Source organism: Aegilops tauschii, chromosome 2, assembly GCF_002575655.3.
Source record: "Aegilops tauschii subsp. strangulata cultivar AL8/78 chromosome 2, Aet v6.0, whole genome shotgun sequence".
Taxonomy (NCBI): Eukaryota; Viridiplantae; Streptophyta; class Magnoliopsida; order Poales; family Poaceae; genus Aegilops; species Aegilops tauschii.
The window spans coordinates 100,594,073-100,666,161 of record NC_053036.3 but is presented as its reverse complement, the minus strand read 5'-3'; the positions used below and the strand labels follow the sequence as shown (position 1 = coordinate 100,666,161).

The 72,089-nt window shown below is 47.2% G+C and overlaps 1 protein-coding gene across 1 annotated transcript; it reads left to right on the top strand.

Moving 5' to 3' along the window:
* Positions 1 to 53,671: 53,671 nt before the first annotated feature.
* LOC109745289 (NADH dehydrogenase [ubiquinone] 1 alpha subcomplex subunit 6) lies at positions 53,672 to 56,838 on the top strand. Its single transcript, XM_020304417.4, has 2 exons — positions 53,672 to 54,040; positions 56,398 to 56,838. The coding sequence occupies exons 1-2, from the start codon at positions 53,828 to 53,830 to the stop codon at positions 56,575 to 56,577; spliced, it is 393 nt and encodes a 130-aa protein (XP_020160006.1). The 5' UTR covers positions 53,672 to 53,827; the 3' UTR covers positions 56,578 to 56,838.
* Positions 56,839 to 72,089: the final 15,251 nt, after the last annotated feature.

Genomic DNA, 72,089 nt, shown 5'->3' with positions numbered 1-72,089 from the left:
TTCTCGGCCTTCTATGGTGGCACCGTGACCCAACTCGCCCTATCCTCATAAGCCCCCACCGGCCCGACGTTGCTCGCCACTTATCCTCGCTCTCGCCACGTCTGCCATGCCCCCGCCCGTCCGCGATAGGCGTGGCCGGAGGCGGTCACCGCCGGAACTAGTGTTCGGTTTTTCATCGGAAGGCAGATGGAGGGAGGAGGCATTCTATCGGTCTTTAGATGGCAATGCGGAGATCGAGGACTTGTTGGAGCGCGACCGCCTGGCGGAGGAGCAGGAGTTGTTGGAGCGCGACCGCTTGGCGGATGAGCAGCGTATCACCGATTTGCGCCGCCAGCGGGACATGGAGCAGCAACGCACCAACGCTCTGAGTCGCGAGCAGAGCGCCCGCACGTGGGCCGACTACGTGGAGGCCGGCGCCCGGCAAATAGCCCTGGAGGCTGTCGGGCACGCACGCGTTCGCGACGCCAATTTTTACTACCAGCTCGTCAAGTGGGTTTCCCGCTTAGAAGCCGAAACTTCGGTGGACCACGCCGGCATGGAAAGGGCCAACACGCACAAGCAACGCGCCCTATCGCACCTCTGGCAAGTCCGAGGCGAGGCGGAGGACGCCGGTGCCGGCGTTTAGCGTGTACCGCAGATGGCGGCCGGCATCGTCTAGTTAGCTAAGAGTAAGTTAGTACTTGTACGCTACTAGAGTATTAGTAGAAGTAGCTAGTTAACTTGGCTATGATGGTTGTCAACATGGAAGTTCAGTACTCTATATGTGGATCAGACCTGTTACTTTGCTCTGAATGTTGAACTTTCCGTTTGAACATATGGAATGGGCTGTTATTTTTTTAAATGGGTTGTATTTGTCCTCCACAGGTTTAGAGGCTGACTTGTGGGCCTACCAAGTTGACGTGTACACAACCAGGAGATGATTGTACGTAGAGAGGATGACAGCAGGGACCCGCCAAGGTCATGGCAGTACGCAAGCAAAGTGCATCCTTATTTCAATCCAATAAAAAATGGCTCCTCGTAATGGATTTCTGACATCTGGGTCCCATGCCATTGTCAACGTAGTCAATAGACGAGAGAGTTGCACAACGAGCGGCTGACATTAGGGACCCAGCAGCTCGCCCAGTTATTTTTGTTTTGGGTTAATTTGATAAATGCCACTCCAAATCTGGTGTTTCTAAGAAATGCCATTGCAATTTCCAAACTTTGAAAAATGCCATTTCATGCCATCCCCAGTGGCATTTTTCGAAGTCTAGAGTGGCGTTTTTCGAAGTTTGCAAATTGCAGTGGCGTTTTCCAAAGTTGGCAAAAATTGCAGTGGCATTTTTCAAAGTTTGGAAATTGCAGTGGCATTTTTATGAATCGCCATATTTGTTGTGGCATTTATCTAATTTGTTTTATAGACGGAAGCAGGGTGTCAACTGGGCTGTGCGGGGCACTCTGGCATGTCTAGACAGCCTTCTCTTTTATGTTTACCACAGACCAGCCCAGTAGTTTTTTTTCTTTCTGAAAATGGCTAGCCCAGTTTTTTTGTGATTTGCCAAGTAAGTCGCTTTGTCAGTCCTATTGGGCTGCAAATCTTTCAAGACGAGGAGAGCTTCATTCGGCTGGACGAGAAAATGGCCTATCAGTAATGAGAAATGGGTTGTACATTTTTAAAACACATCAAACCGGCAATTACTTTCAAATTTCTTTTTTTCATTTCAAGATTTTAAATTGCATTAATTTTTATGCGTGGACAATTTATTGGATTTTATATTGATATACATTTATTTTTAAAATCAGTTTGAATGTGACTCGAAATTTCGGGATTAAAAACAGTTCAGACCGCACCGAAATATGCAACATTTCGTATAATTTTTTAACCGTGGCCACAATATGGGCTGTAATGCTAACAAAAAGAATATGGGCTCTAAAAGAAACCTTCAGAATTAGCAAATGGGTTGTAAATTATTAAAAATAATGGCAGATGGGCTGTATGCTATTTTCCACAGATTTGAGGCTTTCCTAAAAAAAGGTTGACGCACAAGCAGTGACTGTTGGATGGCCATCCAACGGCCATCGTGCTTCTTCAATCTCTGCTCTTCCTGCTCCAGCCGCTCAAAGAAGTGCCGGCGGGACTACCTGCTCCCTCCTCCCCGCGGCCGGCTCTGCTGCCGCACAAGCCTCACCGCCCCACCGTACTCCCATCGCTGGCCTAGCCATCCCTCTACTCACCCACACCTGCTGTTATTCTCCGGCGACGGCAGACGAACCAGTAAACCCTCGTACAGTCGTACTCCCCTCCGCGTGGGAAACAACTGCCGAGTCTTCCCTGCCTCCGTGTCGTTCCCTTCCTAGGCCTCGCCGTCATCCACCGCCCTGGTGCTCTTGGCGCGGCCGGGTCAACGTGGTCAACGACTGACATGCATCTGAAGTGGACTGTACGTGGAGAGGCGACAGCTGGGTCCACGGCCGCACGCAAGGAAATTCCTCCTTATTACGCGCAAAATAATGATTCCTCCACCTGACATCAGGGACCCACCGAAAGGGCCTCTGTATTTCGCGAAAAAAATGTTACCGCCGCTGACAGCTCAGACCCACCAGCTATATCTTCGCACGCAAGGAAGTGCCTCCTTATTACGCACGAAAAAAATGAATACTCCCCCTGCTAGCTGGGACCCACCATGGTGGGAGGCTGACTTGTGGGCCTACTAAGTTGACTGGGACGGAGGCCTTTGTCAACTTTAGTCAATATGAACGATTCTAGCTCCAGTGGCCGTACGATGTCCATCCAACGGTCGTAGTGCTTCTTCAACCTCTGGTCTTCTTGCTCCAGCCGCCCAAAGCAGCGCCGGTCGTGCCGCATGCTCCTGCCTCCCGTGGCCGGCTGTGCTGCCGCGAAGGCCTCACCGCCCCCTACTATTCCCACTGCTGGCCAAGCCCTGCAGCGACGGCAGCCTCACACCGCAGCCGAACCAGTGAACCCTCGTACTCCTCCGTGTGGGCTTCCACTACCGCGTCTTCCCCGGCTCCCCGTCGTCCCCTTCCTAGGCCTCGCCGTCGTCCACCGCCCTGGTGCTCACGGCGCGACATGGTCAACGTGGTCAAGGAACGACTTCCATCGGACGTGGACTGTACGTGGACAGGCTGACAGCTGGGTCCACGGCCACAGCAAGGAAGTGCCTCCTTATTACGCGGAAAATAATGATTCCTCCACTAGACAGCTAGGACCCACCGGACTGGCCACTGTATTTCGCGAAAAAAATATTTCCCCCTGACTGCTGGGAGCCACCAGCTACATCTTCGCACGCAGGAAGTGCGTCCGGGAAAAAAAAGATTCGCCCCTGACTGCTGGGACCCACCAGCTACATCTTCGCAGGCAAGGACGTGCCTGACAGTCGGGACCCACCTGGTCAAAGCGTACGTAGCGTTGTCATTCTGGTCAGGAACGTGTACGTACATATATACTGGTGGATGTAGAGGCGCGCACGTGTCATAGTAGAGGCGCGCACGTAGCATGTACACGTACGTACAGCGGCCAGTGTGCAAGAAAGAAAATACGGCCACGTACGTACATACGGGCAGGGTCTCGAACGCCTACTCGCGCATACGTACGGCCAGGCTCGTGTACATGGCTGGGTCGGAACGGAGAAATAGCGTCGTCGTCGTGTTCATGGGGAGCCAACCGGCTGGGTCGGAACGGAATGCGTCGTCGTGTTCATCGGGAGGGCTTGGACGGAATAGCCGATGGAAACGAGGCCTCGTGTACCGCAGAACGGAGAAAACGGCCTTGTGTTCAACCGGCCACGTTTGAAACGGGATCTTGTTCATCGGGAGGGGTCTGGCGTACCGCAAAACGGAGGAAACGGACCTCCTACGGTCGAAACGGGGGTCCTGTTGATCGGGAGGGGTGTGGCGTACCGCAAAACGGAGGAAACAGACTTGTGTTGGGGCGCTACGGTCGAAACGGGGGTCCTGTTCATCGGGAGGGGTGTGGCGTACCGCAAAACGGGACTCCACGGGATACTGTTCATCTCCAGCGTCGACCCCCTCCAGCCTCCACAGGCTACTGTTCATCCACCGTCGATCTCCTCCAGCCTCCACCTGCGACTGTTCATCCATGGGCTCCTGTTCATCCAGCCTCCACCACGCGCTACTCCATCGGCTATTGTTCAACCAGCCCTCTCCATGGGCTCCTGTTCAACCACCCCTCCACGGGCTACTGTTCATCCAGCCCTCCACCGTCTACTGTTCATTCTGCCCTCCACGGGGTGGTCCTGTTCATCCTGCCCTCCATGGGGTCCTGTTCATCCAGCCCCAACCGGCTCGATCTATCGGGGTCCTGTTCATCCAGAGTCAACACCACGGGGTCCTGTTCATCCACCCCCACCGAGAACTGTTCATCCAAACCCCCCCCCCCAGCAACGCTCACTGTTCATCTAGAGGCAGCATCGATCGGCTTTAGTTAGCAGCAGTAGCGAAGGAATCGCTCGATCGGGTTCAGTTAACAGCCATCGATCGATCACTCGGGTTCAGTAACAAGTAGCCTGCAGTGCAATCGCTCGGGTTCAGTTAGAGCCCAACGCCTCGCTCGGGTTCAGTTAGAGCAAACGCCTCGCACACACGTGCGTACGTGTATGAGAGAAACGCGCATCGCTCGGCCCCCGACCTCCCATCGTAACCGGGAACTCCCCAAAATTTTCCTCGCCCTCGCTTCTACCACGGTTTTTTCCGTCATGGACAGCCCAAAGAATGTCATGCAGCTGCGTCTCCGGCCTGCCCAGGACGAAAAGCCCATTTTCTGTCATGATTTTTTGTCATAGAAGTAGGAGCCCACCACATCTATGATGATACCGGGTTTTGTCACAATTATCGTCATAGAAGTGTTATATGTGTGACAGAAAAAAATTCGTTCGGCCCAAAATGTCACGGATGTGTCTTTTTTTTGTAGTGTCTCGGGTAGGGGGTCCCGAACTGTGCGTCTAGGATCGATGGTAATAGGAGACGGGGGACACGATGTTTACCCAGGTTCGGGCCCTCTCTATGGAGGTAATACCCTACTTCCTGCTTGATTGATCTTGATGAATATGAGTGTTACAAGAGTTAATCTACCACGAGATCGTAATGGCTAAACCCTAGAAGTCTAGCCTATGAGTATATGGTCATAAATCTGTCCTATCTGGACTATGCTCTCCGGTTTATATAGACACCGGAGAGATCTAGGGTTACATGAGGTCGGTTTCATAGGAGGAAATCTTCATAATAGGTCGCCTAGCTTGCCTTCCACGCCAAGTAGAGTCCAATCCGGACACGGGTATTGTCTTCGGCCTTCGTATCTTCACAGCCCATCAGTCTGGCCCATGGATAACAGGCCGGACGCCCGAGGACCCCTTAGTCCAGGACTCCCTTAGTAGCCCCTGAACCTGGCTTCAATGACGAGGAGTCCGGCGCGCAGATTGTCTTCGGCATTGCAAGGAGGGTTCCCCTTCTTCCGAACCCCAAGGTAGTGTTCGGATGTGACGATTGTATCCGGACCTGTGTATATAATTTGCAGAAAATACAATACTCCACGAGTCCAATCTGCTGACAACTGTTTATGACAATGTATCACGCCTACCCGGTTATAATTTCCAACCATTGGCTAGCCCGTCGCCCCACGTCTCGGGAAGCGGCTTTATTGGCACGTCTTGTCAAAGCAGAGATCGTGTCCCCTTATTCGCGGGATTTTCAATAATGCGGGTATGGGTAACCCAACCATCCCCTCGGTACAACTCTTTGGGGATAGGTAAGTTTCAAGACCCAGGAGGGGACGCTCGATATTTTGGGCCTTCATATCACTACAAAAAATACACTTCCGTGATGATACGTGTTTGTCACAGTAGGTCGCGTTTTTTGTCATGCATGTACATCCATGACAAATTTATGACAGAATCAAGATAGTCATACCTGTGCTGTCGTAGAAGTGTTCCATGACATTACCAAAATTATCATCACGGAAGTGTCCACTTCCATGACGATAAATCGCGCGTCATAGAAGTGCTTTCGTCAAGGGTGACCGACACGTGGCATCCACCGTAACGGAAAGCCGTTAAGCTATCGGGTCGGGTTTTGGATTCGATAACCCATTAACAGCCCCGACCAATGGGGATTTTCCACGTGTAAAATCATCATTGGCTGGAGGAAACACGTGTCGGCTCATCGTTGGGACAGATGTCATCCACTCATTGGACAGAAGGCGCCTATGATACGTCGACACGTGGCACGGCCCAACAGAGGCCCATTCCTGTGAAAAGTCCGGCCCGTTTGACTTGGTCAAAAGGTGGCGGGCCGGCCCATGGAAAGCCTGTTAATGGCCTGTTCGCATATAGCCCAATTACAGCTCGCTAACCCAAGGCCCGTTACGCCCTATCCGAATTAGGCCCAGTAGCGTCATCTGGGCCATCCAATATGATTCCAGCCTGTTTTCACTTCTGGCCCATGTATGGCCCATGACGTCTTTCGGCCCATATGAGGCCCTATGTAACTCTTGGCCTATTAACGGCCCGTGGTGAAACTGGCCCGTAATGAACAGTGTATCACTTTACACCCATTAACGGCCCGTGGTGAAACTGGCCCATAATGAACAGTGTATCACTTTATACCCATTAACGGCCCGTTATTCCGTTGGGCCGTTTCCAGCCCATGTTATCTTTCGGCCTTCTCAGAGCCCATTTATTCTTGGGCTCATTTCCAGCATTTGTTTACTTACGACCCGTTACTGTCATTTTCTGCTTGTGGGCCAAATTCAGCCCGTGGTTACAGTCGGCCCGTTTGTGGTCCGTTAATACGTTGGGTCGTTTTCATAGCGTCATCAAATACGGCCTATTAACGATGGCCCATTATGGTCGGCCCATGAACGGACGATTCCAACTCTAGCCCATTTACGGCCATAATGCGGTCTGTTTGGCCCATGTTTGGCCAATCGATCATACGGCCCGTATAAGGCCCATTGATGATACGGCCCGCAGAAGGCCCATTGTTTCTACGGCCCATAGAAGGCCCATTGTTTCTATGGCCCGTAGAAGGCCCACTGTTTCTACGGCCAGTAGGAGGCCGAGTGTCACTACAGTAAATATTAGCCCATGGTTATTGTGGCCTAGTTTTAAAAAATAGGTTATTGCAGCCACTAGCTAACCGCGGAAAAAGAACTGCAATTACTACAAGCAAACAAATAAACAAGACAACAAGGAAATAAATAAGCAAGCAACTAACGCTAGGCTATCACGGCTATTACACATATTACATCCACTGGGCATCAAAGTTCGCCACCAGTGCAAATATAGGGAACAAAGCAGCATATCATATACACTGGTTGTCAAAGTTAGCGACCAGCGCAAATAAACGCCGCAGCAAAAAAATCCAGAACTGAAACCACTTCAGAAGATCTCAAGAAACAATATCCTGGGTACCCATAATGTTGGCAAGATGCTTAGCAAGCTTATTAACTTTCTCTTGTTTGGCGCTTAAATCCTCCAGCGCTTGCTGTTGCACTAGAAAATATGCATCTGAATTCTGCAGGGACTTCCTCAGTCCTTCAGCTTCCTGTCGCAGCACATCTGATCGATGTCTTTCAACTTGAAGTTGAGACTCAAGAAGACGAACTGATTCAGGCAGCGAGTTCGAAGAGCTTGTGCCAGAAGTAGTGGCCAGTAACTCGAACACTACATCAAGACAGGACTTTTGGGTTCCCTCACTGCAGTCAAGATAGTTTTTATCAGCTTTCTTGGAGACCAACAGGGACGTATCACTATCTTGAACCTTATCTGCATTACTTCCTTTACCATTGGATAACGCGGTACTGTTCTCCAATATTTTGTCCGCATTCTAAAAGAGAAACAAGCAGACACATCACATGTTTACCATGTTGTATATGAAACTCATTTTGGTAAATGAGTTCAGTAGTAAAGTGGACAGGATAACAGCATGAAACAAACATATATCTATGTACCATGGTCACTTTATGGTCTATATCCTTCTAGTTTTTGTTGCCAAATCAAGATAGAGACACAGTTCAAATAATATTTGTTCAAGACAAAGCAGAATAGACAGAATATAAGTGTGGGTAACTATAGAGCAATAACAACACTTGTAATGTGCATGACATGAGAACATAACTGTTTATTCAATTGAAACTGAAATCAACATAGAGCAGGTTACAACAGCAAACCAGTTAAAGAAACAGGTTTAAAACATACCTGTTGTGCCATTGGAGTTTCAATTCCATCCTTCAAACTTGAAAATAGTTGGTATGAGTAAATAAAGTAATGCAAGAGCAAAGGAGTATGAACCATAGCTACAGAACCTGACCTGAGAACAAATCTTCTTCTCCTTTAAGCATTGAGTTGGGATTCGGAGTGGTGGTCCTCGTGCTTTGGGCACTGCAGTTCCCTTACTAACTGCTCGTGTTTGGGTGCTCTGTGGTGGAGACGGTGCTGTGTCAACTGGAACTGGGTTACTATCTGCCGGGGTTGGGGTTAGAAGGGGTGTAGCTGGTTCTCTGTCCAACTGGGTAGGGGTACAATCTGCGAGAGTCTGGGTTATGTGTGGTGGATCTGGTCCTTGGGCAAGTACAACCGTGGTTCTATCTGCATCAACTAGTAGCACTATCTTTTCTGAAGACCGTGTTGTTACTCCCTTAGATACTGCCATCACGCTCTCCAATTCAAATGGCTGATAAACAAGAAAAGTAATTGAAAGTATAGACATTGTATGATAGACAGGTGCAATGGATAGTGGGGAATAAAAGAGGGCATGAAATAATTCATATTTATGTTGTCTAACCAAACAGGATAGCATGACACAATTTCACATATATGATGGCTAACTAAACAGGATAGCATGACACAATTTCACATATATGATGGCTAACTAAACAGGATAGCATGACACAATTTCACATTATGATGGCTAACTAAAAAAGATGGAAAGACATAGTTCAAAATATGAGACTATGTAAATAGGATGACATGACATAACTATATAATGTGTTTATTAAATAGGTTGGCATGCCATAGTTCACATACATTCACGGATAGAATGCCATAATTCAAAATATGATGACTGTAAACACTAAACAGGATGAGATGATATAACTATATGATGTCTTTATTAAATGGGTTGCCATGCCATAATTCAGATTGATGATGTGTATGTACTATGTAAACATGATGGCATGATATAATTCAAATATATGATTTATATAGTAAGCAAGTAAGCAGATGGCAATCCATATATGATGTAAAAACTAAGCAATGCAAGACAACATGCATGACATGGGTAATATAACCTTGCCAAGTTTGAGCATAGACCTCAGGGGGGAAATAGGACTGGTCATCAGTCTCTGAATCCTCCTCTGAGGAGCTCTCTGTAACCAGCAAGATGTCTGCTTCACCAGGTAGCATTGTCTGCTCTGAATACCTTGTTTTCACTCCAGATACTTCCATCACCGCTTCAAATGGCTGATGCACAGGAAGAGTAGTTGAATATACAAACGTTGTCGACAAATGGAACACATAATACAAAAAAATGATAGCATGATATAATTCACATACATGATGATTGGCTAAACAGCATGGCATTGCATAATTCACATATATAATGCCTTTGCAACAAGATAGCACTGTATAATTCACATATATAATGTCTTGCAACAAGATGGCAATGCATAATTCACATATATGGTAATTAGACACTGAACAGGTGGCATTCACACAAAGCATGTCTAAACTAATCAAATGACATAGCAATGCGAGACACCATACGCACGATATGAGCAACATAACCCTGCCAAGTTAGAGCATACACCTTGGGGGGAATAGAGCTGGTCATCTGTCTCTGAATCCTCCTCTGAGGAGCTATCCGTAACCAGCAAGATATGCGCTTCGTCAGATAGCATAGTCTGCTCTGAAGACCTTGTTTTCACTCCAGAATTTGCCATCACCGTGTCAAATGGCGGATGCACACGAAGAGCAGTTGAATGTACTAACATTGTTGACAAATGTAATATGTAACGGAAAAAAAGGATGGTCTGATATAATTTACATATAAGATGACTGGCTAAGCAGGATGGCATTGCAAAATTCACATATATGATGCCTGGCTAAACAAGATGGCGTTGCATAATTCACATAAATGATGAATAAACTAAACAGATGGCATTCGCACAAAGGATGTCTAAACTAAGCAGATGACATATTTGATGTATAAAGTAAGCAATGCAAGACACCATATGCATGATATAACCAACATCAGCATGCCAAGTTAGAGTGAAGACCTCACGGGGTAAATAGGAGTTGTCTTCTCCTTCTGAATCCCCCTGAGAACAGATATCTTCCTCTCGATTACAATCCGAAAAGCGTGGAGGGGGGCTGCCTTTGCGCCTACCATGGAACGACGTCTGCATGAAATTTTATTGCCATGCAAGGCTCGTCTCTTTTGCTCTACATGTTCAGTTCCATTATTTACAATAACTGTCATGCATAGGAATAAAACATAGTGAGATTATGTAAGGAGTGCATGCAGAAATCCAGAGTGATGGTAGCAACCTGTGGATAGACCCAAAACCAATAATAGCAGGCAGATATGGCTTCAGTTAAAAAATACAGATAATGGCTTCTTTACTGTTTGTTTCCCACCCAACATAAAACTCATAGTAGACACCGGAGATTAACAAGATAGTAGATAGATACTATTGATAGCGGCCCCGATATGTACCCCACAACCATTTAAAAACTCAAGTTTGACCATTAGTTTGGAGCTGACTCAGAGTCTAATCGGTGAACAGGACGATAAAGTAGCATGTAATATTAAGCGATGCATAACGTAAGCAGACACGAAAGAGTGCGACCTCTCTTGTGGACCCGTGTAGTCCTCGGGGTCATCTGCTCGGTTGATGATGGTAATGCAGTTTTCATGGCTGCCAGCGGCGGGGAAGAAGATCTAAGGAGGCGAAAGACAGTCTGGAGGCCGGATCCCTGCTGTGCTGGACCCTTCTGTCGTTGGAGCAGTTGAGCTGGGGTGGACGACGGCGCAGCATGAGCGGGACAAACCACGCAAGGTTTTCTTTGACAACTATCTGTAAGAGAAGTAATTCTGTAAGGGCTCGTTTGAATTGGAGGATTCCAACAATGCAGGGATAGGAAATAGACAGGAATAGGAAAGGAATGCACGTGCAAAACAGAGAATTTAAAATCACTGGATTTCTGCCAATCTGGGTGTTTGATTTACAACAATTGGAAGATCACAGGATGGAAAGAAGCATGGTGAGATTAAGTCAAACCACAAGAAAATGTATGGTTATAATGCTATTATGCTACTATCTCTTAGTCTTGTGCTTCATGAATAGGAATTTGAAAAGGAGGACAAGTGAAAATTAAAATTCCTACGTTTTTTCTTTCAAGGAGACACTAAAGGAACAAATCCGTGTGCTTAGTGGACAATATATATAACATGTAGAGTAAAAAAGAGATGCAACAAGTGTAAAACCTCTTTGGCGAAGCCATGTCGATCTCACAGTGATTGGGTTGGCTGGTGAGGATGCTCCGGCTGACTTTTCTGTCGGAGGAGGGGAAGAAGATCTTAGGCGTCTGGAGATGGAGCCCGAGGTACTGCTCCGGTGTGATGGAGGGTTTCGTCATTGGAGCAGCTCCGGTGAGTTGTACGACGCCGAGGCTAAAGCAGGACAAGAGAGACAACGAACAACGTTAACCTGAGTGGAATTCTAATAGCATCTCCAATACATGACGTAAAATACATAACCACAAAGTGCTAGATGTAAAATACATCAGCCGCTCATCTCTGAACTTAACTGTCGAAACTGAACTTAAATGTCAAAACTGAACTTAACTATCGAAACTGAACTTAACTGTCGAAACTGAATTTTGCTGTCGAAACTGAACGCACTAGCAAGGTGAGGCTACACATCGGTCGACTGACTTTTTCATCTCTGGTCAGTCGATTTTGCAGCCGTTGGATACGAAATCAAGGGCATGCGGTTCATCTTCAACCTCCACCCCCCTGAGCCGCCAGCCACCACCGGCCAAATAGCAGCCCCCCGCCGCCCCGCCCGCCCCGAAAACACTCCCCACCGCCGGTCCGACGCCGCCCCGGCCATCCCTCTAGGCCCCCCGTGCCTAGCTTTTTCTCCGGCGATCCCTACACCACCGCCCCGCCAACACCCCGCCACCGCCAGCGACCACCGCCCCCATCCTGAACCCTAAGATAGATAGTGGGGTACCTCTCCGGCGAGTCCCCCTCCCCGCTACGGCTGGTTCTTCCTTCACCTCGGCGAGCCCCCCCCCCTGAAAATCGACTGACCCAAAAGTCGATTCAGTCGACTCAAGTGTAGCTAAATCGGAGCAGCATCGCAAGCAAGAGCAAGAGCGAGAGCAGCTGCGCGAGCAAGAGCAATAGCAAGAGCAGACCAGGCAGGGGACCGAGAGTAAGAGTAGAGTAGCAGCGCGAGCGAGAGCTAAAGCAGCAGCAGCTCCTACTGATGTGGACGTCGCCGGCGACGCCACCGTGGATGGAGCCGCGCCGTGTCGGCTCGGGACCGAGCGCCGGCAGCACCATGAGATCGAATCAAGAAGAAAATGCGGCGATTAGTGTACAACCTCTTTGGTGGCGCCGATTAGGCCGCAGCTTCATCCGAGGAAACGGTGATGATGATGCTCTTCTGGTGGTGCAGGTGAAGACGGCGGTGTGGGAATGGAGGTGGCGCGAAAGATGAGGGGAACATCGGGGCAGCTCCTTGGAGGTGGAGGACGGGGTGGCTGAACCGGCCGGACGATGAGATCGACGACGGATCCTCATTCGGTACGGTGGATGAGGGACGTCGAGGTGTTGCTGTGGACGACGTCGTCGGGGAAGAGGCTCCAGCTGGGTGGCAGACGGAGCAGGGTGTGGGGTTTCGTCGTGGGTTTTCGCGGCCTTGGTGTACGAATGGGTGGGCGGATGGGATGGCAGTGGGGAACCATGGCTTAGAGACGCGCTTGTCCAAAATGTGGGGTAAGTTACAAAAGTACCCCCACTGATTTGAGACGGTTCTTTCGGTTCAGGGGTACCACGGGCATTTCGCATGTCAGGATTTCACAGGAGGTGGGAGTTTTCGCGCGCGTTGTAATTTCGGAATAGCAAGGCGCGGGTTGAGATGGAGGGAGTTGTCGGAGCACAACGAGACAAAGATATATCTTAAATATTTCGGGCTAACAAGGCGTGGGTTGAAATTTCCGGACAAGCCTAACATGTACTGTACCAGATCAATGCGCACTACAAATGTCATTCAAAACTTTGAATTTATGTTATGTTCAATTAAAATATTTCGCTACATGTATAATGCATGCAACCTACTACTCAAATGAACGTTTTAGTGCATTCGAAACGTATATACTACCGCTTCAATATGAACTAAATTTGAATTCGTTTCTATATTTGAATAAGATCTACAGTAATGATTGTTGTGAAGTCAAAGCATTTGAATTCGTTTCTCTGTTTTAATAAGATCTACAATCATCATTATTGTCAAGTTAAACCATCGTTTGTATATTATCTTCACAGCACACCACATGATTAGTCTCGAGTTACATATGAACTATGTGTACTATATGAACTCGAACTAGATTTTTTGAATCCACTTTATTTTGATTTCAAATCACATTACATTTCTAGCTCTAGCTAGATCTTCATAATCTAAACCATGTCTCATATGTATAATGTGTTTATCACATTATGTATGGTGCCCCGCCCCCTACGCCTACAAGTATTTAGATGTGAGTTGCCAACACCACACATTACCACAAATTCAAATAAAATGTGAGAATGTGCGATATATAGTATTGTTTAGATTGTTCGATATTTAGTTGTAAGCTGCAAACGCCACAATTATCACAAATTCAAATAAAATGTGAGATTGTTTGATGTATAGTATGGTTTAGATTGTTCGGCATTTAGCTGTGAGTTGCAAACGCCATGCATTATCACATTATGGTATAACATGTGCACAGCATGTGTATCACCGCTATATTCATGCATCCAATGTTTAAAACACTATGATCTCCTATTCAAATATATGAATCCGCTTTCATATCAAATTATGATCTTTGTTAGTCTCTTACACCCACACAATCCTCTAACCTTTGTAGCTACCACTAACTTTCTCTCGTGCATGCACACTCCCTCCTCGCCCTCCCCCTCCCTCGGCATTGTATCCACCGGGCACATTCATTTTTTTCTTTAGGTCATTCTCCCAGAGTCTCCCCAACTCCTTTCCGACACACACCGGTCGATAAACCTCTCCAGCGATGCCTGCCTACAACATACGCACACACCTTCAATCTCCTCCTTTATGTGTCCTTGCCTCGTGTCTCTCATACGGTCAGACACACGTGTAAACTCTCGCCCCTCTTTTCATCGATCTCACAACCGCACACTCCTCCCGCTATCTAGCTAGTAGTTGGGCCTCTCGCACCACCTCCTAGCTCCATTCTCTCTGTCTATCCGTCTTGCTGGGCCTTATTTGCCTCTAACAAATGGACGTACACCGACCGATCTCTCGCGATACATATAGCTAGCTAGGTCCTTATAACTTGTTTTTACCCACACGTCAAGCGATCTACCCCATTAGTTGTGTCTCTCCCTTCCTCCGACAAACAACAATTAATCTACCGATCTAGTTAGGTTTGCTTACCAAACACATGGTTCCCCTTCATCATCCATGGATGTGTCCCGACAGATCTATCACGCACAGGCACACACAGAAACACATCCCCACTCTTATTGATAACATTGCAGTTCCACCCTCAGTTTGTCTAGTAGGCCTCTCCCACCATCTTCGAGAAGCAACTCCATCACCCATCCAGCACTCTACCCCTCTCCCTCCCTCTCCCTCCCTCTCTCTCTCCTCTCTCTCTCTGTCCCATCATATTTCCCGTCCTTCAGTTATGTATGGATGTCGACCGATCTCCCTCAAGACATAGTTGGGTCTCACCTTCTCAACACATATACGAGTCGTTCTACCTCTATAGTTAGGCCTCTGCCTACCCCTCCCCCCACCCCCTCCCCCCCCCCCCCCCCCACACACACCGATACATCGAGCGCTCTAGTCATGTCTCCCTGCCACACACAAAGTTGACATGTGCCCTCTAACGTTCCGGTAGGCCAGTCGCCCTATATCTTTGACTTGCACACACACACAATTTCGATGGCTCTCTTCATCGATCTCGCACCCACCCACTTGATCCTCTCTTCGACTCTATCGATAGCTATGACCCCTCCCTCTCTTCTCGTGGATTGCCCGACCCTCTATGTATGATATGGATAGGCCTCCATTTCACACACATTGCATGCAAAAAATTGTTTGAGATGTCATCGACACATATTCCCACAAATAATTCATGAAATCAACCCCCCACCCCAAAACAAAAAACACTCACGAACGCGGTTTGTATCTCTCACACACACCCACGTAGGTGGGGGATGTGCATGAAGAGAAGAGGTGCATGCACGGTGCACGTACTCCCGTCTCTTTCCCAACCACACCCGCGCGGGTACACGGTGGAACTCATTTCTGTGCGAAAAAGGCAGCCCACATGGTAATTCGGCACGTGTACTGGTTGTCCACTTGGTGGAGGGAGGATCGTCTACCACGGGTGAACAAACAAATTGCGACTTGACGTGTTATGTTAAAAAAAGAGGCAACCCATGTGGGGCCTACCTTAGAGGCAAGGCTCTATACACTGGAGTACTTTTGATGTGTCCCGTCAACTCGCAGAACGAGGAGAAGCTTGCTTAGTACGCCGTCTCCCCCGCCCACGGGCGCGGTGGCTCGCAGGATGAGGTGAAGCTTGCTCCGCCTTACGCCTGCTCCCTCGCCCATGCGCACGGTGGCTCGCGGGACAAGGAGAAAATTTACTACTCCCTCCGTTTACTCCTCGTCCCTACTACCTTGGTTATACAGATTATATCATATTGTTTGGAATATATATGTCCTTTAGTAGATTTCAATATGAACTACTAGTACATACTCCAAACACTGATGTATATAGACGTATTTTAGAGTGTAGATTCACTCATTTTGCTTCGTATGTAGCTTTCTCCCTCACCCCTCGACCCTCGCCCACGTGGTGGACGTGCAGCAATTCATTCGGTCTCATATAGCCAGAACGATATATATTGCACTACCATTATTGCTCGACTTCCCGAAGAGGCGAAGAGCCAATCGCAAGGTTAATATTTTGGAGATGCCAAGCGCAAGGTTATAGGAGAACGAGTAGTAGGTGCCGCGTCATTTATAATAAAGTTTTTTTTCTCCAGTGGCACGTACGCAATATGATAGGTTCATATGGAGAGAAAAGGAAACCGCTCCACTATATACATAGTCAGGACGGGCCAGCCTACGCGGTTGCTTGCTGGGGTTGCTCTCTTCACACTCTCTCACACAAAACGACTGTGGCCACATCTCTAACAACCCGGCAGATCACGTCCGCTTGGGGAAGGGGTGGATGCTTAGTGTAGATGCGGTGGCCGTCGCCGACGGCGAAAACCCACTGTCGACACGTCCCGATCAGGGGTCCCCGCCGTTCTCTCTCACAAAGCCAGTGAGGTTGCCTTTGTCCCTTGCTCACTGCCGCGACGTGGGCAGTTGCCGCCTCCCGCCGCCCTCCTCAAGGTTGAGCTACGTCCCTCAGGTACAACTCCCTTTACAGCCGACTTGCACCACTGCTCCAGCTGCCCACATCACTCCATGTGGATATTTCTCTACTTCTTTGCCCCGCACATACCTCTACTGGCATCTACGTACTGTATTTGTGATGAGTTTATGTCTCATCAACTAGTCCCAGTAATCTTATTCTAATCACGCTTCTTCAATTTCTTTGCCACAGGGATGCTCATCTCGATTTTGGTGAAACTAAACAAAATGATCTGATGGTCAAAAGGTTGCAAACTTCATTTATTAGGAAGCTCGAACATTGCCAGCAAATTGAAGCCTGGTCAGGGTTCACGGTTCAAGGGCTAGGGACTGCATGGATCGTTTTTTCTTTAGCTGCCTCTGTTCCAAAATAAGTGTCAACTTTAGTAGTAGTACAACTTTGTACTAAAGTTTGCACAAAGTTGAGACACTTATTTTGGAACGGAGGGAGTACATATTTGCTATGATCTATCAATCATTGAGATGCAATAGCATGCATGTTAGTCTCCTTTGTATTTGATGAAATGTTGCAACGGGCAACCTTGGACGCAAGATACATGTAACATAAGCTGGAAGCTTCATAGCATTGTACAAATTTATCTCGCTGATAAATTACAGTACGTACTATACTAGCACTTCCTCCGTTCCTAAATATAAGTCTTTGTAGATATTTCACCATGAACCACATGCGGATGTATATAGATGCATTTTAAGTGTAGATTCATTCATTTTGTTCCATATGTAGTGGAATCTCTACAAAGACTTATCTACTAGTAATAGCTAGCCCCCACTACTAAGAATTCTCTATCCTCTCCTTGAGCCACATCATCAAAATTGATGTAGCCGTTAGATGAAGTAAATCAGTCCATAATAGCCGTCTGATCTAGACGTTGAGAGGCTCCGCACTAAGCCACATGCAAGCATGCAGAAATACCGTGGCACATGCATGTGAGTGGGTTTTAAATCACATCAACATGTCTGCATGCAAGCATGCACCGGTAGCATGCATGTAAGTGAGCTTTTAAGTCCCATTAACATGTCAAAAAGAAAAATATAATCCCATTATGCAGTAGGAGTTGGCTGATCTTTTTTCCTTACGTGGGATGATCTAAATGATCATGGGAGTTTATTTAGTTTGGCTACCACATTTGTCATGCGGTTATAGAGTTTTTTTTAGTTATATGAAATCGATAATTTTGCGCAGAGAGATATACCACTGTTCCGCGGCAACGCGCGGGGACTCATCTAGTAATATTTAGGAATGGAGGGAGTACTATGTAAAGAGTTAGGTGTTGCACGGTGATAGTGTGAGGTGGGCCATGTAATCAGTGAGCCTGTGCGTTTTCGCTGCTCTTGCACGCCTCCGCTGTAAGAATGGAGAAAATTGTAATCTAGTAGTAGTACCTCCTTTCGCCGAAAGTGTGGGACATCCAGCAGTCCTACCACCTCAGTAATAAAGACCAATGAGCCGCCAAATCACATAGACCCAGCAGTAAGTTGGACGAACGAAGCAACCATCACTCTTGCGCCAGTGAGAGGTCGTGTCCGCTCTGCCCGGGCATGAATGCGGCACCGATTCTATGGAGCGGCGCTGACCATTTCGGGCGGGAAGCGCGCGCGAGCGATGGAGGGGCTTTGGGTGGGCCAGGCTGGTCAGGAGCGGGCGTGGCAGCTGTCCACATGTCCCTACCGGACACGCCCGGAAACGAGAGGATGCACCGACTCGCGGCTAAAATCATACTACACTACACAACATCTCTCTGTAGGAGTAGGTCGATCTGTCGCTCTCTCTAACACACACACATGCTGTTAAACACACACACACACACACGCACACACACACGCACGCACCTTGGTCCCGTTGCACCTTCTAACGTGACTTATTACACCTAGACGGAGGGAGTAGTAAGTATACGAGATACGGTGGCAGACTGACTTAAGTCGAATACAAGTGCCCAAAATTTGTGTGCATGTTATAATAAGGATTCACTTAAAATAGTACGTGAGCGAACAGAGGGATCAATTGGACAGTGTTCCCGAGCAGTAGCGAGATGTGTGAGGTAAGATACACCGCTGGCGCTTTTAATTTTTCTTATTAATTTGTTTGTTTCACCCTCTGACTGGTGGGACCCAACCTACTACGTGGAGAGAGGTAAGGTGACTAAGGCTGCATTATTTCTGCACCACTGTGGATAGTCTTACCACCAAAGCCACATGACACGATTATGATTGAAATCACAATGACTCCCACACACACACAAAAACACGGCATGCTTGTCACACGAATGCAGGAATGTATAAAAGGTTATTTCCCTCTCGTTGAACATAACGGGAGGGTTGTGTAGCTGGTTAGCCTGTTCGCTCATCAAACTTGAGGTCTCGGGTTCGATAACTACACTTGAGCATAATTTGTGCCAGGAGGATTCTTTGACTGGTCAAAATGTTTTCTAGGGTTTGCACGCTTCACACTCTCTCTCTAGTATATATATACACGCTGGAGCCTCAGCGCTTGTAGTTGCTCTCTTCACACTCTCTCGCCCTCTCTCGCTGGAGCCTCAGCGCTTGTAGTTGCTCTCTTCACACTCTCTCGCCCTCTCCAGATCTAAACCATACTTCGTTGGCCTCTCTCTCCCCTCACTGCTGCTCAAAGAGCCGGCAGGATCCGTCCACTGGGAAGGGAAGGAGGCTTAATGCTGTCGCCGTCGGCGAGGGACTACCGGCGCAGCTGTTCACTATCCACCCAGCGGCGGCGCGGGAGGGCCTCCGACCCCTTCTTCTTCGCCGCCGTCCCGTCGCCCACCGAACCACGCCCCAAGAACCTTAAGGTATAATTTACTTACTCCACATGCATTGCTCTAGCTGCATGTATACCATGAATCTAGGACGTGGTTCAAAGAGGAAAGGAGTGGGGGAAGTAGTGGGAAAAGTTGTATATGGCATGAATCTAGGACGTGGTTCAAAGAGGAAATGAAGGGGGAAAGTAGTGGGTAAAGTTGTATCGCATAAATCTAGGACATGGTTCAAAGAGGAAAGGAAGGGGCGAAAGTACTAGTTCAAAAAGGAAAGGAAGGGACAAGGCTGTAGAGTTTGAGCAGGACTAGAATTGCTGCACTCACATAGGGAAAGGTGTCTAAAGATAACAAAACTGGGACCAACACAAGTATGCTCCTTGGTTGTTTGTTCTTTGTTGCAACAGACTGTGCATGACCATAGTACATCGGTAGATGCACATGGTGTTGGTGCGTCCACTGTCCCGTGCAACTTATTAGCTGTTGTTAATCTAAGCCCCTGTTTGGTTAAAAACTCCCTAGTCCCTACCTGCTTGGTTCCAGGGACTAAACATGGACTAGAGGTTATTAAATGACATGCTAAAAGACCATGTTGCCCCTAGTAATGAACTAATAGAGACAAGGTGCGATGCGTGGCAGGGGCAACTATTGGAAAAAGTCCCAAAAAGGCTCCCTCGGGGTCTTCTTTCTTTAGTCCCAAATGCCCACTTTTAGTCCCTAAAAGTCCCTCCTGTTTGGTTTAGATGGGACTGACATGGAGTTTTTTTAGTCCCTACACCAAAATGTCCCTGTAAACAAACACCCTCTAATAATGTTGCTGGAAAATTGATGCAATGCCACAGTTAAAAGCAAATTACATGTTTAATGAATTTTATTGTTAATATAATCTCTATGTTAATATTAATCAATGCCACCGTTTGAGAAATGCTACTGTCTTGCTTTCTTTCCCATTTAGATAAGGTAGATGCTTCTTTTTGTTGGCTTCTGTGTCATCCACCGTTATTGACCACTAATTGTTTCCTTTGCACCTCTGTGTAAACAGGGTTATCTACTTCACCTCGTTGCCATTGTGACCTTTTGTTGCACTGCACAAAACACTTTTGTTTTAAGAGTGTTTTGTGCAGTTCAACCAAAATGTCACACCGACAACGTTGCTTGATTGCTTGATCTTAGTGCAACTGCACAAGAGGAGATCTTACTTCCTATCCGTTAAGGCAAATTTGGTTCAGATCTTCTTCTTGTGAGTTGTTTGAATTCTGCATCATGAGAGATCAGTACTAGCCTTCTTTCACATGATTCTGCAGTGTGCTTTCATATGTTGTGCTACTTGTACGATAATGTTGCTTGATTTTAGTGAACAGCACAAATGGAGACAAGACTTCCAATCTGTATGTGCACCGTAATATCCCATTGAGGTAAGATAAGGATATTTCACAACTGCTGGCCTGTATTTTGCCACTTTCATCAGAAAATTAAGTTTAGTAATATACTTGTGCTCCCTAATTGACATGCCAAATCTTACATTGAAGGCGAAGCTTGTCTGTTATTGAACCAAGTGATGAAGGAGAAGTGCTTCATCTGTATGCTCTACACAATAAGCCTCCTGACAAAGGTTGGTACTCGCCCACTGATTTCATCCATATGATTGAGCTTTGTCATCTCTATTGGTGTTGTGCTACTGTTTAGATACTGTCATGAAAATGTGGTATTGTCCTTGAGAAGTGCTTCATCTGTGTTGTTTTAAATATTTCCTTTCCTTTTTTTCGAGCAAACAGGGATGCTAGCATTTAGTAGTCCTCTTGTCTTTGCACAACAGGATCATCTTCCTCTGAATAAGAATATGGAGTACGTGAAGTGACTAGTTCCGATTATGCTAGGATGAAGAAGCCCTGTCTATCTTCTCATCAGAAGGAGCAGTTGAAGGATGGTTACATTACTCCCCACAAGACCAAACTAACTTCAGCTCAGAAGGGCTGACAAATCTCCATTTTTTTGCTGTGATGCGTGAGTACAATGTTGTTCTAGGATTCTTTCTGGTGAGTTCCATTTTTCTAAAAGTGTGCTCTACATGGACCATGTATGTGCCTGTTGAAACTGTCAATTCATAGTACAGTTTGCTTTATACTAATCACTTTTTTGTATTTGTGCAAACAGGGGTGCTCAGTTTGATTTCAATGGGAACTGCACAAAATGTTCATGAATACATCGAATCATTCATTTCCACCACAAGAAAGGAGGTGCCGATAAGTTCAAGGCGTTGCAACATATGAGGGCGAAATCATACAAGCTATGCGCGAATTTGGTTGATTTTGGTGGAACTGCACAAAAAGAACAGCTGGATTATTTAGCACGAGGTGCCATGTCAATGTCCGAACTGATGGCAAACCCTGCTCATTCCACAATCGTAGGCATTTGATATTTTGGAATGGGACAACCTTGTCAAATTTTGCTCATTGATTTTAGCAAGACATGCGTTTGATATTTTCGAATGGGACGCCCTTTGCTGTCAGCAGCGTCGATCAATGTTTTCTTTATTCTTTAGTTGTGAAGTAAATATTGCCTCTGACATGTGAGGCGCCGAGATGCATAATCATCGATTGTTTTGAATGTTCTCTATGCCAGGCATGTGTGTTTGATTGCAATGTATAGAAACGCTAAAAAGCTGCTCAAACTCTTTATACTCCTTCTGTTCCTTTTTACTTCGCACATTGTGAAAGTACATACTTTTTTGTATAAGATTGGTCAAAGTAGAGATACTTTGACCGCAGACAAAACTTGTATGCGGACTAGAAAGGACCGGAGGGAGTACATGTGAAACTGCTGCAAACGAGGTGATCACCCTGGGAATAATGCTAGTACGTATTGTTTTGCATGTTCATCCAATGCCAGTGATACAGGAATTCGAACTAATCGAAATAAATTCATTCATACACGGTTGGATTTCATATAAACATGCCGGATTTCATTACATTTCATACATTCTTCAACTAAAAAGGGGTGCGCTGGAGGTATAATTAATTAACCGAAACTACCCACCTGTGTCCCGCTGAGCCGAACAGAAGCTTCAGTGACTTAACTGCAGGTGCAGTTGCGTAACTGACATATGGCATGTTGGGCCCACGTGTCAGTCAGCCAACTGCACCAGCAGTTAAGTAGAAGCAGCGTTCTTCTCCTGCGCAGCTCTCCGACTCCACGTCGCCGCCAAGAAGCTAACCGGCCGTCAATGGTCAACCCGCCTAGCTTGGCTTCAACCAGAGGGCAGCAGCGGTGGCCTTACTTGGACCCGAGCGGCGGCGACCTACCGTGTTCTACTCTTCCCCGTTTCCTGTGTGGCGCGGCCTCGTTGGCAGCAGGGCGGGGCCTCGGCGGAGCCGGCGATGTCCTCTGTCTCGTTGCCGGCGGGCGGCGCCTCAGCGGAGCGGTGGAAATCCTCCCCCACGTTGCCGGCAGGGTGGGGCCTCGGTTGAGCCGGCGATGTCCTCTGCCTCGTTGTTGGCGGGGCGGGGCCTCGGCGGAGCCGGCGGTGTCCTCTGCCTCGTTTTGGCGCCGTGGGGCCTCGGCGGAGCAGGGCCTCGTCACGCCAGCGGAGCGGGGACTCATCGGAGCCGGCATTGTCCTCTGCCTCGTCCTCGGTCTTGCCAAACAGCGCCTCGCCCGCTTCATCGCCCTCTTTGCTAGCCTCTTTGTAGGCGGCCGCAGCCTCCGTCACCCGCATGCGGTACCGCCAGCGCTCGAGGCGGCCCTTGCGGGAGGAGCGGTACGAGTCGAGCAGCGCGTCCTGCTCCGCCCGCTTCGCGGCGATCTGCTCCTCCGCCTGCACGTGCTCCTGGAGGAGATGGTGGTTGTACGCGGCGTCGGCCTGCGCCTCCCGGAACTGCTCCTCACGCATCTGCCTCACCCTGTCCATATATTGGGCACGGGCCTCGCCGATGGTCATGGTGCAATGCACCGGCGAGGATGGCACGGAGAAGGGGGTTGGCGTCGGATCGTTGACTACCATGTTCTCCATTGGGACATCGTCGTCCTCCGGCTGCCTGCCGGCCAGCCGGTCGGCAGCAATGGCTGCCATCTCCTTGTGGTCCGTCGTCCGCCCGTCCCGAAGAGCGCTGGAGCATGAGGAAGCCATGGTGGGCAGTAGTGGTGTGGACAGGAGAAAGGGAACGGATGCGGATGACTGCGGCTATGGCCGGCGCAGCAGTTTATATAGCAATGGTGGGCGGGCGGAGGGACGGACGTGTGGCGCCGGAGTAGCCGCCTCGGCAACCGTGTATCATTAATGTGGGTGGCAGATGGACGGACGGACAGCACTTGTGTCGTTTGAAGGCGGAGCAATCGCCTGCACCGGGAAGCGGGGCGGGCGGCGCTGACTGTTTCGCGTGGAAAGCGCGCGCGGGCGAGGAGATGACTTTACTTGGAGAGGATGACAATGGGAACCCACCAGGTCCATAGCCTCACGTACGCAAGTGCCTCCTTATTATATATATATATATATAACTATAATTTATTTTGCTTCCTCCTCGTTTCCTGACATCACGGTCCCACACCATTGTCAACCTATGTAGTAGTCAATAAACGAGAGAATTGCACAAGAAGCGGCCGACAGCTGGGACCAAGCAGCTCGAGCAGTATTTGTGTTTTTGAGGTGTGAGCACTGCAGAGTTTTTTGGATGTTTAGCCCAGATATTAATTTTTCTCCTCTGAACAACAACGAAAACATCACTGCAGGTATTAACTGGGCGGGCTGTGGCCCGTCTAGCCCAGGCCAGATATCCAGCCCAGATATTAATTTTTTCAAGCTGAAAATGGCTAGCCTAGCTATACTTTTTTTAGGAATACCCAAGCAAGGTCAAGTTTTTATTCTCCGCCCCGCTGGGCTGCAAATCTTTCCTAGGAGGGATGCATTAGGATTAACAAGAAAATGGGCTTTAAGAAATAATAAATGGGATGTAATTATAAAAACTGGGCAGTAACTATAAAAAAATGCACCAAACACGTGATTACTTTATAAAATATTATTTTTGGATATTGAAAATTTTAATTTCATTAATTGTTGTGAGCGCAATGTTTCGTTGGATTTTACGTAATATAAATTTATATTGAAATTGTATTTAATCTGACTAGAAATTTTGGGATAAAAATATTTCGGATCCCATCAAAATGTGGGAAATTTTATTGAATTCTGGTTTGAACGCTTGGTTGAAATGGGTTGTACTTTTAACAAACTGTAAATGGGCTGTAGTAAATTCCATTAGAATTCAAAAATGGGCTACACATTCTTACAAATCTCAAATGGGCTATAAGTTCTCTGCCACACACTTCTGGCCTTACTAAGTTGACGCGTCCCCTAAAAAAACAGAGTTGACACGTATGCAAGGCTTTGTCGACTTATAGTCAACACACGGTTCTAGCAGCAGTGGCCGTTGGATGTCCATCCAACGGATGCCGTGCTTCTTCTTCAATCCCGGATATTCTAGCTTCACCCGCCCAAAACATGATTCCTCCCCCTGACATCTGGGGCGCACCGTTTCGGAAGCTGACCTGTGGGCCTACTAAGTTGACGTACCAAGGGCTTTGTCAACTTAGTCAATATAAATGATTCTAGCTGCAGTGACCGTATGATGTCCATCCAACGGCCGTCATGCTTCTTCAACCTCTGGTCTTCTTGCTCCAGCCGCCCAAAGCAGCGCCGGTCGTGCCGCCTGCTCCTGCCTCCCGTGGCCGGTTGTGCTGCCGCGGAGGCCTCACCGCCCCCTACTACTCCCACCGCTGGCCAGGCCATCCCTCCACTCACCCACACCCCCTGTTATTCTGCGGCGACGGCGGCGCAGCCGAACCAGTGAACCCTCGTACTCCTCTCCGCGTGTGCATCCACTGCCGTGTCTTCCCCGGCTTCGCGTCGTCCCCTTCCTAGGCCTCGCTGTCGTCCACCGCCTTGGTGCTCTCGGCGCGGCGTGGTCAACGTGGTCAAGGAACGACTTCCATTGGACATTGACTGGACGTGGAGAGGCTGACAACTCGGTCCACGGCAGCCACAAGGAAGTGCCTCCTTATTACACGGAAAATAATTATTCCTCCACCTAACAGCGGGGACCCACCGGATGGGCCACCAGTATTTTGCGGAAAAAATCGTTTCCCCCTGACTGCTGGGACCACCGGATGGGCCACCGTATTTCGTGAAAAAAAGTTCCCCCCGCTGTCAGCTCGGACCCACCGGAAGTGCCTCCTTATTACGCACAAAAAATGAATACTCCCCCGGCTAGCTGGGACCCACCTTGGTGGGAGGCTGACTTGTGGGCCTAGTAAGTTGACGGGGACGAAGGGCGTTGTCAACTTAGTCAATATGAACGATTCTAGCTCCAGTGACTGTACGATGTCCATCCAACGGCCGTAGTGCTTCTTCAACGTCTGGTCTTCTTGCTCCAGCCGCCCAAAGCAGCGCCGGTCGTGCCGCATGCTCCTGCCTCCCATGGCCGGCTGTGCTGCCGCAGAGGCCTCACCGCCCCCTACTACTCCCACCGCTGGCCAGGCCCTGCGGCGATGGCAGCCTCACACGGCAGCCGAACCAGTGAACCCTCGTACTCCTCTCCACGCAGGCTTCCACTGCCGCGTCTTCCCCGGCTCCACGTCGTCCCCTTCCTAGGCCTCGCCGTCGTCCACCGCCGTGGTGCTCTCCGTGCGGCGTGGTCAACGTGGTCAAGGAATGACTTCCATCGGAAGAGTACTGTACATGGAGAGGCTGACAGCTGGGTCCACGGCCACAGCCCAGTTTTTTTGTGATTTGCCAAGTAAGTCGCTTTGTCAGGCCTGTTGGGCTGCAAATCTTTCAAGACGAGGAGAGCTTTCATTCGGCTGGCCGAGAAAATGGCCCATCAGTAATGAGAAATGAGCTGTACATTTTTAAAACACATCAAACCGGCAATTAGTTTCAAATATCTTTTTTTCATTTCAAGATTTTAAATTACATTAATTTTTATGCGTGGAGAATTTGTTGGATTTTCTATTGATATACATTTATTTTTAAAATCTGTTTGAATGTGAGTCGAAATTTTGGGATTAAAAACAGTTCGGACCGCACCGAAATATGCAAAATTTCGTAAAATTTTTTAACCGTGGCCACAATATGGGCTGTAATGCTAACAAAAAGAATATGGGCTCCAAAAAAACCTTAAGAATTAGCAAATGGGCTGTAAATTATTAGAAATAATGGCAGATGGGTTGTATGCTGTTTTCCACAGATTTGAGGCTTTCCTAAAAAAAGGTTGACACACAAGCACTGACTGTTGGATGTCCATCCAACGGCCGCCGTGCTTCTTCAATCTCTGCTCTTCCTGCTCCAGCCGTTCAAACAAGCGCCGGCGGGACTGCCTGCTCCCTCCTCCCCGCGGCCGGCTGTGCTGCCGCGCAGGCCTCACCACCCCACCGTACTCCCATCGCTGGCCTAGCCATCCCTCTACTCACCCACACCTGCTGTTATTCTCCGGCGACGGCAGACGAACCAGTAAACCCTCGTACAGTCGTACTCCCCTCCGCGTGGGAAACAACTGCCGAGTCTTCCCTGCCTCCGTGTCGTCCCCTTCCTAGGCCTCGCCGTCGTCCACCACCGTGGTGCTCTCGGCGCGGCGTGGTCAATGTGGTCAACGACCGACTTCCATCGGAAGAGTACTGTGCGTGGAGACGCTGACAGCTGGGTCCACAGCCGCAGCAAGGAAGTGCCTCCTTATTACGCGCAAAATAATTATTCCTCCACCTGACAGCGGGGACCCATCGGACGGGCCACCGTATTTTGTGAAAAAAACGTTTCCCCCCTAACTACTGGGACCCACCAGCTACACCTTTGCACGCAAGGAAGTGCGTCCGGGCAAAAAAACAAAACGATTCACCCCCTGACTGCTGGGACCCACCAGCTACATCTTCGCACGCAAGGAAGTGCCTGACAGTCGGGACCCACCTGGTCGAAGCGTACGTAGCGTTGTCATTCTGGTCGCGAACGTGTACGTACATATATACTGGTGGATGTAGAGGCGCACACGTGTCGTAGTAGAGGCGCGCACGTAGCATGTACACGTACATACAGCAGCCAGGGTGCAAGAAAAAAATACGGCCACGTATGTGTACATACGGGCGGGGTCTCGAACGCCTACTCGCGCATACGTACGGCGAGGGCTCGTTGACATGGCTGGGCCGGAACGGAGAAACAGCATCGTCGTCGTGTTCATGGGGAGGCAACGGAATGCGTCGTGTTCATGGGGAGGCAACGGAATGCGTCGTGTTCATCGGGAGGCAACGGAACGCGTGGGAGCCAACCGGCTGGGTCGGAACGGAAAGCGTCGTCGTGTTCATCGGGAGGGCTTGGACGGAACAGCCGATGGAAACGAGGCCTGGCATACCGCAGAACGGAGGAAACGGCCTTGTGTTTGACCGACCACGTTTGAAACGGGATCCTGTTCATCGGAAGGGGTCTGGCATACTGCAAAACGGAGGAAACGGACCTCCTACGGTCGAAACGGGGTCCTGTTGATCGGGAGGGGTGTGGCGTACCGCAAAACAGAGGAAACGGACTTGTGTTGGAGCGCTACGATCGAAACGGGGGTCCTGTTCATCGGGAGGGGTGTGGCGTACCGCAAAATGGGACTCCACAGGATACTGTTCATCTCCACCGTCGACCCCCTCCAGCCTCCACGGGCTACTGTTCATCCACCGTCGACCTCCTCCAACCTCCACCTGCGACTGTTCATCCACGGGCTCCTGTTCATCCAGCCTCCACCACGCACTACTCCACTGGCTACTGTTCAACCAGCCCTCTCCACGGGCTCCTGTTCAACCACCCCTCCACAGGCTACTGTTCATCCAGTCCTCCACCGTCTACTGTTCATTCTGCCCTCCACGGGGTCCTGTTCATCCAGCCCCAACCGGCTCGATCGATCGGGGTCCTGTTCATCCAGAGGCAACACCACGGCGTCCTGTTCATCCACCCCCACCGGGAACTGTTCATCCAAACCCCCCAGCAACGCTCACTGTTCATCCAGAGGCAGCATCGATCGGCTTCAGTTAGCATCGCTCGATCGGGTTCAGTTAACAGCCATCGATCGATCGCTCGGGTTCAGAAATGCGTAGCCTGTAGTGCAATCGCTCGGGTTCACTTAGAGCCCAACGCCTCGCTCGGGTTCAGTTAGAGCCAACGCCTCGCACACACGCGCGTACGTGTACGAGAGAAACGCGCATCGCTCGGCCCCCGACCTCCCACCGTAACCGGGAACTCCCCGAAATTTTCCTCGCCCTCGCTTCTACCACGGTTTTTTCCATCATGGATGGCCCAAAGAATGTCATGCAGCTGCGTCTCCGGCCCGCCCAGGACGAAAAGCCCATTTTCTGTCATGATTTTTTGTCATAGAAGTAGGATCCCACCACATCTATGATGATACCGGGTTTTGTCACAATTATCGTCATAGAAGTGGCATATGTATGACAGAAAAAAAATTCGTTCGGCCCAAAATGTAACGGATGTGTCTTTTTTTGTAGTGTATAGGGACCCAGACTTGTCTTCTTCTTCCGTGCTTGCTTCTTCCTCAACCCCAGCCACCTCGAGTTCCAATCACCACCAGCCCCAATCATGTCCGGGTGCAGCTGTTCAGGCCGGTGGGTGGCCTCTTCCGTCACGGAGGAGGATATTGCGAAGCTCCGCGTAGCAAGGTACCTGACCCCAGAAATCCTTCATCGGCTTCCTGCCGAGGGGCAGATTATTCCCACCCCCAAATCCGGCGAGAGGGTAGTATTTGTGTCCCACTTCCTCCATGGGTTAGGGTTCGCGCTTAACCCCTTCATCCGGGGGCTCATGTTCTACTATGGGCTAGATTTTCACGATCTGGCCCCAGACTCTATTCTTCTCATCTCGGCATTCATCGTCACGTGTGAGGCCTTCCTCTGGACTCCTCCGCACTTTGATTTGTGGCTCAAGACCTTTGATGTGAGGCTGCGGGTGATAGAGGGGGAGCAGGCAGAGTGCGGCAGCGTTGTAATAAACAAGCTTGCCAGCGCGGTTTGGTTTGAAGGATCCTTCGCCGAGTCTTCCGAACTATGGCAGCAGGGGTGGTTTTATGTCAACGAGCCGCGGGGCTCCAAGTGGGTGGCTACGCCTGCGTTCTGACCCGGCCCTCCGACTCAGCTTGCTTCATGGATCAACAAGGGGTTGGACTGGGGATCCGCTAATGAGGTGCAGACTCTGCAAGGTCACATCCGAAGCCTTACCGAGAAGGGCATCGATCTTGTGAACGTCGTTCAGGTAATGCTGGTCCGCCGGATTCTTCCGTGTCAACGGCGGCCTCTCCGTATGTGGGAGTTCAATACAGAAGGGTGGCGGACTCTTCAGCACTTCTTCGGTACTACACACGAAGGAATGTGGAAGTTATATTTCGGGGAGCGAGAGCAATGGCCGGATACCACCGAAGACGTCGGCCTCGACTGCAATCATCCGGACACTCCGGTAAATATTCAATCCCCACACACCTTTCATTCAAGCATCTCTTGACAAGACACTAAACAACCTGCCCTTATACAGGATTGGATAAAGAAAGCGGTGTTAATCTGGTGTCCGGCGCCCCTTCTCGAAGACCCTGCGTCCGCCCTACTGACGCGGATGTTGATCCCGACACCGTACCTGGTGTCTACAGAGGGGGGCAAGAGTGGGGAGCCTAGAGGAGATGCCCATCCTAATGGCGATTTAGGCGCTGTGTTCGGGGAAACCGAAACCCTTTTGCCCAGGGGCAAAGGCGTGGAGGGGGCACTTCATGGCAAGAAGAGGGTCGGCTCTGGAGGTCAGGAGGGGAAGCCTTCCAAGAAAGGGAAAATGCCATCGTCGGGCGGCTTGGGCCGGGCAAGCGATGTCGTCGTTGAGCTTGATGATAAGGACGAACCTCCGGCCAGACCGTAAGTGGAGCAGGGCACTTTAACCATACCTCATTCTTATTACTGAAATAACCCTCCGACATATGTGCATCCTCGCAGGTTAATGCCTGGTGTTTCTCAATCATCCTCCTCCTCGGGAGACCTTCTTCCGGAGATGATGGAGAGTGACACGCCTTCTCCGTCCTCCTCGCCTAACAGGGCGGATGATCTCGAGGTGTCGTCCCGGAGGGCTCCTCCCAGCCGGCAAGTAGCGCAGGAAACGAGGAAGGAGCTACCCGAAGGTGGTGCCTCTGTCACTCAGGGTTCGGGGACCAAGAATGACGGCCCCGAACTGTCTGGTTTACAGCCGGAGACAATGCTAGAGGCGGGTAAGCGGATTCCTTCAAAGGAATGTCGTGCTCCGGCAGCGATGTCCGAAGACCCAGGAGCGCCGGAGACACTGATGGACATGCTGCGACGAGCGTCCGTTTCAGAGGAGCACCGTGCCTTAATGGTTACGGTGGTCGAAAAAGTTGTATCCGCGAAGAGCGGGTTGAACGAGGCCTTTACAAGCCTTCTGAGAGGTTTTGAGGTTTGTGATGTAATGTTGCCAATTGAATAATATTGACAGAATGCACCTGTTGTGTATGCAGTAGCCCCTGAGACTCGGATCGCCTTCCAAAGGAAGTGATCGGAGGATCGAAAAGATATTTTCAGGTACTAACCTTGGTTTAATTTGGAACGCAGGCTGTCTCCTCTCCTGCCACTGCCCGAAATTCGGAGGTAACCGAACTGCAGCGAAAGCTGGATATTGCGGAGGATGACATTGCTTTGGTCAACAGGCGTCTTGACGACTCGCAAGGTATATACTTCGAGCATTCCTTACACCGATATGCTTGTAATGTAAGCCTGACTCTGAAGAGAGTTTGGTATGAAATGTGCATCAATGCAGATGGTGCTGCCGCCGTGGAAGCCCTTCGGGCAGAGCTAGCCCGGGCCAAGGAACAGGCCTGGTTTAGTAATGCGGCTGCCGAAAAGGCATCGGCTGATTTGAAGGCCGAACAAGCCGCGCGGCGCCAGGACAAGGAGGCAATGTCCACCATGGCTCGCGAGTTAGAGAATGCGGCTAGCCGTTGTAAACTTCTTGAGAAGGAAAATGAAGCCAAAATGGCTGAACTTGACAAGGCCTTATGAGAGGCGAGGGAAGCGCGGTCTGAATCCAGAGCAGCCCGTTAGGAGATCTGGCAAGCTGGGGAGATTGTGGCTGGCAAGCCCTTTTTGCTATAGGCTAAGTTCGGCGATCCGAACTATGCTCAGCTTAACCAAGTATGGAGTTTCCGGACAATTTTTTAGACTTGCCAAAGAGTTCTTCCGATGCGGTGCAGTTTTATCAGGCGCAAGAGGGGTATGCAACGGAGAAGCTTTTCTGGTCGCAATTTGGCACGTCGAAGCGCCCTCTGTTGCTGAATGAACAGATGACCCAGTGGGCCGAGCTGCATAGGATATCCGGCGCTGCCATGAAGAACGTCGTAGTCCGTTTGTGGCCGACTGAACCTATTCTGAGTAGTTACTTCAGCCTGGTGCAGCGGCTTGCTGACGCGGTGCCGCGTATCGACGCTGTGAAGCGGTCGGCGTGCATTGAAGGTGCACGGATGGCCTTCACCCGAGTCAAGACATTCTGGGGGAAGATGAAGGCCATCGATGTTGCGACGAAGAGTCCACCTAAAGGCAAGGACCGTCCGAAACCGGAGCATCATTTTGGAGACGTCCTAGAGGCCGCCCGCTTGATAGAGGGTCAATGCTCGAAAGACATAATATTCGAGTGATGTGTACAAGGGTTGTAACAGACAACTTTATAGTTAATCTATTTTTTGCTCGAAAGCTTGTATTCCTCCTGTGCGGCCGTTTTAATGTAATTTGAAAGTTTTCCAGTCGTCGGCTTCAGCCCCCTCGTAGGAAATACTGGGGTGTTCGGAAAAGCATTGAATCACTCTTTATCCAACGTCTTGGTCCATAAAGGAGGTGATAATGCGGCGAACCAGGCAATCAGACTATAGGGCGTTAACACTTTCACTTAGCCATAGGAGTTTTATGGTGGGGCTACGACATAGCCCCTGGTATGTATGCGGCGTATCGTAATATTGTGCCTTACATGTTTTGATCTGAAAAAGATCCTTCGTGTAACACGGAGAATCGCTAAAGATTCGAATAAGTCGTCAAGTGGTTGACCAGCTCTCGCCGCATCATGACAGTCAGTTTTTGGCTTTCTCTACTGAGGTGCTCATCCGGTCAAAGCCAGGGCACAATCGCAGTAGTTCTCCCTTTACTACCCTAGCCGATAGAGCGGAACGTAGGGTAGCAAGCACAGGAGCCGGGCAACCCAACTATTGACCAAAGAGAATGATTCGGAGTTGATGCATATAATGCCAAACTTGCGACGCCGAAGTACGCTATAGAGCTGTTCGGACTTTTATTGGCGACTCATTTGTTCCCATACCGGGCCTCTGGCATGTTATGCCGAGATGCGTCTTGTGACACAGCCGTTGCGACCGTACTCATTGTAGCAAGAGTATTTTAAGATTAGCTCGGATAAAGTTTACTGGGAGTGGAGCAATATGCCAATGATAAATTCATATATATAAAAGAAAAACCACAACCCGGCTATTTGACATGCTTGGGGTCGGGAACGGAGGAAAAAGGGCATAGTACATGCTCAAAATAAAGAGTGCGGTCTACAAAAGCTATTTTGGACCTCCTGTCGCACGTCTGCGCCGCCCGTCCTCTAGGAGGGGAATCCTTAACGGAAGTAGCCCCTTAGGTGAGTGTACGGATCCGAACTTCGATAGAGTCTGTTGTAGGTGCTATCCTGTTGGTCACCTGTTTATAATGAAGAAAAGTGAAGAAAACGGATAAAAAACGTTACCGGAATGTTTGCAGGGGTGCCCGTATTGTGCTGCCACCGATGCCCATGGTATCTTGAGCGCGTAGTGATGTACGCGTGGTGTAGATCTTGCCAGCATAGTGGGTGGGTGGCGGAAGCCGAACTGCTATTCCGGCTCTGGTAGTGGTCGAACGTTGGAGGGAAACTGTTTCTGGCCCCTGGTGTTCGGCTGGCGAGCCGCTCCGTCGTCTTTATCGCTTGGTGGCCTCCTCCCCTTGTATTCGGCGTTAAGTTTGCCTGCCTGCTTAAAGACCCAACAGTTTCTGTTGGTGTGATTGGCTGGCCTATCAGGGTGACCGTGAATCTGACAAGGTCGGTCCAGTATCCTGTCGAGGGCGGATGGTCCATCCTGGCTGGCCTTAAATGGCTTCTTCCGTTGACCGGGCTTCGGATTGTGAAATCCGGCGTTGACCGCTATGTCGTGTAATCTTTCATTATTGTTGCGACTGTTGTGTTCGGTTAGTCGTGGCTTGCCGTTGCCGTCTCGTATTTCGGAAGTGCCCGGGTCGCTGGCGCTGTTGCTTTTACGAGTGAGCCAGTTGTCTTCCCCCGCACAAAAGCGAGTTATTAGAGCGGTAAGGGTGGTCATGGATTTAGGTCCTTCCTGGACGAGGTGGCGTGCTAGCCATTCATCCCGGACGCTATGTTTAAAGGCCGTGAGGGCTTCCGCGTCCAGACAGTCGACCATTTGGTTCTTTTTGACTAAGAACCTGGTCCAGAGCTCCCTGGCTGACTCGTCGGGCTGTTAGACAATATGACTTAAGTCGTCGGCATCTGGCGGCCGGACATATATTCCTTGGAAGTTGTCACGAAAGGCGTCTTCCAAATCTTCCCAGCTGCCAATAGAATTTTCTGACAAACTGTTTAGCCAGTACTGTGCTGGCCCCTTAAGCTTGAGAGGCAGGTATTTAATGGCATGAAGGTCGTGTCTGCGAGCCAGGTGGATATGGAGGAGATAGTCCTCAATCCATACTGTGGGATCTGTTGTTCCATCGTATGATTCGATGTTGATGGGTTTGAACCCGTCTGGAAATTCGTGCTCCATTACCTCGTTGGTGAAGCAAAGCGGGTGCGTGGCTCCTCTATGTTGGGCCACACTGTGAAGCACCTCCTTTGGATGCCGTTGGCGGCTTCGGGCGTGGTTGGCTTGGTTGAGTCCGGCTGATTGACCATCACAACCGGTCGGGGCCTATCCCCGCGATCTGTACGTCGATCTTGTCTGTCCTGCTCCGCCCACTAAACTTTGGCGGATGTCGCCATTGTTTTCCCGAACCGTCTTGTTCTTTTTCTTACGGCCGGATTGGTTCGTATGGTATTCTGCTTGGGCTGCTGCTTTATCCGGACCGAACTGTGGTCGACCTGCCGCATTATTCGATGGTGGAACGGGCTCCAGCGCCTTGCCATCATGTGGAGGGAGCCACCTGCATTTGGGGTGGCTTTTGTCCGGGCCACTAGGGCCGTATTCTATGGCGTCTAGGACCGCGGTCCATTTATCATTGAGCAGACCTTGGCTTGCTTGAAGCTGCAGCTGCTTTATTCTTAGATTCCTTGTTGTGGCTATTAACCGGCGTTTAAAGCGCTCCTGCTCGAGAGGTTCCTCCGGCATGATGAATTCTTCGTTGTCGAGGCTCTCCTCTTCCTCGGAGACGGGAAGATAATTGCTATCCTCTGAGTCTCCGTACATGACATGTTCATCGGGGCTATCTTGCCCGCTTTCCTGGTCCTCCTGTTCGGATCCTGCCTCAACGGGGTCTTTGTTGTCCGGAGTAGTATCACCTCTGTTGCTAGTATTTTTTTCTCTTGGGCGACGTGACCTAGAGCGGCGCCGGGGCCGCCGGTGTTCGGATTGTGTACTAGGAGGTTTGTCCTCAACTGGATCCTCCTTGTCATCGTCGATATCGTCGTTGGGTCTGTCTACCATACACACGTCATACCAGGAAGTTGTCGTCCTACGTCTAGCGGATAGTAAGCTCCGACCCTGCCCCTCATCGTCGTCCATACCATCGATGTCTTCGGGGCGGAGGTCAAGCATGTTGGTTGGGTCTTCGACAATGGCTATGAAGTGGGTGGCGGGTGGGAAGCAAAATTCTCCGTCATCCGCCGTAAGGTCGAACCGGACATAGTTCGGCGACGAGCCATCTGCCAGGGATAGGTTTTTTAGTGAGCTTAGTAGATCGCCCATAGGCAAGTGCTGAAAGACATCTGCGGCACTGAACTTGAATATCGATAAATGACCGAGTTCGGTATCCGTGAGCTCGCAGGGTTCGGAACTCGATATCGGAGACGAGTCCGGGGTTCCGTTGATGCAGGTATCGTATGAAGTGGGATCTATGCGCGGCTCCAACGCCGCAGACTCGGTAGCCCCCATGATGGGGTTGAGTCTCCCATCTTCGGACGTCTTGATCTGCTCTGGATCTAAGGCCGGAGTTGTTACAGGAGCTATCTCCTGGATGCGGCCCGATGACAGGTTTAAGCCATGTTCAACGGGGTGAAGGGGAGCGGTTGCCGCGGTCTCAAATCCGTCGAAGATCAAGTCCCCACGGATGTCCGCGACGTAGTTCAAACTTCCGAATTTGACCTGATGGCCAGGGGCGTAGCTATCGATCTGCTCCAGATGGCCGAGCGAGTTGGCCCGCAGTACGAAGCCGCCGAACACAAAGATTTGTCCGAGGAGAAAGGTTTCTCCCTGAACCACGCCACCACCGATGATTGAAGGTGCCATCGAGCCTTATGTCGACGGCACAGTGGAACTCTCAATGAAAGCACCAATGTCGGTGTCAAAACCGGCAGATCTCGGGTCGGGGGTCCCGAACTGTGCGTCTAGGATCGATGGTAACAGGAGACGGGGGACACGATGTTTACCCAGGTTCGGGCCCTCTCTATGGAGGTAATACCCTACTTCCTGCTTGATTGGATGAATATGAGTGTCACAAGAGTTGATCTACCACAAGATCGTAATGGCTAAACCCTAGAAGTCTAGACTATGAGTATATGGTCATGAATCTGTCCTATCCGGACTATGCTCTCCGGTTTATATAGACACCGGAGAGATCTAGGGTTACATGAGGTTGGTTACATAGGAGGAAATCTTCATAATAGGTCGCCTAGCTTGCCTTCCACGCCAAGTAGAGTACAATCCGAACACGGGTATTGTCTTCAGCCTTCGTATCTTCACAGCCCATCAGTCCGGCCCATGGATAATTGGTCGGACGCCTGAGGACCCCTTAGTCTAGGACTCCCTCACTCATACCAACTAATTTCAAATTTGATGGATGCAATTGAAACTCCAATGGCGCAACAGGTATGTTTTAAACCTGTTTCTTTAACGTGTTTGCTGTTGTAACTTGCTCTATGTTGATTTCAGTGTCAATTGAATAAACGGTTATGTTCTCATGCCATGCACATTACAAGTGTTGTTATTGCTGTGTAGTTTCCCACACTTATATTATGTCTATGCTGCTTTGCCTTAAATAGATATGATTCGAACTGTATCTATCTTGATTTGGCAACATAAACTAGAATGATATAGACCATACAGTGACCATACTACATAGATATATGTTTGTTTCATGTTGTTATCCTGTCGACCTTACTACTGAACTGGTTTACCAAAATGAGTTTCATATACTACATTGTAAACCTGTGATGTGTTTGTTGGTTTCTCCTTTAGAATGCGGATAAAATATTGGAGAAGAGTACCCCCGTTATGCAATGGTAAAGGAAGTAATGCAGATCAGGTTCAAGATAGTGAGACATCCCTGTTGTTCTCCAAGAAAGCTGATAAAAACTATATTGAAGACACTGAGACAACCCCAAAGTCCTGTCTTGATGTAGTGTTCGAGTCACTGGCTACTACTGCTGGCACCAGCTCTTCGTACTCGCTGCCTGAATCAGTTCGGCTTCTTGAGTCTCAACTTCAAGTTGAAAGACATTGATCAGATGTTATGCGACAGGAAGCCGAAGGACTGAGGAAGTCCCTGCAGAATTCAGATGCATACTTTCTGGTGCAACAGCAAGTGCTGGAGGATTTAAGCGCCAAACAAGAGAAAGTTAATAAGCTTGCTAAGCATCTTGCCAGCATTATGGGTACCCAGGATATTGTTTCTTGAGCTCTTCTGAAGTGGTTTCAGTTCTGGACTTGTTTTGCTGCAGCATTTATATGCTGCTTTGTTCCCTATATTTGCATTTGTCGTGAACTTTGATGCCCAGTGGATGTAATATGTGTAATAGCCGTGATAGCCTAGCGTAAGTTACTTTCTTATTTATTTCCATTGTCTTGTTTATTTGTTTTCTTGTAGTCAGTGCAGTTCTTTTTCCGCGGTTTGCTAGTGGCCGGAATAACCTATTTTTTAAAACTAGGCCACATTAACAATGGGCTACATATTTACTGTAGTTAACATGGGCCTCCTACGGGCCGTAGAAACAATGGGCCTTCTAAGGGCCGTAGAAACAATGGGCCTTCTAAGGGCCATAGAAACAATGGGCCTTCTACGTGGCGTAGAAACAATGGGCCTTATACGGGTCGTAGACACAATGGGCCTTCTATGGGCCGTATCATCAATGGGCCTTCTACGGGCTTATGATCGGTTGGCCAAACATGGGCCAATAACAGACCACATTATGGCCGTAAATGGGCTAGAGTTGAAATCGTCCATTCATGGGCCGACCATAACGGGTCGTCGTTAATCGGCCGTATTTGATGACGCTATGAAACGGCCCAACGTATTAATGGGCCACAAATGGGCCGACTATAACCACGGGCTGAATTTGGCCCACAAGCAGAAAATGGCAATAACGGGCTGTAAGTAAACGAATGTGGAAATGAGCCCAAGAATAAATGGGCCCTGAGAAGGCCGAAAGATAACATGGGCTGGAAACGGCCCAATGGAATAATGGGCCATTAATGGGTATAAAGTGATACACTGTTCATTACGGGCCAGTTTCACCACGGGCCGTTAATGGGTATAAAGTGATACACTGTTCATTACGGGCCAGTTTTACCATGGGCCGTTAATGGGCCGAGAGTAATAAGGGCCTCATATGGGCCGAAAGACGTCATGGGCCATACATGGGCCGGAAGTTAAAACGGGCTGGAATTATATTGGACGGCCCAGATGACGCTACTGGGCCTAATTCGGTTAGGCCGTAAACGGGCCCTGGGTTAGCGGGCTGTAAATGGGCTATATGCGAACAGGCCATTAACAGGCTTGCCGTGGGCTGGCCCGCCACCTTTTGACCAAGTCAAACCGGCCGGCCTTTTCACAGGAATGGGCCTCTGTTGGGCCGTGCCACGTGTCGACGTATCATAGGCGGTTTGTGTCCAACGAGTGGATGACATCTGTCCCAACGGTGAGCAGACACGTGTTTCCTCCAGCCAATGATGATTTTACACGTGGAAATCCCCATTGGTCGGGCCTGTTAACGGGTTATCGGATCCAAAACCGGACCCGATAGCTTAACGGCGTTCCATTACGGTGGATGCCACATGTCGGTCACCCTTGACAAAAGCACTTCTGTGACGCGCGATTTATCGTCATGGAAGTGGACACTTCCATGATCATAATTTTGGTAATGTCATGGAACACTTCTACAACAGCACATGTATGACTATCTTGATTCTGTCATAAATTTTTCATGGATGTACATGCATGACAGAAAACGTGACCTACTGTGACAAACACGTATCATCACGGAAGTGTATTTTTTTTTAGTGATATGATGCAACCGGAAGGTTTTGTCGATCCAAAGGGAGCTAACAAAGTGTGCAAGCTCCACCGATCCATTTATGGGCTGGTGCAAGCTTCTCTGAGTTGGAATAAACGTTTTGATAGTGTGATCAAAGCATATAGTTTTATACAGACTTTTGGAGAAGCCTGTATTTACAAGAAAGTGAGTGGGAGCTCTGTAGCATTTCTGATATTATATGTGGATGACATATTGCTAATTGGAAATGATATAGAAGTTCTGGATAGCATAAAAGGATACTTGAATAAGAGTTTTTCAATGAAAGACCTTGGTGAAACTGCTTATATATTGGGCATCAAGATCAAGACGCTTAATTGGACTTTCACAAAGCACATACCTTGACAAAGTTTTGAAAAAGTTCAAAATGGATCAAGCAAAGAAAAGGTTCTTGCCTGTGTTACAAGGTGTGAAGTTGAGTCAGACTCAATGCCCGACCACTGCAGAAGATAGAGAGAAAATGAAAAGTGTTCCCTATGCTTCAGCCATAGGCTCTATCATGTATGCAATGCTGTGTACCAGACCTGATGTGTGCCTTGCTATTAGCTTAGCAGGGAGGTACCAAAGTAATCCAGAAGTGGATCATTGGACAGCGGTCAAGAACATCCTGAAATACCTGAAAAGGACTAAGGATATGTTTCTCGTTTATGGAGGTGGCAAAGAGCTCATCGTAAATGGTTACGTCGATGCAAGCTTTGACACTGATCCGGACGATTCTAAATCGCAAACTGGATAAGTGTTTACATTGAACGATGGAGCTGTCAGTTGGTGCAGTTCTAAACAAAGCGTCGTGGGGGGTCTACGTGTGAAGCGGAGTACATAGCTGCTTCGGAAGCAACAAATGAAGGAGTTTGGATGAAGGAGTTCATATCCGATCTAGGTGTCATACCTAGTGCATCGGGTCCAATGAAAATCTTTTGTGACAATACTGGTGCAATTGCCTTGGCAAAGGAATCCAGATTTCACAAGAGAACCAAGCACATCAAGAGACGCTTCAATTCCATTCGGGATCAAGTCCAGGTGGGAGACATATAGATTTGCAAAATACATACGGATCTGAATGTTGCAGACCCGTTGACTAAGCCTCTTCCACGAGCAAAACATGATCAGCATCAAGACTCCATGGGTGTTAGAATCATTACTATATAATCTAGATTATTGACTCTAGTGCAAGTGGGAGATGGAAGGAAGTATGCCCTAGAGGCAATAATAAAGTTATTATTTATTTCCTCATATCATGATAAATGTTTATTATTCATGCTAGAATTGTATTAACCGGAAACATAATACATGTGTGAATACATAGACAAACATAATGTCACTAGTATGCCTCGACTTGACTAGCTCGTTGATCAAAGATGGTTGAGTTTCATAGCCATAGACATGAGTTGTCATTTGATTAACGGGATCTCATCATTAGGAGAATGATGTGACTGACTTGACCCATTCCGTTAGCTTAGCACTTGATCGTTTAGTTTACTGCTATTGCTTTCTTCATGACTTATACATGTTCCTATGACTATGATATTATGCAACTCCCGATTACCGGAGGAACACTTTGTGTGCTACCAAACGTCACAACGTAACTGGGTGATTATAAAGGTGCTCTATAGGTGTCTCCAATGGTGTTTGTTGAGTTGGCATTGATCGAGATTAGGATTTGTCACTCCGATTGTCGAAGAGGTATCTCTGGGCCCTCTCGGTAATGCACATCACTATAAGCCTTGCAAGCAATGTGACTAATGAGTTAGTTGCGGGATGATGCATTACGGAATGAGTAAAGAGACTTGCCAGTAACGAGATTGAGCTAGATATTGAGATACCGACGATCGAATCTCGGGCAAGTAACATACCGATGACAAAGGGAACAACGTATGTTGTTATGCGGTTTGACCGATAAAGATCTTCGTAGAATATGTAGGAACCAATATGAGCATCCAGGTTCCGCTATTGGTTATTGACCGGAGACGTGTCTCGGTCATGTCTACATAGTTCTCGAACCTGTAGGGTCCGCACGCTTAAAGTTTTGTGCCGATCGGTATTATGAGTTTATATGTTTTGATGTACCGAAGGTAATTCGGAGTCCCGGATATGATCACGGACATGACGAGGAGTCTCGAAATGGTCAAGACATAAAGGTTGATATATTGGAAGCCTATATTTGGACGTCGGAAGAGTTCCGGGTGAAATCGGGATTTTACCGCAGTGCCGGAGGGGTTACTGGAACCCCCTGGGGGTTAATGGGCCTAGTTGGGCCCTAGTGGAGAGAGAGAGGGGCCGGCCAGGGCAGGCCGCGCGCCCCCTCCCCCTCTGGTCTGAATTGGACTAGGAAGGGGGGGCGGCGCCCCCCTTTCCTTCTCCTTCTCCCCCTTCCTTTCCCCCTCCTAGTAGGAGTAGGAAAGAGGGGAGTCCTACTCCTACTAGGAGGAGGACTCCTCCTCCTGGCGCACCCTATAGAGCCGGCCGGCCTCCCCCCTTGCTCCTTTATATACGGGGGCAGGGGGCACCCTAGAACACACAAGTTGATCATTGATCTCTCCCAGCCGTGTGCGGTGCCCCCCTCCACCATAATCCACCTCGGTCATATCATAGCGGTGCTTAGGCGAAGCCCTGCGACGGTAGCTTCATCAACATCGTCACCATGTCGTCGTGCTGACGAAACTCTCCCTCGAGCTCTACTAGATCGTGAGTTCGCGGGACGTTGCCGAGCTGAACGTGTGCTGAACGCGGAGGTGTCGTACGTTCGGTACTGAGGATCGGTCAATCGTGAAGATGTACGACTACATCAACCGCGTTGTCATAACACTTCCACTTAACGGTCTACAAGGGTATGTGGACGACACTCTCCCCCCTCGTTGCTATGCATCACCATGATCTTGTGTGTGGTAGGAATTTTTTTGAAATTACTACGTTCCCCAACAGTATTCACCTATAATCACTCTTGTAATAATTGCACCCGCCCAAACCCACACACACGTCCCTTGTCCCCATCTCCATCTCCTGCTCTCGAACCACCTCCATCCCTTCGGTCATAATGACACCCAATTGCTTCCTCCACACAGTTTTCTTGCGTGCAAGCAGTGTATTAATGATCCCAGTAAACGAAAAGAAAAACTAGCTTGCAAAGCATGTATTAAATTTTACCTTGGTACCTGTAATTTCAGTTTGTGGCCTTGTATATAAAAATGGAGGGAGTATCAATTTTTTGGAACTAACGTATTAACCTAGTGCCAGTTGTTGTTTTCTACCTGTTTTAGGTTTTCTAGGAATTCTGTACCAAACGAAGTCCAAACGCTATGAAACATTTTGATGATTTTTTTTGGACATAAGAGACCCTCGAAGCTTTCGGAGGATACCAGAGACCACACGAGGACACAGGAAGGCAACAGGGCGCGCCCAGGGGGTAGGCGCGCCCTGATGCCTTGTGGTCCCCTCATGGCTCCGTCTGACCTGATTTCACTTCTATAAATTCTAAAATATTGGGAAACCAAAAGAGAGCCACCCGAAACCCTTTTTCCTCCGCCGCAAGTCTCCGTTCATCTACTGGCCCATCTGTAGGCCTTTTCCGGTACTCTGCCGGAGGGGGAACCGATCACGGTGGGCTTCTTCGTCATCCTTACTGCCTTCCGGTGATGCGCGAGTAGTTCACCACAGATCTACAGGTCCATAGCTAGTATCTAGATGGCTTCATCTCTCTCTTTGATCTTCAATCCCATCTGCTCCATGATCTCCATGGGGTTCTATTCGATGTAACCTTTTTTTGCGGTGTATTTGTTCGGATCTGATAAATTGTGGGTTTATGATCGGATTATTCATTGAAAGTAATTGGGTCAATTCTGAACTTTATTATGCATGATTATAATAGCTTTGTATTTCTCTCCGATCGATCCGTTTAGTTTGGCCAACTAGATTCATTTTTCTTCAGTGGGAGAGGTGCTTTGTAGTGGATTGAACCAGGTGGTGCTCTATATCCCAGTGACAGAAGGGTACAAGATATGTCTTTGTATTGTTGCCGTTGAGGGTAAAATGATGGGGTTTATTCATGTTAATTGAGTTTACTTTGTCTACATCATGTCATCTTGCTTAAGGTGTTACTTTGTTTTTATTAACTTAATACCCTAGATGCATGCTGGATAGCGGTTGATTAGTGGAGTAATAGTAGTAAATGTAGGCAGGAGTCGGTCTACTTGTCTTAGACGTGATGCATATATACATGATCATTGCCTATGAATCCTTCATGACTATGCGCTTTTCTATCAATTGCCCAGCAGTAATTTGTTTACCCACTGTATGCTTGCTTTCAAGAGAGAAGCCTCTAGTGAAAAATATGGCCCCCGGGTTTGCATTTATCATACTTAAAACCTAAAAATACTTTGCTGCAATTTATTTACTCTTTATTTAGTTTAGTAATTTATCTTTCACCTATACTAGACTTGATCCTTGTATTAACGAGTGCGAGAGGATTGACAACCCTCTTGCAAGCGTTGGTACGAGTATTTTGTTCGTGTGTGCAGGTGTTGTTCACTAAGTAATTGTGTGGTTCTCCTACTCGATTGATAACCTTGGTTCTTAACTGAGGGAAATACTTATCTCTATTGTACTACATCTCTCTTTCTCTTCGAGGAATAAATCCAACGCATCTCACATGTAGCAAGAAGAATTTCTGGCGCCGTTGCCGGGGAGACATCAACAAATATTTATAGGTACCTTCCCATTACGTGTCATTTACTTGATTTTTTGTTATTTACTTTTTATTAGTCCCATTAAAATTATCAAAAAGACAAAAAAAATTATCTTGTTAGTTTGTTTGCTTTCTTTATCATTATGGCTAGTTCGTCACTTGTTACTTGGATCCCTGAAAATGAAGTTCTTAATTTTAAACAAAGGGGAGGAGAGAGTTTAAAAGATGCTTGGTATTGGATTTGTAAAGCTCAAAATAGATCAACCCATAAGCAATCTGCCGCCGTTCTTCTTTGCAATTTTTATGTGGGTGTTACTACTTGGTATAGATAAGTGCTTGACACTATTACTAGAGGAAATTTCTTGAAATAGTCACCCTATTGATGCTTTGAATGGTATGGGAAATTTAGTTGGGTCACCACCTATCACTATTAATGAAACAACATTAACTCTAGAACATGTTATGCAAAGGTTGGAAGTTATTGAAAATAAAATGCCTACCATAGAACATATTGAAAATCTAGACAAAAATGTCCATACTCAAGTTACTCAATTTGGTTCAAAGTTAGGAACTACTTTGAAGATGCTAAAAGAGAAGGAACAAATAATTAATGAAAGAATAGAACCAAGTCCTTCTAGAACTGATAAATTGGAAGACATTACTAATAACCTGAGTTCCACTTTTTCTTCCGTCAAAGCTATTGAAAAAACGCCTCCTAATAGAGTTCCCAAATTTATTTATGTTCCTAAAAATAAGGGTGCAACATCTAGTGAATTTCTCAAAATGATTAGTGTTCATCCTCGCTTTATTGATATGATTAAGGAACCTATCTCTGAAAACAAATCCCTCAAATTTATGCCTAAGAGTGCGATTATTAATAAATACGTTAAATCTCCTAGCAAGCATGGTGGTATAATTGATGATTTGGAAACTAAGGATGATAATACTTGAAACAATGCCTTATGCCTAGCTAGGGGCGTAAAACAATAGCACTTGTTAGGAGACAACCCAATAGTTATATTTTATTTTTATTTTTATATTCTATTTGTCAGTTTGTAAAACAATTATGCTACTGTTATGGTTGTGCTTTTATGTTTTAATTAGTGTTTGTACCAAGCAAATCCTTTGGGATGATGTGATTGATAGTTGACTTAATTCTGTGAAAAAACAAAAAGTTTTGTGTCCAGTACAGAAAATCCTATAATTTACTAGAGCGTGATAATTTGCTGAAATTTTTGCACATGATTAATATACAAATTTCCCACATTTTCCTAAGTTTTCGGAATTTTGGAGTTGCATAGATATGGTCGTTATTCATATCATTACAGACTATTCTATTTTAGACAGATTCTGTTTTCGTTGCATAGTTTTTTTATGATGATATGGTTTATATCGCGGGGTTTAAGTCATGGATAAGTTGGTACAGTAGGTATTATGCAATAATAAAATATGAATGGGTTCATAACAATACCTAAGTTTGTGACTTGTCTATTATACTAATGGATCTCACGAGGTTTCTGTTGAGTTTTGTGTGCTGAAGTTTTCAAGTTTTGGGTATGATCACGATCGGTGACAGAATAAGGAGCAGCAAGACCCTAAGGTTGGGGATGCCCAAGGCACCCCAAGGTAATATTCAATAAACACCCAAGCGTCTAAGCTTGGGGATGCCCCGGATGGCATCCCCTCTTTCATCCACAATTCATTGGTATGTTACTTGGAGCTATATGATTATTTATCGCATGATATGTGTTTTACTTGGAGCGTCTTGTGCCACAGTTTATTTTTATTTTAGTTTGCCACAATCATTGTTTCTTGGAGACACCTTTTGAGAGGGGCACACCTTTTGAGAGGGACACACATTTATTCGCGATTTGTTAGAATACTCTCTATGTGCTTCACTTATATCTTCTGAGCTAGGCAGTTGTTCTAGTGCTTCACTTATATCTTTTAGAGCACGGCGGTGGTTATATTTTAAAGAAATAGTTGCACCCTCATGCTTCACTTATATCTTTTTGAGATTCTAATAAATAGCAATGGCAATCAATACATGTTAAGAAATTGGTTCTGATATGATAGGTATTCAAGAGGGATATAATAAAAACTTTCATGTAGACCACTAAATATGAAACGTATGGTTTGATTATATTGATGTTGTAATATGAAAGGGTATAGGTTCATGATCACTAGTTAGTACAAATATCAGTATTAAAGTTTGTTATTAACTTCTCATCTATGTGTTGGTCATGGCATGGCGGGGAAGTCCGACCATTCTTAGGCCTGGTTGAAATCCTTCTGTGCTCTTATAATCGGGGGTGCGTGATGGTTAACTCCTACCAACCTCCTCCCTAGGGGCATGCGGGGTAGTACTTTGCTTCGAGGGCTAATAGACTTTTGCAATAAGTATGTGATTTCTTTAAGACTAATGTGAGTCCATGGATTATACGCACTCCTATCCTTCCGCAATTTGCCAGCCTCTTTGGTACCATGCTATGCCCTTTCTCACCTCGAGAGTTGGCGCAAACTTTGCCGGTGCATCCAGACCCCGTGGTACGATACGCTCTATCACACATAAACACTTTTACCTTCCTTAAAACAACCACCATACCTACCTATCATGGCATTTCAATAGCCATTCCGAGATATATTGCCATGCAAAATCCACTGTTCCGTCAGATGACTTGTGCTTTTTATAGTCATATTGCTTTGCATGATCACATAGCCGACATTATATTCGTGGCACAACCCCTGTTCATCATTATCATATATGTTACGCTTGATCATTGCACATCCTGGTACACTACCACATGATTCATATAGAGTCATTATGTATTAGCTTCATGAGTTGTAATATCGAGTTGTAAGTAAATATAAGTGTGATGATTATCATTATTAGAGCATTGTCCCAATGAGGAAAAGAATGGTGGAGACTAATGAGTCCTCGAAAAAGTGGGGATGAAGTCCATGAGACAGTTCTGGAAAAAAGGAGGCTCAAAAGAGTCGAACAAAAAAAGAGAAAAAATAAATGAGAGAAAAAGAGAGAAGGAGCAATGCTACTATCCTTTACCACACTTGTGCTTCAGAGTAGCATCATGTTCTTCATATAGAGAGTCTCCTAATTTGTCACTTTCATATAGTGGGAATTTTTCATTATAGAACTTGGCTTGTATAATCCGATGATGGGCTTCCTCAAATGCTTGAGGTCTTCATGAGCAAGCAAGTTGGATGCACACCCACTTAGTTTCAGTTTGAGCTTTCATACACTTATAGATCGTAGTGCATCCGTTGCATGGCAATCCCTACTCCTCGCATTGATATTGATTGATGAAAATATCCATAGTCCATTGATATGCCAAGTTGATGTGAGACTTTCTTCATTTTGACTTCTCATATTTGATCCCTACCACCGCATTTTATTCCACCTAGTGCTATGTCCATGCTCACGCTCATGTATTGCGTGGGAGTTGAAAATGCTGAAGCGCGTTAGAAGTATGATCCAATTGCCTAGTTTAACACCAAGGTGCTCATGATTTATATATTTGTGGTGAAGGCGGAGTCATGCCTGTGACGCCCCCGATTTGACCGTGCACTAATCATACACGCAAATGTGTACGACCAAGATCAGGGACTCACGGGAAGATATCACAACACAACTCTAGACACAAATTTAAGTCATACAAGCTTTATATTACAAGCCAGAGGGCTCGAATACAAACCAGTCAGCCAAAGCAACAATATCTAAGTACAGACATAAGTTAAACAAGTATTCCTTAAGGAGGCTAGCACAAAAGTAGCAACGATCGAAAAGGCAAGGCCTCCTACCTGGGAACCCCCTAACTACTCCTGGTCGTCGGTGGCCTCTTCGTAGTAGTAGGCTTCGTCGGGTTAGTACTAGTCATCAGTGGTGGCATCTGGCTCCTGGGATCCGACATCTGATTGCAACATCCGGAAAGAAGAGCGAAGGGGGAAAGGTAGCAAAGCAACTGTGAGTACTCATCCAAAATACTCGCAAGACTTACATCAGATCTAAACTACATATGCATCAGTATCAAATGAATGGGGTAATATCTGTGGACTAAACTGCAGAATGCCAGAATAAGAGGGGAGATGCTAGTCCTATCAAAGACTACGCTTCTGGCAGCCTCCATCTTGAAGGAGTGGAAGAGAGTAGCAGTATAGTAACAAGTGTCATCGTATAGCATAAACCTACTCGGAGATCCTCTCCTAGTCACCCTGTGAGTGAGCGGTCGCTGAGTTGTATCTGTCACTTATCTGGGTGTGTAGTATCTGGTTTTAGTTGTAATAGGTCAGAACACAACTCCAAGTCGTCCTGTTACCATGGACATGGCTATTCGAATAGATTAACTTCCCGGCAGGGGTGCACCACATAACCCAACACACTCGATCATCTCTGGCAGGACACACTTTTCTGGGTCATGCCCGGCCTTGGAAGATCAACACGTCGTAGCCCTACCTAGGCTCAACAGAGAGGCCAACAAGCCGGTCTACATCCTAAGTGCGCAGGGGGTCTTGGGCCCATCGCCCTTTGCACTCCTGCACATTGCGAAAGAGGCCGGCGAGCAGACCTTGCCCCCTTATACAAGCGCAGGCTTAACCAGTCCAACCCGGCACGCGCCACTCAGTCGCTAACGTCTAGAGAGCTTTGGTTGATACATACGACACTGAGTGCCCATAACTGTTCCCGCATGGCAGTTAGTGCATATAGGTCAATGACCAACTCAGATCAAATATCCAAACTCCTTAAACGTGTTATTATGAAATAACCGCGGACAACGACCAGGGACCAGGCCTGCTACTTCTTGAGCTTGCGCTGATTTTCCCTTGAAGAGGAAAGGGTGATGCAGCAAAGTAGAGATAAGTATTTCCCTCAGTTAAGAACCAAGGTATCAATCCAGTAGGAGGCACAAGCAAGTCCCCAATATATGCACCTGCAAAAACTAACAAACACTTGCACACAACGCAAAAAAGGGGTTGTCAATCCCTTCACGGTCACTTGCAAGAGTGATATCTAATAGAGATAGATATAAAAGATAAGTAAATAACAAAATAAAGTAAATATAAATAAATTGCAACAAGGTATCTTTGGATTTTTAGTTTTATAGATCTGAAAATAATATAATGGAAAATAGACCCCGGGGCCATAGGTTTCACTAGAGGCTTCTCTCTCAAAGAAAGCATACGATGGGTAAACAAATTACTTTTGAGCAATTGATAGAAAAGCGCAAAGTTATGACGATATCTAAGGAAATGATCATGAATATAGGCACCACGCCCGTGACAAGTAGACCGAAACAATTCTGCATCTACTACTATTACTCCACACATCGACCGACTCCTGCCTGCATCTTGAGTATTAAGTTCATAAGAACAGAGTAATGCCTTAAGCAAGATGACATGATGTAGAAGGATAAACTCAAGCAATATGGTATAAGCCCCATCTTTTTATCCTTAATGGCAACAATACAATACGTTCCTCGCTGCCCCTTCTGCCACTGGGAGAGGACACAACAAGATTGAACCCACAATTCATAGATAATCTGATCATAAACCCACAATTCATATTTACAATAGAGATGGCCGAGGCCAGGGAGGGGAGAGGAGTGAGCTCACCCCCGGCGTCGGGGATCGAGGCGGCGAGGCTCGGTGACGCGGCTCGGGGAGGTGGACGAGGGGGTCCGGCGATGGCGGCCCTCGGCGATGAGGGCGGCAGGGCGGCGAGCGGCGTCGGGCGCCCTCGGGCAATCTAGATCCAGGAGAGGGAGAGTGGATCGGGGAAAGTGGGCATTAGGTTAGGGTTTCGGGGGTGGATCGGGGCTTATGTAGGAGAGGCCGGCTGGAGTAGCCAGCTGGGCCATGACCCGGTTGGGGGGGTTCTATTTACCTATTAATTTTGTTTTATTTATTTATTTTTCTTTTCTGTTTTATTTTAGTTTTTAATTTTTTTAGTCTTGTAAAATATAAATTCAAATTCTAAATTAGTGTCATAATCCAGCCCACTGCCACAAAAAGTTTCACACCCAAATAAAATAGTTTGTTATTTTATAAATTATAAAAGGCATTTAGTTAGTTGTTTAAGCCACTACTTTATTTATTTGAGGGTATTTAATGACTTTCTAAAAATGTGGTTTATCCACCATTAATACTTAGAATTATTTGTCACATTTAGAACATTTTAGTTTGGACTTTTGAAAACTTTTATTGTTTGAATTTATTTTGAATTTGAATTCGAATTGGATTTGAATCAATGTGAGACTAGCAACAGTAATCAGTGATGACATGGTACCATTAGCAGAGGATTATTGTAGCTTAATTATCCGGGCGTTACAATGCCATGCTAACATGGTAAAATGAGTGGGGACAACATTCGTTAAGGATTGTATATTTTGAAAAAGTAATGATTATGCTTCTTATATTTATACCAAAGAGATTACATGATAAACATGTTGGGTAGCATTCCACATAAAAAATTCAGTTTTTATCATTTACCTACTAGAGGACGAGCAGGAATCAAGCTTGGAGATGCTTGATATGTCTCCAACGTATATATAATTTTTTATCATTCCATGCTATTATATTATCAATCTTGGATATTTTATATGCATTTATATGCTATTTTATATCTTTTTTGGAACTAACCTATTAACCTCCAATTGATGTTTTCTGCTTGTTTTTGGTTTTCCGGAAATTCTGTAACAAACGAAATCCAAATGCTACGAAACTTTTTGACGATTTTTTTCTGGACATAAGAGACCCTGGAAGCTTCGGGAGGAGACCAGAGACCGCATGAGGAGACAACAAGGCAACATGGTGCGCCTAGGGGGGTAGACGCGCCCTGATGCCTTGTGGGCCCCTCATAGCTCCGTCTGACCTGATTTCGCTTCTATGAATTATCAAACATTGGGAAACCAACAGAGAGCCACCTGAAACACTTTTTTCGCCGCCGCAAGTCTCCGTTCTTCCGTGATCCCATCTGGAGGCCTTTTCTGGTACTCTGCCAGAGGGGGAACAGATCATGGAGGGATTCTTCATCATCATTACTGCCTTTCGATGATGCGTGAGTAGTTCACCACAAACCTATGGGTCCATATCTAGTAGCTAGATGGCTTCATCTCTCTCTCTTTGATCTTCAATACCATGTGCTTCATGATCTCCATGGGGTTCTATTTGATGTAATCTTCTTTTGTGGTGTGTTTGTTGGGAACCGATGAATTGTGGGTTTATGATCAGATTATTCATTGAAAGTAATTGAGTTAATTCTAAACTTTATTATGCATGATTATAATAGCTTTGTATTTGTCTCCGCTCTATCCGTTTAGTTTGGCCAACTAGATTGATTTTTCTCTAGTGGGAGAGGTGCTTTGTAGTGGGTTCAATCTGGCGGTGCTCTATATCCAGTGACAGAAGGGGACAAGACATGTCTTTGTATTGTTGCCATTGAGGGTAAAACAATGGGGTTTATTCATACTAATTGATTTTAATTTGTCTACATCATGTCATCTTGCTTAAGGCGCTACTCTATTTTTATTAACTTAATACCCTAGATGCATGCTGGATAGCGGTTGATGGGTTGAGTAATAGTAGTAAATGCAGGCATGAGTCAGTCTACTTGTCTTGGACGTGATGCCTATATACATGATCATTGCCTATGAATCTGTCATAACTATGCGTTTTTCTATCAATTGCCCAATAGTAATTTGTTTACCCATCGTATGGTTGCTTTCAAGAGAGAAGCCTCTAGTGAAAACTATGGCCCCCGGGTCTTGCCTTTATCATACTAAAAAATACTTTGCTGCAATTTATTTAGTTTAGTAATTTATCTTTCACCAATACTAGATTTTATCCTTGCATTAACTAGTACTAGAGGATTGGCAACCCTCTTGCAAGCGTTGCTATGAGTATTTGGTTCGTGCGTGCAGGTGTTGTTCACTAAGTAATTGTGTGGTTCTCCTACTGGATTGATAACCTTGGTTCTTAACTGAGGGAAATACTTATCTCTACTATACTGCATCTCCCTTCCTCTTTAGGGAATAAATGCAATGCAGTTCACAAGTAGCAGGCACCGGCCGTGCAGCAGTGAGGCGAGCAGAGTGTCAAAGAGGAGGCTTCCTCTCCTTCTTCTACTTCTGCACCAAGGGCTCCACCTCCTCTGGCTGCTTCTGCTCCTGCTCCTCCAGCTTCATAGGTACCTCCACGTCGGGCATCACCTCCACGTCGATTGGCTTCTGCCTCTCTCTGTCGACGGCCGCCCATGCATCGCAAGGGCAAGCGACGACTTGCACCTTCGGCTCCTCACTGTCAATGGAAATAACGAGATGTGCCATGGGGGGGGGGGTTGTGGACGAGGACTTTGTACTCGTTGTCGACACGGTCCGACAAGCCCACCTTGACCAGCACGTCCGCTTCTGTTGGATCTACCGAAAACCTGCTTTTCAGCGGCCGATACATGATCCAGCGATTGCGTTATCAGGCATCGCTGGACATCGACTCAAACATGCACCACACGAGGACGCATATACCCCCGTCATCGGTGAACACCGGCAAGAGACCACTAGCGTGGTTGACTAGTGCGGGCACGCTCTTGAACCGCTCGGCGAGGTCCCTGCCGATGGCCTTCTTGGTTGAGTCATCGCCGGCCCAGTTGTCTACGACCCTCTCCCAACTACACATCAGCTTCGACTTCGACATCAGCAAGGGTGGCCGCATCGACGGTGAGTGGTGGGTGGTGGATGGTGAGAGGATAGGGGCGAGAGGATGGGAGAGAGTAGCGGTGGTGGTTTTCCGTGCGAGCGAAGTGACATGCACTCAATGCGGGGAGGAGCGAAGACTGAGGGTTTATGGATTCAATGTGAAACCAAACGACCAAGGCGACAATGCGAATGACCAACGGTTGCTGAAAATAACGAACGGACCCACTAACCGACTGGCTACGGGGCGAACGAGCCAGCCAGCCAGCCAGCGCGTCGACCCGCCCGCATCTGCCACGGCCGAACGGCCGTTAGCGGCGCGCCGTCCCCTGACGTTGGCCCACGCGCGATTGGCCACGTCAAAACAAGATCATTTTTGGGTTCAATGTTTTTTGCCACTGTCAAAATTCCGGTGCGGTGCAAAGTGTCACGTTTTGTAAAATGATGATTTTACGAGAGCCATGGCGCTAAAGTGGTGGTTCTGTGCATTTTACTCATTCTGTCGGTTACCTCATCGGGGCCGACCTCCTGGCAGCCCGATTTCACGGTGGTGGTGCCGCTAGGGGGGGGGGCGCTTTTGTGCATGAGTGAGGAAGGGGTCGAACAGGCGAGGAGGAAGAGGGGTTGCTTGCATGACGGGGAGAAGAACGAATTGTTATCCACTTATGGGTCCGTGGTGGGTAATTTTTTCTCAACTCCACGAGGACTCTTCAAACTAGAGTTTTTGGAGTCCCCCACCCTCGAGGAGCTTCACAAAAAACACGAAGTTAACCCCAAATTTGAGTATTTTTTTCAAAGCAAGGCATAGTGAATCCACTCCATTTGGCTTGTAATTTTGAGAGTGGAACAACCCCGAAACCGGCCCTAAATTATTGGTTCACTTGCAAAAGTTTCACAATTTTGGTGAGAGAAGAGATCGAGGAAATGCCACGAAAACGTTACCTTAGGTACTTCTACAACTGTTCATTCACAATCGTCGAATTCTCTGTTGGTCATGTACTAAAATCTGGTACCCCTGGGATGTAGTAGTAAATTTTCTGAGAAGTTGGTAAGTTTACTCGAAGGCAAAGAGTGAGCGTTGCTGGGGTTGACATTCAAAAAAAAAAGTGAGTGTTGCTGGCTGTGAAAGCTAATTGGGCCTTTAGTCTTGTCCTGGTCGCCTTCAAGGCCCCAGTGCTCACGCGGCCCATCTCCATCTCGAGGTAGACGCGGACGGCCCGCTATCGACAGGAGAACATTTGCCCAAGCGGAGAGCACCGAGCTACCTCTCATCTCACCACCACCACCAAGCGGAGGAGCCACCTGAGGACGGGCGGCGAGCGAGAGGGCGGCGGCGAGCGAGAGGGCGGGGGCCGGACATACGAGGCGAAGCGGGGTCAGGGCGAAGAGATGGCGTTCACCATGCGCGCGGTGAAGGTTCCGCCGAACTCGGCGTCGATGGGGGAGGCGCGGCACCGCGTGTTCGACTTCTTCAGGCAGGCCTGCCGCGCCATCCCCTCCATCATGGAGATCTACAACCTCGACGACGTCGTGACCCCCGCCCAGCTCCGCGCCAGCATCTCCCAGCAGATCCGGAAGAACCAGGGCGTCTCCGACCCCAAGGTGCCCCTTTTCCCACCCCATTTCGATCCGCCCCTCGCAAATGGATAGATGTAGAACGAAGAGCGAACGCGTTGTCGTCCTCTTCGATCCAGTCGCTGTCCGATCCTTCTTTGGGGGACGCGCTCTCTGCGCAAATCTGATGTATGTTTCTTTGGGGGACTGGGAATCGCCGATGCATAATCGGTACGCCTTGTTGGATGGATAGGTAGCAGTTGACCTTGCTGGCAATTTTCGCAGGATTACGGGCTGACAACTCCTTGTTTCTAGTGGCACTTGACTGCAGTGTGGCAACCCTGCCCTTCCAGGACTAGCAACGAGGCTCTGTAGGTAGTATTTTGTCCACCTATGGGTCGGCCGTTTTGCATGAAGGTGCTCACTGCCCTGGATTTCTGGATTAGCCAGAGGCTACAACGTCCGTAAAGTGCTTATCTGCACTTGTTTATATGCTGCTAAGAACCCGGTTCCTAGCTGCTTCTTTGTAATATATGGCAACTCGATGTTTTTGCGGTTGATTACCCATTGTGGAATTAGGAAGGTCCTTATGTATTGTATTCAATTATTTAATTGTGTTCTGTTGCTGCTTCTGCGCAAGAATAGATGCCAAATTTCATTATATGCTTCACCACTGGTATGTAAGTAGTTAGGCATAGTTATACAGTGTGGTTCTAGATCTGGTGGGGAAAAAACAGTTAACCTTAAATTAGACCAGTATCCTCCTAAATTGATTGGCATTATTGACCACCAATAGATAACAGGAACCACACAATTTGTTCATACCTTCTAAGCCAAAACAAAACGTAGACCAATATTTGGTGCCTCCAGGTTCCAGAGTAGTATCACGGGCAGTGTAAACGATGAAATATAGGTTCCGTAAATTTCCAGCCTCTAGTCTCTATGAGCTACCTTATGATGTGAGGATACTTCGATAGAGGATATAACTCTTTAAGTTATATCAGAAGAAAACAAATGTATCATTTGAAATGAAATTATAGTGGCTTCCAAATATAGCAGTAGTTAATCATGTAACAAAAGCATTATACCTGTTTACTACAAGAAATAATTGACATATCAATCTGGATTTGTATGAGTATAAGACATGATGGAGTAAGATATACATACTTTATCATACACAAATTTCAGTCAAAAAATATAGCATTCACAACTACACAATGTTGGTTGCAAGTTAAGCTTGAGTCTCAAGGTAGATTCATATTTTGTAACAAGTCAACTAACTTGATTATCCTCTTGCTTAATCATATCACTGGTAACTTGGAGAAACCGAAGAATTGGGTTAAATTGTCATTCTTGAAGATATATTCACCAGCTAGAGTTTCAGTCCTAATTATTTTACTCCTGACTTTGGAGGTCTACCCGGGTTCATGGCAACTATGGCCCCGTGGACAGACAACCAAGTTGTCTGCTAGCCAAGTGTTATAATTTCTAGATGATAGTGTAATAATTTAATCATTTTTTTATTGCTTTCACTAGAAGCTGTCAATTAGTCCATTTGGATGTACAATACTGCGAACTTCATCAAACGGAGATTGTTTAATGCCAACTTGCTATCAGCTGTGTGCAATTGCGATGGAAAATGTTTGTACGTAATTTTCTGAGATTTAGCTGGAGTTGTAACTAGATCATATTTCCGCTTACTGGGCTTGACCGGTTTTATTGAGTAAGAGTGCTCAAGTCTGATTCCCAGCACTCATATTCGATCCGTAACAATTTTGTTTTGCTATCCTTTAGGCCTATTTTACTTCGCTATCTTTTTGCCTCTCCTTTCGACAAGTAGCATGTGCTGACTTTAGGTGGAATTGGCATTGAATAGGATTTGGTTCCTCGCCTGAACCTTGCACTCAACATTCTAAATTAATTTCAGTTTAGTGAGTAGGCATTTAGATTAGGATAATTCTTTATTGTTTTTTATATTCCGGCAGACTCGGGGATTGAGTAGGAAGGATCGATAAAATATGTATTCAATTTTTCAATATAACAAAAATTCTGCCATCTTGGTGATACGAAGTGATATTATCTGTGTTTGCAGAAACTTCAGTCTGCACTTTCTTATTGAACACCTTAATTTTGCCCTTTGCTAGAGTGCTTGTCAACACACTTCAATATTTCTATTCCGTACCATTTGTGGTCTGCATTATACTCCCTCCGTTAATAAATATAAGAGCGTTTAGATCACTATTTTAGTGATCTAAACACTCTTATATTTCTTTACAGAGGGAGTAGAATCTAGCACTAGCCTCTGAAACATCTAGCAGCCATTCTTATATCACTGTAATGGCACCACAATGCCAGAAAAGCATTCATCTCTGCTGATTTGTGCTGACTTGCGTGCGAACAAACAGGTCATTGATATGCTTCTCTTCAACGGGATGGAGGAGCTGAACAACATCACCGAGCACGCGAAGCAGCGCCACCACATCATCGGGCAATACGTGGTTGGCCACAAGGGGCTGGTGCAGGACCTGGAAAAGGACCAGGGGAGCTCCGAGTTCCTGAAGAAATTCTACACCAGCAACTACTAGAATCCGAGGCCGCCACAAAAATTTCCAGCCTTCTTGTAGAAGTGCGCTTGACATGTACTCTGAATAAGACGCTGAGAAACACTTCCGGCCAATCTATTTTGTTACTCGAGGTTTTGTTTTGTTCGAGCTTGATTCGATTATACTCAGTCATCTCTACTCAATGAGATGGTGTCTGCTAGTGAAACGGTTGTAACTCATAGACTCTGCTTCCCAAGCTCATGTTGAAGGATTGATGTCTTGCAGAGGCAAGATCGATGTGGATGTGGTGTTCATGCGTGTCTTGGTGCTTCCTACGTGAAGCAAGTCCGCAAATCTTATGTGGCACCTATGTGGCAAAGACAAGTCACAGTAAGTCGAAGAGATTCCACGTGGTCATAGTAGGAGATAACGTTGCCTCATAAACATCTAATAATAATCCAAATGCTTATGTATATATCAACTGGAACTTACACGATTTTTTGACAGCAACTTACATGGTTTTCGCTGTGCGGGTGCTTGAGATGTGATTGGTACCCCCTCTATTCATGTAGACTTGTCTTGTCAAACAGTTTTAAGCTTGACCCACTTCAAAGAAAAATAAAGAGTTTTGCTTCGGTACACCCTCCTAAAAAATTTACCTGAATCTTAAAGTTACTTAAAAAGGGTATTCATCGATCAAACAAGAGATCAAAACAATCTAATCTTTTGATTGAAGGGGTAACTTATAATTTCCACTGAAATCAGTAAACTTTTCTGGTGGGTGGGGGGTATACAATAGAAAATTATGCCGGGATGCTTGAGATCTTGATTCTGATAGAAGTATCATTCTAACATACTCCATTTTGTTCCACTTTGTTTCGGTTCCAATTGCCCCTTATTCAATCTATTTAAAAGCTGATTCTGGTGCGCTTGCTCGCCAAACCACACAAATCCCATGCACATCATTTTCTTACACACATATGCAAGAACATCACAATCTATTTTGCAGTATGAAAAAATGCAAGCGCATTGCAACATTTCATGCACATCGGTGCAACTTTTTTAATGCATGAGCAAATCCCCGTTGGTTGTGACAAATCATTGAGAAACATCATTCACAACATATACAACATACAAGGCAACATGAATGCAACAACACGAAACAATTTTGTAGTATGAATGCAACAAATGCCTACGATCATTGCAACATGTCGCCCATGTCCAACACAACATACACATGCTTGTTGCTAACCAAAACACCATACATAACATCAAAAAACTATAAACAAGCTAACCTTGGCCTCGTCGAGGACGAATCCATCTCGTCGAAGCACCACTATCGCCGGAACTAGTGACTCCAGCTCATTTCCCCAACGACTCAGCATCGCCATCTTTCCCTAGCTATGGCATGGTGGAGGGCTTGATTTTGAGGTCCAACTCGAGATTCAGCGTAAGGTTGTCCATGATAGTTGTTACCTTCATCTGTACAGGCGATGAACAATGGGCATTGGTAGGGGCAAAGGATGGCAGGGGAGAAGCATTGTGAAGAGCTATTTGTGGCAGTGACAAAGGAGGCACTGTGACGAGCTAGTGCTGCAACGGAGGCAGGAGATAGTGGGTTCCCATGGAAACAAAGGACGATGGGCAACGTGGAGCAACGGATGGTGAGGGACTGAGGGAGAAGATGGCGGGGGAGAAATTGCGTAGATAGGCTTACTCCATGGCTCATGCCATCCTTTAGAGCTGCAGTGGTTATATATAGTAACTACCCCTAAAAAAATAAACCAACGAAATGTTTCACTGCCATACCCTAGGTCGTGGCCCGAGCAGCCGGGGCTTGGTTACACCCCTAGAAGGGAGAAAATGATACGATGGGTGTTGTTGCTATGTAAGATAAGGCAAGAGATCAAGAGACTTGATCAGCAGATATATTAGGTAATTTACCACGAATATTATGTACTCTCCTTCCCAAAAATGTAAGGCACGCTTGACTTCGCCTAGTCTTTGATGCATGAATGACTCTTAATATGTACCAAAATACATGGATTGAACATGTATAAATAGTATCATTGTATTTGTCTTGCAAAACAATTTTGTTTCATATTAATTTATATTAATTTTGTCGAAATACAATAACTGAAATTCATAGTAAAAATTATGTGATGAAGACCAAAAAAAGTAGAGCGTGCCTTATATTTTGGGAAGGAGGGAGTATTGTTTTGTCTTACATGTATAATATAAGTAATCAACATAATCTAGTATAATGTGAGACGACAACTTATTTTTTCAATCGAGGGTAAAAATGCCCGGCTTCTGCATTGAATGACGCACACATCCCTCAATTAATTATTGCAAAGTTTACAAGTATCCATAAGTCTAAAAAGTGTATGGAAAGCTAGAAAGGGCATATAGATTCCAACCAATTGCAAATAAGAAAATATGAGGCTTTGTGAGTCACGCATCCTATTATTAGGTTGCTACACAACTCTGTTGAACAAACCACAAGTGGCCAACTACCATAGGTTGCACCCAGAGACCATGGACTCCCGATCCTCCTCGACGTAGATAGGACCACATAGGGATCCAAAAAGTGTCTCTATTGGATGACCTGCCATAAATGGAAAACTTCCATCTTATTAAAACATACACATTGCGACAATTCCATATTGCCCAAAGTAAAATACAAACTCCCACCCATATTTACACTTTAACATAGAGTGCACCCATTCAACCAGTTACTGAGAAAATTCGTAATACTAGTTGGTGGCGCAAGTTGAATGCAAGATGAATAGAACATCAAAAGATCTTAACAAGCGGGCAATCTAGCCATCTAGAAAAGACGTCAAACCGATTCCTCATTTCCACAGAAATCACATTTGTGCAACCATGCCATCGTCACCTTTTATGTTGCCTTTGGTCATGATCACTCTCCTTCCAGATAGCACATAAATATCTTTACTTTCAAAGGCACTTTAAGTAACGAAGCCGTGATTAAAAGGAATGCCAATATAAATGAGAACCGGAAAAGGGCCAGAATTGTCAAGTTTCCACTTGAAGGAATATAATTCAGTCGTTAGATTGACTATCACCAACCTATTAACCATATGCAGCCAATCTGCCCACTTCACTGCCGCGAGTGCCCGACGAAAATAAACACTTAAAGGAACATGTCCCAACATAAAGGCAACAAAAACTTCACTCCGCTGGATGATATTGTAAATATAGGGATATCGTAAAGCTAGAGAAGCATCTCCCGACTATGTGTTCTCCCAAAATCTAATAGTATGTCCACCTTCTATGTCGAAAGCACCACGGCGAGAAAAAACATTTTTGTCTCTCATCAAGCCTTTCTAGAAAGGCGAGTCCGTTGGTTCACCAAAGTCTGAGATAAAGTCTTGGAGTGCATGTATCTGTTTCTAATTAACTCCTATGAGACTCCATCCTCAGTTAGCAACTTGTACAACCATTCTCTGAGAAAACACTTTGTTCGTTGGTGCTTAGCTTCTATCAAATTTTCTCTTTTTTATTTTGTATCTTCTTTAGTTGCATCTAGTGGGGTATTGTATTTTGACCTTCATTTTCTTTTCCTTTCATACATTATTACACATAATTTCTTTGGACATTATGACATGCGTAGATATTTTGTTTACAATTGTTTTTTCAAGAATTATACGTTTTGACATTATAGTGCACTCGGGCGTGGGCTCATCAAAAAAGGAAACAGAACTACGCTTATAAAGTTCCAAAGGAAATTACACATAGATATGTTTTAGTACATTGTGTACTTGCAACTGTTTTTGGTAAGCAATTTCTTCTATGTGGATAAAGTTGTTTTTTCGACATGCCAATGCAAAAAAATCTACAAAACTCTTTCTAGGAGGATTTTTCTTCTACGTGGATAAAGTTGTTTTTTCGACATGCCAATGCAAAAAAAAGTACATTAAATCTGCAGAACTCTTTCTAGGAGTGTTTTCCTTTTATTTTTCATATTTTCTTGCTTTTATTTTTTTGATTGAACCACATCAGAGAGTGTTCCAACAATTTCATAATGAGGGACACAACGAAACTCCCTGCATGCGAGCTCGTTTAATTTGGTGGCAGCAAGATGACGGGGGACAGGGCTCCGTGCCCGAGCAGGTAGGGTTTCCCGTTAGGGCATCTCCAACGGCAACCCGCAAAAATCCTCTCGCATCCGTCCGCGGACAGGAGGGATCAGTCCGCGGGCACGGATGCGGGAGGACGCCATCCAACGCTAGCCGCATACATTTCAAACTCTTTTTCAGCAAACCAGATGAAATTCATGCAAACACGGCCGGATTTCATACAAACACGAACAATTTAATTACATTCCAAACATTTAGAACAAAAAAAAGACCCGCCCCTAAACCTATCCTACAGTGGCGGTGGCCAGCGTCCAAGTCCGTGTCGTCCTCCTTCCGCCATCTCCATGAGCACCGGCGATAAGACCAAGAAAGAGTAGAACACGGGAGACAGACCGGCCCACATGGGACACCAGGCTCCGCCGCCTCCCATGGCATACTCATCCTCGGAGGAGTCCGCGCTTTGTTCGTTGCCGGTGGACGTGAGGTCCACGAGGGAAATTGTGGCACCGGAGCTGTCGTCCCACCGGGCCGACTGATGGTTCGTTGGCGGCACGTAGGAGGCGCAACTGCTGTTGTTCTCCTCCCCGATTGCCTGCAGCTGCGCCTCCGTGGCTGCCACTTCCTGGCGAGCGGTGGCTTGAGTGCAAATGGCATCGTAGATGGCATGCTGCTCAGCGACGAAATTTGGGTTCGCCGCGGCCATGGTCGCCATGGCCTCCTCACTCGCGCGCTCGCCCGTCGGTGCTGCTCCAGGAGGAACATGTTGTACCGTTGTTCCACTTGCGCCTGTTGGAACGCCGACAAAGGCACCTCCACCATGGCGGTGTTGAAGTGCGTCTGCGCCTGCTGCATGGTGAAGCCGACGTGCATCGGAGGTGCAGGAGCCGAAGCAGAGTCATCGAAGCCCATCTCCATCGTGGTGTCGTCCTCGTCATCGAAGACCTCGGGTGAGCTATGACCGAAATATGCCCTAGAGGCAATAATAAAGTTGTTATTTATATTTCCTTATATCATGATAAATGTTTATTATTCATGCTACAATTGTATTAACCGAAAACTTAGTACATGTGTGAATACATAGACAAACAGAGTGTCACTAGTATGCCTCTACTTGACTAGCTCGTTGAATCAAAGATGGTTAAGTTTCCTAGCCATTGACATGAGTTGTCATTTGATTGACGGGGTCACATCATTAGAGAATGATGTGATTGACTTGACCCATTCCGTTAGCTTAGCATTTGATCGTTTAGTATATTGCTATTGCTTTCTTCATGACTTATACATGTTCCTATGACTATGAGATTATGCAACTCCCGAATACCGGAGGAACACTTTGTGTGCTACCAAACGTCACAATGTTACTGGGTGATTATAAAGGTGCTCTACAGGTGTCTCTGATGGTACTTGTTGAGTTGGCATATATCAAGATTAGGATTTGTCACTCCGATTGTCGGAGAGGTATCTCTGGGGCCTCTCGGTAATACACATCAATATAAGCCTTGCAAGCAATGTGACTAATGAGTTAGTTGTGGGATGATGCATTACGGAACGAGTAAAGAGACTTGCCGGTAACGAGATTGACCTAGGTATTGAGATACCGACGATCGAATCTCGGGCAAGTAACATACGGATGACAAAGGGAACAACGTATGTTGTTATGCGGTTTGACCGATAAAGATCTTCGTAGAATATGTAGGAGCCAATATGAGCATCTAGGTTCCGCTATTGGTTATTGACCGGAGACGTGTCTCGGTCATGTCTACATAGTTCTCGAACCCGTAGGGTCCGCACGCTTAACGTTCGGTGACGATCGGTATTATGAGTTTATGTGTTTTGATGTACCGAAGGTAGTTCGGAGTCCCGGATATGATCACGGACATGACGAGGAGTCTCGAAATGGTCGAGACATAAAGATCGATAGATTGGATGACTATATTTGGACATCGGAATGGTTCCGGGTGAGATCGGGCATATACCAGTGCACCGGGAGGTTACCGGAAACCCCCGGGATGTATATGGGCCTTAGTTGGAGAGAGGAGAAGGGAGCAAAGGAGGGGCCGCCCCCCCCAAGCCCAATCCAAATTGGGGGCCGGCCCCCCCTTTCCTTCCTCCTTCCTCCCCCTTCCTTCTCTCCTAATCCAACTAGGGAAGGGGGGAGAATCCTACTCTCGGTGGGAGTAGGACTCCCCTTGGGCCGCGCCTAGGAGGCCGGCCTCCTCCCCCTCCTCCACTCCTTTATATACGGGGGAGGGGGGCACCCCATACACACACAAGTTGATCATTAATCTCTTAGCCATGTGCGGTGCCCCCTCCACCATAATCCACCTCGATCATATCGTCGTAGTGCTTAGGCGAAGCCCTGCGCCGGTAGCTTCATCATCACCGTCATCACGCCATCGTCCTGACGAAACTCTCCCTCGACATTCTACTAGATCGTGAGTTCGTGGGACGTCACCGAGCTGAACGTGTGCAGATCGCGGAGGTGCCGTACGTTCGGTACTAGGATCGGTCGATCGTGAAGATGTACGACTACATCAACCGCGTTGTCATAACGCTTCCGCTTTCGGTCTATGAGGGTACGTAGAAAACACTCTCCCCTCTCGTTGCTATGCATCACCATGATCTTGCGTGTGCGTAGGAAATTTTTGAAAATACTACGTTCCCCAACAGTGGCATCCGAGCCAGGTTTATGCGTAGATGTTAAATGCACGAGTAGAACACAAGTGAGTTGTGGGCGATACTAGTCATACTGCTTACCAGCATGTCATACTTTGATTCGGCGGTATTGTTGGATGAAGCGGCCTGGACCGACATTACGCGTATGCTTACGCGAGAGTGGTTCTACCGACGTGCTTCACACACAGGTGGCTGGCGGGTGTCAGTTTCTCCAACTTTAGTTGAATCGAGTGTGGCTACATCCTGTCCTTGTTGAAGGTTAAAACAGCACATACTTGACAAAATATCGTTGTGGTTTTGATGCGTAGGTAGGAAAAGTTCTTGCTCAGCCCGTAGCAGCCACGTAAAACTTGCAACAACAAAGTAGAGGTCGTCTAACTTGTTTTTGCAGGGCATGTTGTGATGTGATATGGTCAAGACATGATGCTAAATTTTATTGTATGAGATGATCATGTTTTGTAACGGAGTTATCGGCAACTGGCAGGAGCCATATGGTTGTCACTTTATTGTATGAAATGCAATCGCCATGTAATTGCTTTAGTTTATCACTAAGCGGTAGCGATAGTCTTAGAAGCAATAGTTGGCGAGACGACAACGATGCTACGATGGAGATCAAGGTGTCACGCCGGTGATGATGGTGATCATGACTGTGCTTTGGAGATGGAGATCAAAGGCACAAGATGATGATGACCATATCATATCACTTATATTGATTGCATGTAATGTTTATCCTTTATGCATCTTATTTTGCTTAGATCGACAGTGTAGCATTATAAGATGATCTCTCACTAAATTTCAAGGTATAAGTGTTCTCCCTGAGTATGCACCGTTGCGAAAGTTCGTCGTGCCGAGACACCACATGATGATCGGGTGTGATAAGCTCTACGTTCACATACAACTGGTGCAAGCCAGTTTTGCACATGCAGAATAATCGGGTTAAACTTGACGAGCCTAGCATATGCAGATATGGCCTCGGAACACTAAGACCGAAAGGTCGAGCGTGAATCATATAGTAGACATGATCAACATAGTGATGTTCACCATTGAAAACTACTCCATCTCACGTGATGATCGGACATGGTTTAGTTGATATGGATCACGTGATCACTTAGATGATTAGAGGGATGTCTATCTAAGTGGGAGTTCTCAAGTAATTTGATTAATTGTACTTTAATTTATCATGAACTTAGTACCTGATAGTATTTTGCATGTCTATGTTGTTGTAGATAGATGGCCTGTGTTGTTGTTCCGTTGAATTTTAATGCGTTCCTAGAGAAAGCTAAGTTGAAAGATGATGGTAGCAACTACACGGACTGGGTCCGTAACTTGAGGATTATCCTCATTGTTGCACAGAAGAATTACATCCTGGAAGCACCGCTGGGTGCCAAACCTGCTGCAAAAGCAAAGCCAGATGTTATGAACGTCTGGCAGAGCAAAGCTGATGACTACTCAATAGTTCAGTGTGCCATGCTTTAAGGCTTAGAACCGGGACTTCAACGATGTTTTGAACGTCATGGAGCATATGAGATGTTCCAGGAGTTGAAGTTAATATTTCAAGCAAATGCCCAGATTGAGAGATATGAAGTCTCCAATAAGTTCTACAGCTGCAAGATGGAGGAGAATAGTTCTGTCAGTGAACATATACTCAAAATGTCTGGGTATAATAATCACTTGATTCAACTGGGAGTTAATCTTCCTGATGATAGTGTCATTGATAGAATTCTTCAATCACTGCCACCAAGCTACAAGAGCTTCGTGATGAACTATAATATGCAAGGGATGGATAAGACAATTCCCGAGCTCTTCACAATGCTAAAGGCTGCGGAGGTAGAAATCAAGAAGGAGCATCAAGTGTTGATGGTCTACAAGACCACCAGTTTCAAGAAAAAGGGTAAAGGGGAGAAGGGGAACTTCAAGAAGAATGGCAAGCAACTTGCTTCTCAAGTGAAGAAGCCCAAGTCTGGACCTAAGCCTGAGACTGAGTGCTTCTACTACAAAGGGACTGGTCACTGGAAGCGGAACTACCCCAAGTATTTGGCGGATAAGAAGGATGGCAAGGTGAAAAAAGGTATATGTGATATACATGTTATTAATGTGTACCTTACTAATGCTCGCAGTAGTACCTGGGTATTTGATACTGGTTCTGTTGCTAATATTTGCAACTCGAAACAGGGACTACGGATTAACCGAAGATTGGCTAAGGACGAGGTGACGATGCGCGTGGGAAATGGTTCCAAAGTCGATGTGATCACGGTCGGCACACTACCTCTACATCTACCTTCGGGATTAGTTTTAGACCTGAATAATTGTTATTTGGTGCCAGCATTGAGCATGAACATTATATCTGGATCTTGTTTGATGCGAGACGGTAATTCATTTAAATCAGAGAATAATGGTTGTTCTATTTATATGAGTAATATCTTTTATGGCCATGCACCCTTGAAGAGTGGTCTATTTATGTTGAATCTCGATAGTAGTGATACACATATACATAATATTGAAGCCAAAAGATGCAGAGTTGATAATGATAGTGCAACTTATTTGTGGCACTGCCGTTTAGGTCATATTGGTGTAAAGCGCATGAAGAAACTCCATTCCGATGGACTTTTGGAATCACTTGATTATGAATCACTTGGTACTTGCGAACCATGCCACATGGGCAAGATGACTAAAACGCCGTTCTCCGGAACAATGCAGCGAGCAACAAATTTATTGGAAATACATACTGATGTATGTGGTCCGATGAATGTTGAGGCTCGCTGCGGGTATCGTTATTTTCTCACCTTCACAGATGATTTGAGCAGATATGGGTATATCTACTTGATGAAACATAAGTCTGACACATTTGAAAAGTTCAAAGAATTTTAGAGTGAAGTAGAAAATCATCGTAACAAGAAAATAAAGTTTCTACGATTTGATCATGGAGGAGAATATTTGAGTTACGAGTTTGGTCTTCATTTGAAACAATGCGGAATAGTTTCGCAACTCACGCCACCCGGAACACCACATCGTAATGGTGTGTCCGGACGTCGTAATCCTACTTTACTAGATATGGTGCGATCTATGATGTCTCTTACTGATTTACCTCTATCGTTTTGGGGTTATGCTTTAGAGACGGCTGCATTCACGTTAAATAGGGCACCATCTAAATCCGTTGAGATGACACCTTATCAACTGTGGTTTGGCAAGAAACCAAAGTTGTCGTTTCTTAAAGTTTGGGGTTGCGATGCTTATGTGAAAAAGCTTCAACCTGATAAGCTCGAACCCAAATCGGAGAAATGTGTCTTCATAGGATACCCAAAGGAGACTGTTGGGTACACCTTCTATCACAGATCCGAAGGCAAGACATTTGTTGCTATGGATCCTTTCTAGAGAAGGAGTTTCTCTCGAAAGAAGTGAGTGGGAGGAAAGTAGAACTTGATGAGGTAACTGTACCTGCTCCCTTATTGGAAAGTAGTTCATCACAGAAATCTGTTCCTGTGACTCCTACACCAATTAGTGAGGAAGCTAATGATGATGATCATGTAACTTCAGATCAAGTTACTACCGAACCTCGTAGGTCAACCAGAGTAAGATCCGCACCAGAGTGGTATGGTAATCCTGTTCTGGAGGTCATGTTACTTGACCATGACGAACCTACGAACTATGAGGAAGTGATGATGAGCCCAGATTCCGCAAAATGGGTTGAGGCCATGAAATCTAAGATGGGATCCATGTATGAGAACAAAGTGTGGACTTTGGTTGACTTGCCCGATGATCGGCAAGCCATCGAGAATAAATGGATCTTCAAGAAGAAGACTGACGCTAATGGTAATGTTACTGTCTACAAAGCTCGACTTGTTGCGAAAGGTTTTCGACAAGTTCAAGGAGTTGACTACGATGAGACCTTCTCACCCGTAGCGATGCTTAAGTCCGTCTGAATCATGTTAGCAATTGCCGCATTTTATGATTATGAAATTTGGCAAAAAGATGTAAAGACTGCATTCCTGAATGGATTTCTGGAAGAAGAGTTGTATATGATGCAACCTGAAGGTTTTATTAATCCAAAGGATGCTAACAAAGTGTGCAAGCTCCAGCGATCCATTTATGGACTGATGCAAGCATCTCGGAGTTGGAATAAACGTTTTGATAGTGTGATCAAAGCATATGGTTTTATACAGACTTTTGGAGAAGCCTGTATTTACAAGAAAGTGAGTGGGAGCTCCGTAGCATTTCTAGTATTATATGTGGATGACATATTGTTGATTGGAAATGATATAGAATTTCTGGATAGCATAAAAGGATACTTGAATAAGAGTTTTTCAATGAAAGACCTCGGTGGCTGCTTATATATTGGGCATCTAAATCTATAGAGATAGGTCAAGACGCTTAATTGGACTTTCACAAAGCACATACACTACAAAAAAAAAGACACATCCGTGACATTTTGGGCCGAACAAATTTTTTTCTGTCATACATATGACACTTCTATGACGATAATTGTGACAAAACCCGGTATCATCATAGATGTGGTGGGCTCCTACTTCTGTGACAAAAAATCATGACAGAAAATGGGCTTTTCATCCTCGGCGGGCCGGAGACGCAGCTGCATGACATTCTTTGGGACGTCCATGACGGAAAAAACCGTGGTAGAAGCGAGGGCGAGGAAAATTTCGGGGAGTTCCCGGTTACGGTGGGAGGTCGGGGGCCGAGCGATGCGCGTTTCTCTCGTACACGTACGCGCGTGTGTGCGAGGCGTTGGCTGTAACTGAACCCGAGCGAGGCGTTGTGCTCTAACTGAACCCGAGCGATTGCACTGCAGGCTACGCGTTACTGAACCCGAGCGATCGATCGATGGCTGTTAACTGAACCCGATCGAGCGATTCCTTCGCTACTGCTGCTAACTGAAGCCGATCGATGCTGCCTCTAGGATGAACAGTGAGCGTTGCCGGGGGGGGGGGGGGGGTTGGATGAACAGTGAGCGGTGGCGTTGCCTCTGGATGAACATGACCCCGTGGTGTGGTGGAGGGCTGGATGAACAGTAGACGGTGGAGGGGTGCCCGTGGAGGGGTGGTTGAACAGGACCCCGTGGTGTGGAGGGCTGGATGAACAGTAGACGGTGGAGGGGTGCCCATGGAGGGGTGGTTGAACAGTAGCCGATGGAGTAGCACGCGGTGGAGGCTGGATGAACAGGAGCCTGTGGAGGCTGGAGGAGGTCGACGGTAGCCCGTGGAGGCTGGTGGAGGTCGACGGTGGAGATGAACAGTATCCCGTGGAGTCCCGTTTTGCGGTACGCCACACCCCTCCCGATGAACAGGACCCCCGTTTCGACCGTAGGAGGTCCGTTTCGTCCGTTTTGCGGTACGCCACACCCCTCCCGATCAACAGGACCCCCGTTTCAACCGTAGGAGGTCCGTTTCCTCTGTTTTGCGGTACGCCACACCCCTCCCGATCAACAGGACCCCCGTTTCGACCGTAGGAGGTCCGTTTCCTCCGTTTTGCAGTACGCCACACTCCTCCCGATCAACAGGACCCCCGTTTCGACCGTAGGAGGTCCGTTTCCTCCGTTTTGCGGTACGCCACACCCCTCCCCATGAACACGACGCATTCCGTTGCCTCCCCATGAACACAACGCATTCCGTTGCCTCCCCATGAACACGACGACGACGCTGTTTCTCCGTTCCGACCCAGCCATGTACACGAGCCCTGGCCGTACGTATGCGCGAGTAGGCGTTCAAGACCCCGCCCGTATGTACACATACGTGGCCGTATTTTATTTCTTGCACCCTGGCCGCTGTACGTACGTGTACATGCTACGTGCGCGCCTCTACTACGACACGTACGCGCCTCTACTACGACACGTGCACGCCTCTACATCCACCAGTATATATGTACGTACACGTTCGCGACCAGAATGACAACGCTACATACGCTTCGACCAGGTGGGTCCCGACTGTCAGGCACTTCCTTGCCTGCGAAGATGTAGTTGGTCGGTCCCAGCAGTCAGGGGGGCGAATCGTTTTTTTGCCCGGATGCACTTCCTTGCGTGCGAAGATGTAGCTGGTGGGTCCCAGCAGTCAGGGGCAAACGCTTTTTTCGCGAAATACGGTGGCCCGTCCGGTGGGTCCCCACTGTCAGGTGGAGGAACAATTATTTTGCACATAATAAGGAGGCACTTCCTTGCTGCGGCCGTGGACCCAGCTGTCAGCCTCTCCACGTACAGTCCACGTCCGATGGAAGCCGTTCCTTGACCACATTGACCACGCCGCGCAGAGAGCACCAGGGCGGTGGACGACGGCGAGGCCTAGGAAGGGGACGACGCGGAACCGGGGAAGACATGGCAGTGGATGCCCACGCGTAGAGGAGTACGAGGGTTCACTGGTTCGCTGCGGTGTGAGGCTGCCGTCGCCGCAGAATAACAGGGGGTGTGGGTGAGTAGAGGGATGGCCTGGCCAGCGGTGGGAGTAGTAGGGGGCGGTGAGGCCTCCGCCGCATCACAGCCGGCCACGGGAGGCAGGAGCACGAGGCACGACCGGCGCTGGTTTGGGCGGCTGGAGCAAGAAGACCAGAGGTTGAAGAAGCACTACGGCCATTGGATGGACATCGTACGGTCACTGGAGCTAGAATCATGCATATTGACTAAGTTGACAAAGCCCTCCGTCCCCGTCAACTTAGTAGGCCCACAAGTCAACCTGCCACTATACTGGGTCCCACTTAACAGGGGGAGTATTCATTTTTTGTGCGTAATAAGGAGGCACTTCCTTGCGTGCGAAGATATAGCTAGTGGGTCCGAGCTGTCAGCGGAGGTAACATTTTTTTCGCGAAATACAGAGGCCCTTTCATTGGGTCCCTGATGTCAGGTGGAGGAATCATTATTTTCCGTGTAATAAGGAGGCATTTCATTGCGTGCGGCCGTGGACCCAGCTGTCGGCCTCTCCACGTACAGTCCACTTCAGATGCATGTCGGTCGTTGACCACGTTGACCAGGCCGCGCCGAGAGCACCAGGGCGGTGGACGACGGCGAGGCCTAGGAAGGGAGCGACACGGAGGCAGGGAAGACTCGGCAGTTGTTTCGCACGCGGAGGGGAGTACGACTGTACGAGGGTTTACTGGTTCGTCTGCCGTCGCCGGAGAATAACAGCAGGTGTGGGTGCGTAGAGGGATGGCTAGGCCAGCGATGGGAGTACGGTGGGGCGGTGAGTCATGCGCGGCAGCAGAGCCGACCGCGGGGAGGAGGGAGCAGGCAGTCCCGCCGGCGCTTGTTTGAGCTGCTGGAGCAGGAAGAGCAGAGATTGAAGAAGCACGACGGCCGTTGGATGGCCATCCAACAGTCGCTTCTTGTGCGTCAACCTTTTTTTTAGGGAAGCCTCAAATCTATGGAAAACAGCATACAACCCATCTGCCATTATTTTTTAAAAAATTCAGCCCATTTGCTAATTATTAAGGTTTTTTTGGAGCCCATATTCTTTTTGTTAGCATTACAGCCCATATTGTGGCCACGGTTAAAAAATTATACGAAATTTTGCATATTTCGGTGCGGTCCGAACTGTTTTTAATCCCGAAATTTCGACTCACATTCAAACTGATTTTAAAAATAAATGTATATCAATATAAAATCCAACAAATTCTCCACGCATAAAAAATAATGTAATTTAAAATCTCGAAATGAAAAAAAAAAGATATTTGAAACTAATTGCCGGTTTGATGTGCTTTAAAAATGTACAACCCATTTCTCATTACTGATGGGCCATTTTCTCGGCCAGCCGAATGAAAGCTCTCCTCGTCTTGAAAGATTTGCAGCCCAACAGGCCTGACAAAGCGAGTTACTTGGCAAATCACAAAAAAACTGGGCTGTGGCCGTGGACCCAGCTGTCAGCCTCTCCACGTACAGTACTCTTTCGATGGAAGTCGTTCCTTGACCATGTTGACCACGCCGTGCGGAGAGCACCACGGCGGTGGACGACGGCGAGGCCTAGGAAGGGGACGACACGGAGCCGGGGAAGACGCGGCAGTGGAAGTCCGCGCGGAGAGGAGTACAAGGGTTCACTGGTTCGGCTGCGGTGTGAGGCTGCCATCCCGCAGGGCCTGGCCAGCGGTGGGAATAGTAGGGGGCGATGAGGCCTCCGCGGCAGCACAGCCGGCCACGGGAGGCAGGAGCATGCGGCACGACCGGCGCTGCTTTGGGCGGCTGGAGCAAGAAGACCAGAGGTTGAAGAAGCACTACGGCCGTTGGATGGACATCGTACGGTCACTGGAGCTAGAATCGTTCATATTGACTAAGTTGACAAAGCCCTCCGTCCCCGTCAACTTAGTAGGCCCACAAGTCAGCCTCCCACCATGGTGGGTCCCAGCTAGCAGGGGGAGTATTCATTTTTCTGTGCGTAATAAGGAGGCACTTTCGGTGGGTCCGAGCTGACAGCGGAGGGAACTTTTTTTCGCGAAATACGGTGGTCCGTCCGGTGGGTCCCAGCAGTCAGGGGCAAACGTTTTTTTGCGAAATACGGTGGCCCGTCCGGTGGGTCCTAGCAGTCAGGGGGAAATGTTTTTTCCGTGAAATACTGGTGGCCCGTCCGGTGGGTCCCTGCTGTCAGGTGGAGGAATAATTATTTTGCGCGTAATAAGGAGGCACTTCCTTGCGGCTGCCATGGACCCAGCTGGCAGCCTCTCCACGTACAGTACTCTTCGGATGGAAGTCAGTCGTTGACCACATTGACCACGCCGCGCCGAGAGCACCACGGCGGTGGACGACGGCGAGGCCTAGGAAGGGGACGATGCGGAGCCGGGGAAGACGCGGCA

What these genes read in the sequence shown, in the direction of transcription:
- LOC109745289 (XM_020304417.4), top strand. Translation starts at nt 53,828, where the DNA reads ATGGCGTTCACCATGCGCGCGGTGAAGGTTCCGCCGAACTCGGCGTCG. An exon ending in AGGGCGTCTCCGACCCCAAG is followed by an intron (nt 54,041 to 56,397) that starts GTGCCCCTTTTC and finishes GCGAACAAACAG; the next exon opens with GTCATTGATATGCTTCTCTT.